At 33.2% G+C, this 71,211-nt stretch overlaps 7 protein-coding genes, 2 non-coding genes and 1 pseudogene across 10 annotated transcripts; 5 read left to right on the top strand and 5 right to left on the bottom strand.

Annotated features, from left to right (window-relative positions):
* Positions 1-4,416: 4,416 nt before the first annotated feature.
* LOC133783534 (uncharacterized) lies at positions 4,417-8,029 on the bottom strand. The gene is made up of 7 exons (XM_062223218.1): positions 6,924-8,029; positions 6,194-6,770; positions 6,077-6,101; positions 5,606-5,792; positions 5,436-5,526; positions 5,089-5,353; positions 4,417-4,835 (listed from the first exon to the last, which is right to left on the bottom strand). The coding sequence occupies exons 1-7, from the start codon at positions 8,027-8,029 to the stop codon at positions 4,417-4,419; spliced, it is 2,670 nt and encodes an 889-aa protein (XP_062079202.1).
* Positions 8,030-20,763: 12,734 nt separating this feature from the next.
* On the top strand, positions 20,764-22,516 carry LOC133785880 (uncharacterized). Its single transcript, XM_062225098.1, has 4 exons — positions 20,764-20,940; positions 21,060-21,260; positions 21,811-21,978; positions 22,085-22,516. The coding sequence occupies exons 1-4, from the start codon at positions 20,935-20,937 to the stop codon at positions 22,136-22,138; spliced, it is 429 nt and encodes a 142-aa protein (XP_062081082.1). The 5' UTR covers positions 20,764-20,934; the 3' UTR covers positions 22,139-22,516.
* A 2,096-nt stretch (positions 22,517-24,612) lies between these two features.
* On the top strand, positions 24,613-28,120 carry LOC133783446 (uncharacterized). Its single transcript, XM_062223109.1, has 4 exons — positions 24,613-24,988; positions 25,480-25,818; positions 27,842-27,872; positions 27,989-28,120. The coding sequence occupies exons 1-4, from the start codon at positions 24,915-24,917 to the stop codon at positions 28,118-28,120; spliced, it is 576 nt and encodes a 191-aa protein (XP_062079093.1). The 5' UTR covers positions 24,613-24,914.
* LOC133785872 (AUGMIN subunit 3) lies at positions 27,980-33,963 on the bottom strand. Of its 2 annotated transcripts, none has more exons than XM_062225094.1 (18): positions 33,584-33,963; positions 33,282-33,318; positions 33,055-33,158; positions 32,514-32,709; positions 32,070-32,136; positions 31,789-31,892; positions 31,616-31,700; positions 31,223-31,277; positions 30,645-30,776; positions 30,430-30,499; positions 30,197-30,254; positions 30,044-30,099; positions 29,693-29,842; positions 29,458-29,569; positions 29,224-29,365; positions 29,056-29,131; positions 28,693-28,788; positions 27,980-28,265 (listed from the first exon to the last, which is right to left on the bottom strand). In XM_062225094.1, exons 1-18 carry the CDS (start codon positions 33,757-33,759, stop codon positions 28,134-28,136), a joined length of 1,848 nt encoding a protein of 615 aa, XP_062081078.1. In that variant the 5' UTR covers positions 33,760-33,963; the 3' UTR covers positions 27,980-28,133. The 2 variants fall into 2 exon arrangements, with proteins under 2 accessions (XP_062081078.1, XP_062081073.1); XM_062225089.1 differs by having other exon boundaries at positions 29,690-29,842; positions 33,584-33,962.
* Positions 33,964-34,328: 365 nt separating this feature from the next.
* Positions 34,329-37,128, bottom strand: LOC133785867 (uncharacterized). Its single transcript, XM_062225085.1, has 5 exons — positions 36,731-37,128; positions 36,433-36,593; positions 36,260-36,290; positions 35,429-35,531; positions 34,329-34,983 (listed from the first exon to the last, which is right to left on the bottom strand). Exons 1-5 carry the CDS (start codon positions 37,034-37,036, stop codon positions 34,880-34,882), a joined length of 705 nt encoding a protein of 234 aa, XP_062081069.1. The 5' UTR covers positions 37,037-37,128; the 3' UTR covers positions 34,329-34,879.
* A 3,676-nt stretch (positions 37,129-40,804) lies between these two features.
* On the top strand, positions 40,805-40,999 carry LOC133813369 (U2 spliceosomal RNA). The gene has a single exon (XR_009884385.1). It is a non-coding gene; the product is annotated as a U2 spliceosomal RNA (small nuclear RNA).
* Positions 41,000-46,155: 5,156 nt separating this feature from the next.
* Positions 46,156-46,262, bottom strand: LOC133813620 (small nucleolar RNA R71). Its single transcript, XR_009884628.1, has one exon. It is a non-coding gene; the product is annotated as a small nucleolar RNA R71 (small nucleolar RNA).
* Positions 46,263-49,855: 3,593 nt separating this feature from the next.
* LOC133783358 (uncharacterized) lies at positions 49,856-54,037 on the top strand (annotated as a pseudogene).
* Positions 54,038-61,648: 7,611 nt separating this feature from the next.
* On the top strand, positions 61,649-65,081 carry LOC133785855 (uncharacterized). The gene is made up of 8 exons (XM_062225076.1): positions 61,649-61,870; positions 61,979-62,132; positions 62,217-62,302; positions 63,084-63,196; positions 63,290-63,355; positions 63,746-63,852; positions 63,959-64,024; positions 64,348-65,081. Exons 1-8 carry the CDS (start codon positions 61,776-61,778, stop codon positions 64,741-64,743), a joined length of 1,083 nt encoding a protein of 360 aa, XP_062081060.1. The 5' UTR covers positions 61,649-61,775; the 3' UTR covers positions 64,744-65,081.
* On the bottom strand, positions 64,769-65,891 carry LOC133785862 (uncharacterized). Its single transcript, XM_062225080.1, has one exon. It carries the CDS (start codon positions 65,570-65,572, stop codon positions 65,279-65,281), a length of 294 nt encoding a protein of 97 aa, XP_062081064.1. The 5' UTR covers positions 65,573-65,891; the 3' UTR covers positions 64,769-65,278.
* Between the last annotated feature and the right edge of the window lie 5,320 nt (positions 65,892-71,211).

Raw genomic sequence — 71,211 nt, 5'->3', positions numbered from 1 at the left:
GCAAAATTCAAGCAGAAAACCCTAATCCAAAACGGTATCGTTTATATAAGTAAGACTTTTACCGACACAGTGTAGACTTTTGCCGACGCAACGAAATGTGCCGGCAAAAGTCTACCCACCAACCTTCTTTAAAACGTGCATGGACATCAATATAAAACGTTGATTTTTGCCGACGTGTTAGGTGAAATGCGCCGGCAAAAGTACCTAACTAATTCCCCGTCCAATTTTCATAAATCTTTGCAAGCGCAATTTGGAATTGCACCGGTAAAAGTAACATTTGCCGGCGCAATTCAGAATTGTGGCAGTAAAGGTAACCTTTACCGGCGCTTTTCGTGAAATGCGTCGGTGAAGGTTTCTTTTATCGACGCAATTCCGAATTGCGCCGGCAAAGACCTTCTTTCTTGTAGTGTATTGAAGGTTAGTAATTTTTTGATTTTATTTATATTACTACAAGATATATGTATAAAGATAAGGCTAATTAAATCATGCATATTGAATTTAGTGAAAGTCATGTTTGAAAATTAATGAAGTAGGCTCTGGGAAATTTGCGTGCTGTGGTGATATAAGGATGGACACATTTATGCTTGATTATTGTGTTTGTTTGTGTTGCTTTTATAGGTAATGTGCGCCCTGATTTTCTAACGAGCTATTAGCGAACTGAGATATGGCCTAATTATATCTCAGCCACGTGGATCCCCCGTAACCGGAGCTGCTGTCGTCAGGTCCTACCTCGTTAGCTCGGGTATCCAAAAGGTTCACCAAGACTACTCAAGGACTGAGTCTGGACTCTGAAGGCCACAGGTCGAGGGAAGCATCCAGCTCGTGGTACGAGCTAGAGTTGGAGGCTGTGACCTTTTATAAAGTCAACCACGCAAGGTAAATGTGCATATATCAGAACGTGTCTGATATATCCCTGACTTCTCGGACATGCAGCATGAACGTGCGTATTCAGGCGCCCACGACTGGGTTGGGTCGTGCGACCCATTATCCCCCTTACCTATTGATTAGACCACACTTCATATGTCAGGTTTTATGAATTAATCTTGAATGTCACAGAAGTGACATGACAGGTAAGAAGGTCACGGGATGACCTTCTTACCAACTCCCAGGTGCCCTCTCCTATAAATATGGAGAACCTGGGAGTTGCAAAGGGTTGGATTCTATTGTGTAAGGAAATACCCTATAAAAGAATACCAAGCATATAGCAATAATATTGGCTGGTGGAGTAGAAGGATTTTAACCTTTGAACCACCTAAAAAACGTAATTGTGTCACCAGTCCAATTACAAAGATTATTCATCTATTTTGGTTCATCGTTAAGCACTAATCCATTCCTCTTATTTTCTTAATTACCTGATGTCGAAGAACCGCGTCAACAGGTAATTATGAAATTATGGTATGTTATAGAAACAAAGAATACTCTGTCGAATTTTTTAAAAATTTTATAAGACTAGAACCTAATAATGATGGATTCATCTATGCTTGATTATTGTGTCTGTTTGTATTGATTTTATAGTTAATTATGAAATTATGGTATGGTATAGAAACAGAGGAAACTCTAACGAATTTTTTTAAAATGTTATAAGACTAGAACCTAATAATGATGGATTCATCTATGCTTGACTATTATGTTTGTTTGCATTGATTTTATAGGTAATTATGAAATTATGGTATGCTATGAAAACAGAGGAAACTCTACCGATTTTTATTTTTATTTTAATTTTAAAAGACTAGAACCTAATAACAAGCCTAAAGTTATGAGGTAAGTTTTAAAATTTTTTAAATATTTCTTAATACACAACAACTATTACATGTTACTACATTTTAATAACTTTTGTAATTTTTCTTTTTATATAGTGCATATTATAAGGCTTCTTCCAATGAATTCACTACAGGAAAAACAGTTATTACCGGCGGAGAAACCCACCGGCAATAGTGGGGAAAGCCGCCGGTAATACTTTTACCGGCGGTCTCCGCCGGCAAAAATCCGCCGGTAAAAACCGGTCGGTAAAGGTCATTATTGCCGGCAGAACTAGCCTGCAATAATTTGGTTAGAATTCACGTCTGACACATTATTACCGGCGGTTTCTGCCGGTAATTGTAAAACATATTTAAAAAAATAATTAATTTTTATAATTAATATTAAATAACTAAACTTATAATTAAAAAAACATTAATAAAATTTAGAAATAAAATTAATATTATTTAAATTAATATCCAAATTAAAAATACAACTTTAAAATACTAAAATTGTCTTTTCAAAATAAAAAAACATACACTTAAATTTAATAATAAATAATAAAACCTAAACTAATTATTATTGTCTTCATCAAAAGATTCATTTAAAAAATCTTCAATATTCGTGCTTCGACTCAAACCTTCATGAGACTGTGGTACTGGCGGCGAAGGATAATATGGCCGAGGCTGTGGGCGAATCAAAGGAGACTGCTGCTGTTGTTGATTCGGAGAAGTGTAGTACTGCTGATTATAAACGGGCTGCTGTGTCGATCCTCCATAATGAGGATATACCAGCTGTTGTTGCATAAACGGCCCAAATTGACCATACATAGGTTGTTGTTGCTGCTGCTGCGGTAATCCTCCAACCTGACTTCCCATAGGTTGTGTCTGAGGAAACTGGGAAGAAAGTCTGAACATATAATTAAAAAGTGGCGACTGAGAGGAACCACCAGATATGTTTGGAGAATTTTGTTGTGGTTGTCGTGGCATCGACGACGTCCCCGGGCTTTGATTAGATTTACTACCTTGTTGTTGAGAAGGTAAGAACTGCTGCAATAAACTTTCATAGCGTGGGTCATGGAGGGAAGAATCAGTCTGAAAATTTCCTGACTCGACCTTATCACGCATCTTAACCCACATCTCAGCCAAAACTCCCATCATCTCTGGAGTCACATTAGTAGGAACTTGTGACTGAGTTTGGCTTGAACTTCGACTTGTGGAGCTAGATGCTGATTTCTTCCCTTTGCCTCTAGGCCTGTATCCCACTCCTATTTGATAATCAGACCTCGAGCCAAGAACTTTATCCATAACCTGATACTGTATTGATTTAGCAGTAGAACCTTCACTAGAAGCAGATTCCGAACCTGACTGAATACTTTGAATATTTTGCCTCTCCATCTCTTGGGTCATTTGTTCCTGCCAAAAGAAAATGTTAAAAAACCAATATTACTATAATTTAAGATCAATAAAGAAAGAAAAAACTTTAACTTACATGTAGTTCTTTGCAAGTTTCACTAACCCAAGTCTTCGTAGATTTTTTTATGAGTATCTCTCCAAGCATCAATAGCATGCTCATCAGGTTCATCCTACAAAATAATAGTGTTAGTTTAATTAATAATATAATAATATCAAATAAAGTTAAGTATTTTACTTACATATTCGTTACGGATCGCTGCCATTGATTTAGAGCATTGCGTCGACAAATACTTCATTTCCTTTCTATTTTTCTTGTTCTGCGTGGATCGCGCTATAAACTTTGGGCTCAGAAACAAATCGATGATTTCTTTCCAGCTCTCCTTCAAGCACAAGTCAGGAATAGCATTGAGAGCACTATCCAAATCATTCGGATTTCCAGAATAATATTTTTGGAAATGAGTATGCCTAATATTCTTTCTCTCTGTATATCTTTTGCGCATCTCCGTATACAGAGTTCCCATAACTCTTTCAGGTTCTGTATGCCCATCGATATTATAGTAATACTAAAAAAAAATTGTTAGTTTAAATTTTTATAGACTAAAATGTATAATATAAAAAAATTAGATTTTTTTTTTTTACCTTCATCTTTTGAACGACCTGGTCCTTATATTGCTGAGGAACATCTTTAAAATCTAAATAATGTCCCGACAATAGTAATGTAACTTCAGTACTCAATTGACGAACAAAAGCTTGGTGCTCAGTACCAACCACTTTGTCTGTCGCCGGATCAAGTTGCAATTCAAGTGGTTTGCCAGCATCCCGCCTTCGTTTTTCAATATTAATATTACTGGCAGGGCCACGTCCCCTCCTTCTTGCAGGACGATCTATTAATTTGTTTAATACATAAAAATAAAAATATTAGTAAATCTTAAACATTTAAACAGATTACGATTAAAATATATCACATAACTAAAATTTAGATATTAACCTGACTCGCAAGTTGAGGGTATCCTCCTAGGATCTGTGGGGTCTTGACCACCACCATCTCCACCGTGATATGATACTATATCAGTTGACATTTCTCTTGTATTCATAAATATTTAAGATTTAATAATAAGAATAGAAATCAAATTTAAGATTTAATACCATCAAATTTAATTAAGTAATGAAATAACATTAAACAAAATCAATATCAACATAAATTGGAAAATACAAATCAAATTCAAATTTTTGTGTTTGTTACAAAGGTAATCATTACATAAAACTAATAATCACTATCACTTTCATCATTAACTAAATTAGCATTAACATCATCTTCAGAAAAATCAATTAATAAATCATCTTCTTCATCTAATTCTTCATCTGCTTCTTCATCGCCTAACTCGTGATCCTCTTGGCTAACATTTAAATTTTGTACTGTACTAATGTCAATCGAATTTTGAGTAGGTGGCATAACCAACTCGCCGAGATTCACAGTCAACACAAAATTTGATGAGCTAATATCATGTACCACATCAACGTCTGAATTAGCTTCACAGTTCTCGACGTCCCAAATTTGTCGATGGTTTACACCCTCAACAACTTTCCACTGATTTCCTCTAAGTAAATCATCGAGATAAAATACTTGCTTCGCTTGATTTGCAAGTATATATGGGTCATCCTTGTACCATTCCCCTTGATGAGCTAATATCATGTACCACATCAACGTCTGAATTAGCTTCACAGTTCTCGACGTCCCAAATTTGTCGATGGTTTATACCCTCAACAACTTTCCACTGATTTCCTCTAAGTAAATCATCGAGATAAAATACTTGCTTCGCTTGATTTGCAAGTATATATGGGTCATCCTTGTACCATTCCCCGCTAGTGTTTATACTAGTAATATTATTCTCTATAATTATTTTTTTCCTTCTTGGATCTGTATTAAACCACTTACACTTGAACAATGTCACCGAATATGAGCCAGTAAATGTTAACTTTAATACTTCTTCAAGTATTCCATAATAGTTAAAATCTTCTGTTCCAGCAACAAATACTCCACTGTTTTGAGTGCTCCTCTTTAAATCTCGTTTGGTTGACATAAATCGAACACCATTCACTATACAACCTTCGTAATAAGCTCCTAAATGATCTGATCCAGATGCTAAAGCTAGCAACTCGTCACCATTATCTAACGATCCGAGCTTTTGTAAGTCGTATATCTAAAAGAATAAATAAAATTATTATAGAATTGAAAACAATACTTAAAAGGATGAAAGAATATAGGGTAGGTTTTTTTTTCACCTTCTTGTGAAACCATCGCTGAAAATATTTCTTATGTAAAATGTTATGATCTCCATCCTGATATTTGTGTTTGATTTCTTCTAAGTGTTCACTATAAATAAGAACAAAAATTTTGAATCAGTTGAAAGCATTTTCAATGAAATAAAAGCAACTTTTGGGAAGAAACTTACTCCAAATATTTCTGAATTTCAGGTGAATTGCTGTATATGTACCACTCTGCTTGTTCACAAGTCGCACGATCAAGAGGCTTTAGAGTTTCTTTTGTTATAGGTCGACATTGCGATTGAAATACAAAAAGATTTCTTGGTGTCACCTCATCTTCATTGCGATCAAGACGATTAAATCTTGTTTCAACACCTTTGAAATACATCGAACAAAATGTCAAAGCCTCATCTGCAACATAACCCTCGGCTATCGACCCTTTAGGACGAGCTTTATTTCCAACATAATTCTTTAATTTTTTCATGTATCTTTCAAAAGGATACATCCAACGCATAAATACCGGTCCACCCAGAATTGCTTCTTCAGGCAAATGTAAAATCAAATGCACCATTATATCAAAAAAGGCTGGAGGAAATATGAGTTCCATTTTACATAATATTAGAATAAGATCTTTTTTGTGCTTCCTCCATATCGCTAACCTTTATAGTTCTTGCACAAATTTACCTGAAAAAGTTACATAGCTCAGAAATGGTAGTCGATATACTCTTTGAAAGAAACTTGCGAACACCCACTGATAGTAATCGTTGCATTATTACATGACTGTCGTGGGACTTTAAACCGCTGATATTTGTTAAATCAGCATTTACTTTCTTCTTTAAATTGGAACAAAAATTATCTGGAAATTTCACATCTCGAATAAATTTACAAAACTGCATTCTTTGATCAGATGTGAGAACATAAGGGGCATGAGGCTTCATTAACTTTCCGCTGTCATCTTCATATATCCACAACGATTCCCTTACTCCAAACTTTTTCAAATCATGTCTTGCATTAGTGGTGTCCTTGGATTTATCATTATCCAAAATTGTGCCTAACAAACTATCACACACATTCTTCTCCACATGCATGACATCAATGTTGTGTTTTAAAGTGTTCGAAGACCAATAATCAAGCTCATAAAATATGCTTTTCTTCCTCCAATTTTGATCTTCTGCAATACGCCTACGTTTGACACCTCCAAACATCTCGTGTTTTCCAGGAACTTGTGGTACAAGTTTGTTTACTTGTTCTAATATTTCCTCACAAGTAAAACGTCTTGGTGGACGTCTTCTCTCGATTTGTCCGTCAAACTGAGTGTCTCTTTTCATTCGATGGTTACTTGGAAGAAATCTTCTGTGACCAATGTAGGATGTCTTACCGATCACTCGAACAGAAGTTGTGTCTTCATTACACATCGGACAAGCTTTGTATCCCTGACCACTCCATCCAGATAAATAGCTATGAGCAGGAAAATCGTTAACTGTCCACAATAAGGCTGCACACAACTTGAACATAGTGTTGGTTATACTATCTCTTGTATCGACACCATTAACCCACAACTCCTTTAACTCATCCACCAATGGTCTCAAGAATATATCCATGTCCTTTCCCGGTGATTTTGGTCCAGGAATAAGAATGGATAATATGAAATTATTATCTTTCATACACATCCAAGGTGGAAGATTGTAGTTAGCCAACACCACAGGCCACATACTATATGCTTGACTCATGTTGCCAAACGGATTGAAACCATCTGCAGCTAAACCTAAACGAACATTCCGAGGTTCACTAGAAAAATCAGGATGTTTGGCATCGAAATCCTTCCACGCTAACCCATCCACTGGGTGTCTCATTATCCCATCATCTTTTGATTTCCCAGTATAGTGCCATAACATTTGCTTCGCTGTAAGTCTTGAACTGTACAGTCTTTTTAATCGAGGAGTTAATGGAAAGTAACGCATCACCTTATGTGGTACCTTTTTTCCATCAGTTTTTTCAGGAGAAATCCATCTACTACTTCCGCAAATTGGACAAGTCTCTTTAGTTGAATGCTCTTTGTAAAACAAACAACAATCATGTTCACATACATGAATTGACTCGTACCCTAACCCTAATTTCTGTAATCTTTTTTTAGCCTCGTAGTAGGTTGATGGAATTTTATTTCCCTTCGGAAATGCAAGCTTTAGTAATTTCAATAATTCATCGAAGATTTTATTGGGAATCTTGCCTCTAACTTTCAAATGCAATAATTTTGCTAAAAAGTTAAGAGAAGATATCCAATTACAACCAGGATATAACTCAGCCTCTATCTCGTCAAACAGATCGTCATAAAATTGTCCCGCTGCAGGATTATTTTCAACTTCTTCGGTTGTAGGTAGAAGGAAGTCTTCGACCATTGGAATCATCTCATCAACATCATCATCGTTGGCGTCCACCACATTGGCAACATCTGCTTCCGCTTCACCGTGATATATCCACTTCTCGTAACCTCGATGAAAACCCCAATCGAATACGTGTGCTTTCACCATAGGTAAAGTTTCAAGCCTATTATTTATGCATCTAACACATGGACACCTAATTCTACCAAAGGAATCCTTATATTCCGACGCCATCGTCAAAAAAGATTGTAGACCGTTCCAATATTCTCGACAAGCACAATTTCTCAATGTCGTCCAAGTCTTGTCAATCGCCATCTAAAGTGTTATAAAAGTATATAAGTGTAATGCCCCGGATTCCCTATTAGGGTTAATGGCTGGGTTAGTAGGCCGGGAGGGCCATAATTGCTTAATTATGCCGTTGAATGAGTTTATGCATGATTATGAGAATTATATGATAATATAATGTTAATTATATGCATGTCGATGATATGTGTTGAGACCACATTATGATGTGGGTTTGTTCGAGCTATTCAACATGAGACGATCGTAGAATATCGATTAGCGGTTTAGTCACAACAGGTTTAAGTGTCGGGACTTGGGTTGAGTCTCGGGGTGATTTTGATGATTAGAGCGTTACCGGGGGATAAAGGGTAACGGGATGTGAATTATTGGCATTTGAGATTATTGAGAATAGCGGGAATTGGAGAGCGTTAATTATGATTAACGAGTTAGGAGGAAAGTACCAAATATGCCCTTGGGAGCCTTTAGGAAGTATTAATTGACCTAGGGGTAAAATGGTCATTTCACCCCTAGGATAGATATAACTCTTGATGGCTGAGGAAAGTGGTGGAAAAACAGAGTATGCAAGAGGAGTTCTCCTGTACCATCTTCTCTTCACCTTTCTTTGTGGTTTTTGAACCAATTTTGAGGATTCAAGCTTGAGGAGCAAGCCTTGGGAGTTTGGGAGTGTGTTCCACCATTGAAGACCATCATAAGCCAAGCTTTGGGTAAGTTTCTAACCATGGTATTCTCTGGTTTGCTCTGTTTTGGTTTTGTTTTGCAGCTGAGGTTACTAGGGTGAATTCATGGTTTTGTTGGGAGTTTTGGCTAGGGTTCCCATGCTTGTGATGTTTGGGGTGTGTTGGGATGGTTTTTGGGTTTATTTGGCATCAAGAATAGGCTTTGGAAGCTTGGAAATCGAGTTAGAATCGAAGAAGATGAAGAAGGTCGGTTTAGGGGTGTTTGGGCCTGGAGGTAGCGCTACAGCGCCCACCCTAGGGCGCTATAGCGCTCCTCAGGAGGTTTTCTGGCTCTTGGGAGGTTCTGTGTAGAGCGCTGTGGCGCTAGGGGTTGAGCGGTGTAGCGCTACCCTGTTCCTTCCAAACCCCGTTTCGAGTGTTTTTAAGGGTTTTTGACTTGGGGTTTCAATCCTTAAGGCCCGGGATCGAATCTACTCACCGTGTGGGCATGTTTCGAGGTCCCAAGAGTGGTGCTTAGGTTAAGACCCTATTATTGTGGATTCTCATTAATGGAGGTTATAATTGGTTGTGATTAGGTAACCGCTAAGGAACTAAGAGATCGATCGTTCTCAGGGGTCGTCTTTATCGTGCTTCTTGCTCGAACTTGAGGTAAGAAAACAGTGTATGGATACAGTTGCACCCTGTACAGGTATATGACAAGCATGGTTTGATATTGAGGCATGTTGGTTGATATATGTGAACGTGGATTGCATATTAAATGCTAATGAATGCTGATTACCTGTTTAAGACACTGACTAGTCAGGGACCGCCTCTAAAGTCGATGATCACGCGTTGAATGGCTCTATGGCATTAATGCGGGACCGACCCTAAGGTCGAAGAACTTATAAGCGCTTGCCTGGTCTACGACCAGAAGACTATAGCCAAGGTATATGACCCCGGTGACCGTTTGTCACGTGGCTAAGGGACGTTGTCCATAGTTTCGACCCTAGAGTCGTGAGGAAGGTTATGTTGGTGACCAATCACCATGCACCTGTCCTAAACAAGCTTATGAAAGAATCACTTATCAGCTAAGCCCTGGTGACCCTATCGTCACATGGCTAGAGGGAGCGATGCTCATTATTGTGACTTTTGGCTATTGTCACCTATTTGTTGGACTGATAGACCTGAATGGTTATTATGGTCGATGTTGATATTATATCATGTTTTATTGTGTTTTCTTGCTGGGCCTTGGCTCATGGGTGCTTTGTGGTGCAGGTAAAGGAAAGGAAAAGCTTGGCCAGCCCTGAGTGGGGAGCTTGGGCGATGTTGTCGCGTACATACAGGGCCGCTTGACCGCCACGGTCAAGGAGTTCTCAGAGGGACTAGGGGTTTACCCTATTTTTGCCGCTTAGGCCGGCGGAGTTTGTAAATTTGGAACTGTAGCGACTCTTTTGTATTACAAACTACTTGTAAACATTTTGAAAGGCTCATGAGCAGTTTATTTACTTAATGAAATATACCCTTTCCTTTTTACTGGTTTTCACCTTAACCTGATATTAACACTTAGATCACGTTTTTAACCAAAGGACTCGGGTAGCGGGTCAAATTTCCGGTTCACCGATCACCGTAACTGTTCTGGGGTAACCAGAGCGTTACAATAAGTTTACGATATGTGAATAGTCTTATATTTTAAAGTGTTATAAAATGTTTATAATAGTCTATTATAAACATTTAATAGTTTTAAACTAATTTAAAATGTTTTATAATATAAACAATTATAATTGTTATATTATATTATAAAACATTTAATAGTTTTATGCTACTTTATAATGCTTTTATAATATAATTGTTATATTATATTATAAAACATTTAATAATTTTATATTATATTATAACACATTTAATTATTTTCTGCTATTTTTTGTTTTATCATCATATTTTATGCTATTTTATCTAATTTATCCTAAAATTATTTATTTATTTATTTAATTAGTAAATAATTAATTAGTTATTTATTATCTAATTTTTCCTTTACTAAAAAATTAATTATTTAATTAATACTTAATTAATTAATTATTTAATTAATTAGTTATCTATCATCTAATTTTTCCTTTACTAAAAAATTAATTATTTAATTAATACTTAATTGTTTATTTATTTATTTAATTATTTATCATATTATTAATTTAAATGTTTACTTATTATTTAATTAATTAGTTAATTATTATCTAATTTTTCCTTTATTTAAATAAATTATTATTATCTAATGTTTACTAATTATTTAATTTATACTTAATTATTTATTTATTTATTTATTTATTTATTTATTTATTTAATTAGTTATCTATTATCTAATTTTTTCCTTTACTAAAAAATTAATTATTTAATTAATACTTAATTATTTATTTATTTATCAATTTATTAATCATATTATTAATTTAAAAGTTTACTTATTATTTAATTAATTACTTAATTATTATCTAACTTTTCATTTATTTAAATAAATTATTATTATCTAATGTTTACTAATTATTTAATTAATTATTTAATTTATACTTAATTAATTATTTATTTATTTATTTATCTATTATCTAATTTTTCCTTTACTAAAATATTAATGATTTAATTAATACTTAATTAATTAATTATTTCATTAATTAGTTATCTATCATCTAATTTTTCCTTTACTAAAAAAATAATTATTTAATTAATACTTAATTGTTTATTTATTTATTTAATTATTTATCATATTATTAATTTAAATGTTTACTTATTATTATTTAATTAGTTAATTATTATCTAATTTTTCCTTTACTAAAAAATTAATTATTTAATTAATACTTAATTATTTATTTATTTATTTATCAATTTATTAATCATATTATTAATTTAAATGTTTACTTATTATTATTTAATTAGTTAATTATTATCTAATTTTTCCTTTATTTAAATAACTTATTATTATCTAATGTTTACTAATTATTTAATTTATACTTAATTAATTATTTATTTATTTATTTATTTAATTATCTATTATCTAAGTTTTCCTTTACTAAAAAATTAATTATTTAATTAATACTTAATTATTTATTTATTTAATATTCATTTAATTATTTATTTATCATATTATTAATTTAAATCTTTCCTAATTATTTAATTAATTATTAATTAATAATAAATTATTTATTTATTTATTTATTTAACATATTTAATTATAACTATTTTAAAAGCTTAATAATTAATATGTAATTAATTGAAATTATTTTTATTTAATTAATTCTATAACTACTCTTTTATATAATTACTTAATAATTGTTTATATATATTATTTAATACTTACTTTTTAATAAATAAATTTTTAATTATTTAATTTTTATTATTCTCATATCAATTACTATCTAAGTTATTTAAATAATTTTTTTCTATAATTTAATATTTATTATATTATTTATTAATATTTTATTTCTCTACCATTAAACTATTTTTTTAATAATTAATAACAAATTTATTAAAATCTAAACTTCACAATATTAAAATAATTTTAATTAAACTATAACAAAAAAACATTATAACATTCTAACAATATAATAACAATTTAACAATAATAAAAAATTATCCATTAATAATATCTAACAATATTTTAATATTCTTTAAAACTAAATTAACAAAATAAAAATGTATGAAATAGAAAATTAATTACCTGCAGTACAACAATAGCAAGATTCAGTACTCCCAATGAAGCCCTGAAATATATACATATATATATTAGTTATAAATTAATGGAATATTTAAATTCAATATATATAATTAAGAATATTGTTCATAACCAAATATTAACCTAACCTTCTTATTATATATGTATTTGATGAAAAATATTGTCAGCAAAAAAATTATGAAAAGAAATACATGAATTTATTCATGAAACAGAGCATGATAGTAGAAACATGATGCATAGAAGAACAAAAATTATAATCAGAACCCAACTCTAAAATATAACTCAAACAACAATCCCATCATAAAAATCTAATTGATTACAACAAAAATATATTATATATTTATATTAGCATATAACTACATACCCAGAAACTGATTTTGATGAAACAAAGCTGACTACGATCCCAGAAAGCTTTTGAAAACTGGTTATTGCGTCTGGTTTGCGTTTGGAGATTTGGACGAATGGTCGCGGAGAAGACGAATGGGTTTGCATATATAGATTATTATTGCCGGCGGAGGTCCGCCGACAATAATAATTCCTCCGGTAATAGTATTTAACGGATATATTTTTTTTATTATTACCGGCGGAGCCCGCCGGTAATAATCCGCCGGCAATAAGAGAAATATTAATTTGCGGCAGTTTTGCCGCGTGAATAAAGTCTGATTATTACCGGCGGATTGTCCGCCGGTAATAATTAAATAATTTAAAAAAATAAAAACAAAAATAAAAACATGATTAATACCGGCGAATTTCGTTTTCCGCCGGTAAAGATGGTATTATTACTGGCGGACTGTCTCCGCCGGTAAACAACATTTTTGTTGTAGTGATTACTCTGCAATCCTACAAAGATATTCAATGTTGCATGTCCAAATCAACCACAAAATCATGAATGTGGTTTTTATGTGTTGAAGTACATTAGAGGTCTTGTACGGGCATCAAATGCAATAGAAACCCTAAAAGAAAAAAGTAAGTTTATTTTTTATAACTTATTTTGGTATCGATAACCTATAAAATAATCAATGTTGTTATTAATTAATTGATATTTATTAATTTTACAGTTTAATGGGAAGAAGAAATATTGTGATAATGCAGACCTCTTGCTAATCCAACACGAATGGTTAGGTCGATTGATGACATACATTTATTAATAAGCCTATTTTGTTTATGAGTTCGTTTAGTTCTAAGTTTAGTTTTATGTAAATGTATTAATGTTAAGGCTAGCTATCTTACTTAAGTACTTGTGTTTATGCTTATGTATAACATTTCTAATTAATGAAAGTTAGCATATTTTCATTCAAAAAAATTCGTAATAACTAATTCCAATTGCAAAAATATATACAACTATAAATTCATATATTTAGACCATTTAAAAAAAAAAATCAGTGCAAAAAAGATATATATATATAAATTAAGAATTTGGCCATTTTAAAATAATCATAAATAATTATTCAAAAAAATAGGGAGGGGAAAAAAACCGAAGTAGAAAGTGGGGATTCTACTTCGATTTTCACATAATAACCGTGTAACGCCCTGGCTACCCCAGAACCGTTACGGTGAACGGTGGACCGGAAATTTGACTCACTACCTGAGTCCTTTGGTCAAAAACGTGCTCTAAGTGTAATTAACAGGTTAAGGTATAAAACCAGTAAAAAGGAAATGGAGATTTTATTACAACTGCTCTGCAGAGCTAAACAAAACGTTACAAGCTGTTCTCAGTACAAAAAGGTCACTACTGTTGTAAAGTTACAATCCCGCCGACCTAAGCAGCAAAAATAGGGTAAACCCCCTAGTTCCTCTGAGAACACCTTGACCGTGGTGGTCAAGCGGCTGCATATGTACACACCACCACATCAGCTCTCCACTCAAGGCTAGGTGAGTTTTTCTTTCCCCTTACCTGCACCACATAGCACCCATGAGCCAAGGCCCAGCAAGAAAACATAACATTTTATATAAACATTATCAAATGATTATCATTATAATCACACTGAGCAATAAGCTTTCAAACGAATGAGTGAACACCACATGAGGTCCTGAAAAACCACACTGAGTGACTGACAAGCGAGTCACTAATTCAGATGGAAGAGTGGCTGATGGGTAAGCCACTAGCCTTCAACGGGTTCTGGTAAACCGCACTGAGTGACTGCCATGCATGTCACTAATTCAAGTGGGAGAGTGGCTGTTGAGTAAGCCACTAGCCTCCAAGTGCTTATTTCATTCATCGACCCTCGGGGTCGGTCTGGCATTAATGCTCTTTGAGTCATTCAATGCTAATAATCGATTAGATCCAATCTTACTGGCCTGCGTGACACACGCCAAGGCCGTCCTGACTAATAAGTCAGTTCATCGTGATCAATGCCCAATACCACTGCCGAACCTGACTAATAAGTCACAGCTTCACAGTGATACTAGCACCCTTGCCAAACCTGACTAATAAGTCAGTGCCATGCACAAATGAGCAGCATATGCTAAGCATTCCATATACAATCCATGTCCATATTCTCACATTCAACATGCCTCAGGAATATCCATGCATGTTACACTTGGGGTGCAGTTTTCTTACCTCTGGTTCGAGCAAGAACGAACAAAAGAACAACCCTGAGAACGATCGACTTTTTGGTCCTTTAGCGGTTACCTCCAACTGGTTTTGAACCCTCTTAAGATGATGAACTAAGACCACAACCTCCAAGCTTTGATTCCCTAACTTGCCACCTCAACTTGGGACCAAAAACCTCAAAGAATGATAGAGAGGAAATGATGTACGGGAAGGAAGAAGAAGACTCCCTGTTTTTGCTCTGTTTTTAAACGGTTTCCACAGCCTTCTAAAACCACATATATCCTAGCCAAATGACCTAAATGCCCCTAGGTCATTTAAGGCTCTAAAACCAACTTAAGGGCAATTTTGACATTTTCCACCTACACCGTTAATCATAATTAACGCTTCCCTTTTCCCGCTAATCTCAATATTCTCAAACTCCAATATTTCACATCCCGTTACCCTTTAACGCCCGGTAACACTCTAATCATTAAAACACCCCGAGACTCACCCCGAGCCCCGAGCTTAAGCCTGTTATGACCAAACCGACGTTTAACATTTCTTTGATCGTCTCATACCAAATGGCTCGAACAAACCCACATCATAATGTGGTCTCAAATTATATCACCGACATGCGAACAAATAATCAATTTACCCTCAACGGGCCAAATTACCATCACACCCCTGTATAAAGAAGTATGGACTCACATGCATGCATTTCACATCATATCATAATATAATCAACATATACATGCATTTAATCAATTAATAATACAATTAAGCAAGTATGGCCCTCCCGGCCTACTGTTCACACCGTTAAATGCATCGGAGAATTTGGGGCTTTACAAACCGCAATAGAAAGTGTCCAACCACGCGTCCCCACTACTCTTAAATCCCTACTACTACGGTTTTTAGATAAGAACCGAAGTAGAAAGTCTACTTTCTACTTCAATTTTTACATAATAACTAAAGTAGAAAGCTTATATTTCACTTTGGTTTTTATTTACTTTTTACTTTGCTCCGAACTACTGCGGTTGCAATTTAAGCGAAAACCCATGTAAATCCAACATAAAAACCGAAGTAAAAGTATTTTTTTCTTGTAGTAATAATCAATAAATTTCTATTTATATTTTATAATATTTGAATTTGTATTAATATAATTAATAAATATTTATTTTTAATTAGTTTTAAAAGTATATTCAGATAAATATTTGAAATATATATTCTGTTAAAATTAAAGAAAAGAAACCGTTAAAACTAAAAATTTCTATATTTACACACTTTTTATACAGAAGAGATATTAACAGGTCGAAGCAGTAGTGGGAATGTTGCACCTAGCAGGAAGTAGCATGGTCAGATTGCGATCGACGCCGAGAATACTCATGGGTTGTTCAAGTAATGGCAAAAGCATAGCAAATTGGCGCCCTTTAGAGCATCGCAGCATGGTTGGGTGAGCGGGGCAGGTTGTTGACTCCTCACCGCTGGTCGGCATTGGCGCTGAGACCATCCTCGCTCATGTGGCATATCACCAAAGCCCCTAATTCCAACATACACGACACAAAATATTATTGCCGTCATTACTACTATCGCACCTACCAACTTCCTTTCTTTCATCATCATTTATTCTTGATTATAATATAATATGTTTATATTAATACAATATCCAAAAACCAATTAGTGATCATGATGACTAGTACTGCTGAATGTTGGGATATGGAAATTGTTGCGTACGCGCGCTCTTATGTTTATATACTAGTCACAGCCACAACTAAAATACTCTAAAACGATAATGCAGCCTAGACATATAACCTATTTAAATGCGGTTTTTTTGTTTCAACTTATAGTCTGCTAGCTCATTAGTTACCATCTTTTAAAATATTGAAAAATTGGCCAGTTTACATATAGTGTCTAGATTTTCTAATTATTTGAGTTCATGAAATCCCATTATGATGTCTTGTATATGACACGACAGTCCTATATATAAAAAGAAGAAAAGAAACCAGGATTATTTTTTTCTCTAAAGTAAGAAGACATACTTATTCCACTAGATGATACCTAAACAAGAAGAAAAGAACAACATCAGAATCACCAAGATCAGAATATAAACTAGACACTATTGTTTGAGCGCTCAATTATCAAAGTTGCACCTTCCAACAGAAGCAACCAAAAAAACTAATAATAATACAAATGAATAATATTTTTGGGAATACATATTTTGATTCACTTTTACATTATGAGGGAATAAAGAGGAATAAGATTCAAAAACGACAGCTCGTTCGTAAGAAGATAGTAAACGACAAATCGTCATTATACATATAATTAAAGAACGCGTCAAAAAAAGAATGACAGTCCGCAGCATATATTGAACTGTCACTTTTATTTTTGTTCATTTTTCGTAAAAAAAATACAGGTTCACATAATGACCAGTCGTTTTCGTTGAACAAAAAGACTGTAACCTTACTGAAATAAAACTCAAAATTTAAAGAACTCTATATACAAACTTCGATACGTAATAATAAGTGTCCTATACTGAAACCAAACGTTCAAAAACCATATATCATAAAGACATGTACATGTACTGTGTACATATGTACATATGTAATGAGTAGGTTTTTTTTATTTTATATTTTGCTAATAATAATAATAATAATAATGTGCAATGCATGTCTACGTACTTTGATTTGTAATAATACAAGGCTTTCTTTTCATAAATTGTACCATTAATAGGAAGTAATCAACCTAGCTAGGGAATTTATTAAGTTAGTAGATCACGAAATACATTGCTTAAAATGGTGTTTGACTAAGATTTTCCCATTCATGTGTTGCTACATATATGTATATATATTCCTTATTGGAGAACAAAGCAATGAAATGACTGTTAATTTTCATATTTTTTTAGAAAAAAGTACCAGAAAGAAGATGATATAAGAATATTGCAGAGCAAAAAGCAAGAGATGAAAAGTAGATATATACGGGCAGGAGGAAGATGTACTTAAATCAGTTTTCTTGCATATGCCAGCGAAATGGTGTGAAAACTCATCAAGAATCATTTCTCATAAGAAGTGGAGCCCTCCTATATATCTTCAATATAAAAACTCTGTAGAAAAGGGAAATTTTTTTGTTTTATCAGTGTCTTTCGTTAACTATAACAATATTCTAAATATTTAACTAAATATACATTTAAAACTAATTAAAATTAGATATTTATGAATTATATGAATATAATATCAAATTCAAATGTTATAATAATATTTTAATAATTATATTAATATGAATTCAAATATTATACAAAACAATATATTTAATACTTATATTAATATAAATTTAAATATAATTTACAATACATAATACATAATTTTAATTGTTTTAAAAAATATCATGTTTAATTTTTTATTTAATGTATTTATGTCATTCTTTTATATATAATATTATTTATTTATTTTAAATTTATATGACAATAATACAAATTTTAAAAAAATTAATAAATTAAAAAAAAACTAAACTTGCACGAATCTAGTAGGGATGCACACAGGTCGGATTTGACAGTTTTCGAATTTTTTGAGTTGGGATTTTGAAAATTGACTACTGAATCCAATCTGAATATATAAGGTTTTATTGCGGGTTTGGGTTTCGGGCGGGTTTCAACTAGATTTGGATTTCATCCGAATTTGGCCTTAGGCCTAGTTTAAATTGAAATTTATCATTTTAAAGATTAAAATTATCATTTTTGTCATTTTTTTAAATTAAGTTTTTAGATGAGGTGTTGGGTCTCTTATCATTTCTATTATATTTGTAAAATAAAAGGTTTTGGACCTTTTTCATTCGGATTTTTTAAAGTGAATTTAGGCTTTAATATCTAATTAAATTCTATTATTTTATATACTTTTAAAATCTTAATTAAATTTAAATTAAATACAAATTTATAAATATGATAATATCATATAATAAAAAAGTCCAATGTAAAACAAAAAAAATGAACATAAACTCATCATCAATATCATAACAAACAATCATATATATAAATACTATATACACATACATACTTAATCAACTCTTTTATAAAAAGAAACAAATACAAGCATTTCATCAAAACTTTTATCATTTATGCAAAAAATTTAAACAACACTTCAAATTGGATAAAGAGATAAAGAAAGGGGGCGAGCGACTCCTGAAAGAAACTAAAGTTATCTAAATTAGTATATATATAAATATATTTTTTTTATTTTTTTTTTAAATAGTTTTAGGTTTCGGGTTTAACTCGAATCTGATTTTTTATATATTAAAATCCAAACTCAAATCTGAAAATGCGGGTTTCGGATCGGGTTAGACCCGATACGTGCAAGTTTTTTATTTTTTGGACTTCATGGATTCAGATCGGATCGATTTTGCCGGATTTTAAGTCTTTATGTACACCCCTAGAATCTAGTAGATAAATATATGTATGTATTAATTTTCTTTGTTTCTTTGACTTGGGTTATTCAATGTATTCTATTAATTATTTACAGCTTGAAATTAACAGTAATTGGTAAACTATATATATATATTTCTATATCATTTGGAAAACAAAATCACGGCAAAACGTTCAGATTGAGATAATGCAAAAATAGTGTTATAAAATCTTGTTGTGTCACTGTCAGTAGTTTGTTTGCGTTTGCAAGTTCCAAACACTCTCCTAATTAAGTTTAAGATTTAAATATCTAATTTTCATAACACAATGATAGCGAAGAAAAAAAAAACATTGTAATAGCACAATTATCCAAAAAATGAGCTCAAAACCCAAAGTGAGCAGACTTTGTCTGAAAATGTCTACAACATGGGGAGAATAGAAAAACGGGTAAAGATAAGAGACGTATTAAATATAATAATTTCTTGTTAATGCAAACAAAACTTTGATTTTAGGGTTAGTCGATCATGGTCATGGACATGGAATACAATATTAATTCTTGAAAAGACACCGAATTTAACATGGCACTGTTGTTGCACACTGTTTAAGTTGACCAAGATGACTGACACCTGAGAGAGAATCTGACCATGGTAGTCTTTTAACCCTAAAATTGAATGAGTCACTCTAATAACTTCTCAATCTCAACTTGAGATCTCCAAGTCTCTCTTTCTCTCTCTTACAATCTCTGCTCCCGGCTATTTTGCCTCGTTTGGTTTACTCGTGTGGCAAGTTAAAAGAAGAGAAAAGAAGAAGAGAAAGCAAAGAAAAAGAAAAAGCAAAGCAAAGCAAACAGCTAGGCTTAATTGGTTAAAATAATGATTTCCCATTACTATTTTAACCATGGGGAGCGCTGTGGCTTCGAGATTGAAGAAAGAAAGAAACCCCACAAAAGCCAATTAAGCTGAGCTGAGAGAGAGAGACAGAGAGAGAGAAAGCCAAGAATGAAAGAAAGAAAGCAATGAGATGAGACCCTTTATCTTGCTTTGGAATATACACATCTGATCAGAGACAAACTAGGCAAAGCTATAAGCCCTGATAAAAGTTAAAGATACAACTTTGAAAAGTAAACAAAAGGAAAAAGTAACTCTATATACCCTCTCCCATATACTATTCCTCTCTCTTACCTTACTTATTTGTCGCTCTGTCTGTTACTGGTGAAACTTCGTTATCTGGGTTACTTTCTTTTTTACCTATACCACACTACCAGTTAAGTTGCTTTGAATCCCTACACTCCTTACAGTCCTCCTACTTTTACCTATTCCTTTCATTTCTCACTGCTCTTTCTCTCTCTCTCTCTCTCCTCACCACTACCCCTTTTAAATTGCTGAAAAACCCACGCTTACAACCACCACGAGAGAAAGAAACAAAGAAAGACAAGACATTTTTGTATTCTCTCTTTGAGCTAGCTTCTTACAAGTCAATCTCTTATCTGGGTCTCTAGCTAGATATATATCATCCTTCTTTGATCTCCTCGTTCAAAAAACTGATATGGAAGTAAGTCAGTTTTTTCATCTCTCTCATATACCACAATATTTCTGACGTTTTAGTCTTCTTCTTGTTGTTGTTTGCGGTTATATAATGTTAAAGCTTTTTGGTTTTGGTTTCGAGTACAGGACTACAGAAGAACTCATTTGCCTGCGTTTGGAAGCTGGGATTGGAACGACAACGTTCCATTCACTGAGTGCTTTGAGTCAGCTAGGCAAGCTGGCCTACTCCGCTATAGCTACTCTGAAGATCGTGATTTGTACGTAACAGGAGATTTGTATGAGAATGATGTCGTTACACCTGCCATGATCGTCGTTCCTCGCAGAAGGGTAAGCCAGAATAATCACTCAAAAAATGTCGTTTTCCCTTACATCAACAAGTTTATAAGAAGTAATTATTTGAGAGAGAGAGAAAAATAAATACAGTTTTCTGCACATTATTAATGTTATGTTATGTCATGTCACGTTATTATTTCTTGTTTTTCATGGTACTACTACATCATTACAATTTTAAGCCCTCCATAACCCTTTTCCTTTTTTCTTGAAATTTTCTCTAGAAATAAAGTTTTAGTATTCGGCCGGAAAAGAAAACTGAAACCAAACCAACCCCCCATACCAAACTAAAGTTCACCGATAAATGAAAAAGAGGTTTTATTAGTGCCTTCAATAATGGAAATATGACTCTTGAGATTTGCATGATTAGCTTTTCAAATTGCTTTACCAAAGAGTCAATAGTGTACAACAAAAAGAGGAAAAGAAAAGAAGTAAAGTAATCTTGATAGATGAAAAAGACCAGCATTTCTTTTTTTGTCACACGGCCTAGCCAATACCATGGATAAATGAACAGTGACTGACCTTGTGTTGATGATGATTATTGCAGACCAAAGCTCGAGACCAGCATGAAAAAGAGGCCAAACAACACCAAAGTTGGGTGACTGACTTGAAGGAGCCTCCTAGTCCACCTCCTATGCCAAGGCCAACCCCCAAACCAGTAGATGAAGACCTCTATAGAATCTCACCCGAACTCCTCTTCGCCAAACACAAAAAGGTAGTACAGCTTTACAGTTCATTTTCTTATCTTAAAGTTGCTCTTTTTTGGGCTTGCTTTACAGTAAAGTATATATTAATGTTAATTTTCCTATTGTTTTTTGCAGAAGAGAGGGCTGAGTTTCTTTTCAAGTTGCTTGTTGCCTACTTGCATTGCCTGAAGCTATGAGTATTAGCAGACAATATAGTTCTATAGCAGTACTACGTACATATTGATAAGAGAGAGAGAGAGAGAGAGAGAGAGGAATATGATGTATTATTTGTGTTTTATGTAAATGTGTTCCATTGGACCATTGGTGGGGGTGTGGGACATGGTGGTGGTAAGACCAAAAATATTCTTACTAGTCATTTTTAAGTGACATTGTAAGGAGAGGTTTTAACTAACCTTATTCGAGTAGTACTTGAAGTATATTTGGCCTTTCATTTAGTTGGGTTTGGTGGTGTTAATTTTGGGTATGTATCTTTTGGATCTTTCTATGTGACACAAGAGATCGAGAGGGGACAGTGTTTTTAATATAAAGTCTTTTTGTAAAAAAGAAGAGTGTTTTCCTTCATGTATGGTGTGTGTGTGTGGGGTTTACTAATTTGAATCTTTTTTTTTTCTCTAAAAAAAAAAATTGAAAAGCATTTTAAAAAGGAAAAAGAAAAAAGAAATAGTTAGTTGAGGGAGGTTGTATAAGAAAAGCAACCGTGTCACACATGACTCGTGGTTGGAAATGGAGTAGAAAAGCTTCGAACAATGGAAATGGCTAAAGAAAAAACGGAATCTCATCATGAGTGGTGTGGATATTTTCTTCCATTATGGAAAAGAAAAGAAAACTCTGTTCTTCCATTTCAATTATTTTTAAACTCAGTCTCTATTCATGTGTTGGTCCACAGTAGACTATCTAGAAAAGAGGAGAAAAAGGCTATTTGAAAAGCTAGATATATATATAAATTAGGAAAAAAAAAACAATATGTGAGAAAGAATGATGAAGAGTGTTCAGTTGATAGATATTATTTTGTTGGAAATTATTGGATAGAGATTCCATTTGAGGCCAAAAATATATATGTATATGTGTGTGATGTGGTCTCCACCATAATCTACTTAGGATTTTATTTATATAGTCTATAGATGAATTATGCGATAATAATAACGTAACTCGTGCCCCTTGTTTATAAAATTTTGATTCTTTTGAGATAATAGATCCCACCATTTTTGCTTTGGTATATAATTATAGATCCCACCATATGTTTCTTTTGTTAAAGTAGGGTTGCATGTTATGTGAATGTGGTTCACTTATGAAAGTGAAAGGCACATTACTAAATAAGTTGTTAAGATTAATTAAATTAGTCCTCGTTAAACTTTGGTGAAAACTTTTTTTCTTCTTCTTTGTTTGAGCAATTAATTATACATTTTGTCGTTTTATAACAACCATATATGCTCTCTGTTACAAATTTTACTGAACAATTTTACATAAATATTTTTCCAATAATAATTATTAGTGAGTTACTATATTGTTATTATGGTTAAAGTTTGATATTATGGGTGTTAAAAAAAAATTTGTACCAATAACTCTATTGAGTTTTAACCTCATAATTAAAATACAATTAGTTTTGTCCTAAAGTTATTCTTATATAAAAAATTTACTGTATAATAATGTTTATTTAATTTTTCTCATTAATATATTCAAATAAGACCCTATCATTTTGAATTGTATGAAATTATGTCATTATTATAGTTAAGAATAGGGTGTTAAAGATATAATCGATCTCATCTAATCTACATGATCAAATTCACAAAGCTTAGCTTGTAAAAAAAATTCACAAAGCGTAGATGTCAAATTGGATCAAATTGCAAAATTGAAAATACTTTTAAGATTGAATCTTCAATCTTATCCGCATTTTATATCTTTTTAATAAAAAAAATTATATAATAGAAAATAATTCGAAATTGTTTTAAAATAACAAAAGAAAATGCTTTTATACAAGTAATTTTCTCCAAAGGTTTTAGATGAAATTTTATTTTATTTATTTAAATAATATTTTTTATAAAATATACAAATAATAATAAATAAATGAATAAAGATATCGTTATTTCATTTTAATTCATTGTGACTAAAATCAAACTTAATAACGTATTTTGTATTATTCAGTAGAATATAAAGATGTATTTTAGTTGTAAAATAATAAAAGTGTAAATGAGTATTTTAAATACTTTTACTTTTATATATTTGGAGGAGATGAATGTTAAGTTGAGTGTTCACTTTTTCTTTGGAAATATAAATCACTCTATAATTATCAGAATGTGGAGACATTTGGTAAGAAATAATTTCGTTATCCGTTAGCCTAGATTATGGGACAAATGCATTGCCATTATAGTTTTAAACTTAAAAAATTCAATTAATTACTAGCTTAACGAATTACGACTATTTCTTTAGATAATTATAGATAAAATAATCAAGATTTTGTTATATAAACAAAGTATTAATTTGTCAAAAGAACACGAACAAAAGTAAATTTAAATAGCTATAGTCTTGGTCTTGGATAGACATTAGATAAGATATATGAGTTTTTTATTTTTTTTATTTTGGAAATAGAATTTGATTTGGGATTGGGCCACCCTTTTCGCACAAATGTGGGTTTATTCATTTACAAGTGTCACTTTCTTACGTGATTTATGCATGAATGTGTCACGTTGCCATTGGTTTATATCTTTCCAATATATAATATAAATTACCAAATGGAATTAATTGTAATATTAATATCCCATTTAAATTTCATCAATCAGCAATAATTAGGATTTAGGATTTAAGATCTTCTTTTCTAAAGATTCGAAAAGCTACGTTATGATTGAGATCTCAGATCGTTTTCTTGTCACAAATATCTCTCTGTTTTGGGTTTGCTTATTCAAATCTCCTTCCGCCAATTTTTCGTACCACAACAGCAACATTAAACATGCCTCTTACTGATGAGAGAAGCAACAATGTTCTCAAGAATAGTAACCATGACTCCATCCCATTCCCTCTGTGGTACTTACTTCTTCTTCTTCTTCTTCTTTACATAAATAAAAATTACATATTTTATGTTATGAATGTATGTATGTACTGTTCTTGATTTGATGTAGACTCAAAATTCACTGATTCTTGATGGGGTTCTTGATTGTTGTTTCTTGAGATTAGTCAGTGAGCACTGACTCATAACCTAATAGGGGAATATATGTCTGTGTACAAACACAACAAATAAAGTTTGGGCCTTTTGGGATATGAAATAGATTCTTGATGATGGGACTTCTCAAGTGTTTTGGATGAACAGATGATGAGTCTCTCTGATTTCCTATCATGTAGTCACTCACAAGGAACAAAACTTTCTATTTGAGATGATTATAAAGTGAAGTTCTTAAAACATACAATTAGATTTTTTTTTTTTTTTTTTTTTTTTTGTGTTTACTTTATATATTGTTCTTTTGAGATTAACTGTATAAGATCACGCTTGTCTCACTTTTCTCTGTATGATCATACAGCCCTAATAGAAGTAAGAAAACTGATGAAAAAGTAACAAAAGAAGTGATTAGTAAAGAAAACAAATCATCATCATCATCAGAGAAGAAGATTATGAATATGGAACAAAACGAAGTGAGTGGATCAACCTCATCCATGGCTACTGCTAAAGCTTGTATATGCTCTCCAACAAGCCATGCTGGCTCATTCAGATGCCATCTCCACCGAGCCAGTGTGTCTTCTTGCAAGATGAACATTACTGTTAATAATAATAATAATAAGAGCTTAAAGTCCAAGAATGTCCGTACCAAGGGTGATGGCCTGGCTAGGCTATCCAGGTTCGGCAGAGCTGCCTCTGATCGTGGAAAGTGAAAACTGCCCATTACCATTGGCCTCCTTAAAGCCTGACAAAGTCAAGTGATCTTTTCTTTTTTCCTTCTCTTGTAAATACCAATAAATTCTTTGCTTTTTTTTAGCATTAGTATATTTCTGTTCTTTTTTAAACTTGCATCAATGGAATTCCACAGTTTGAACCATTATTCTTTATTGTGAATATTTGACGATAACAACTAATTGTCTGTTAATAGAAACTGAAGTTAGAATCTAAAACAAGTTTTTTGATTGGAGAAAGGAATAGAGAAGTTCTATTTCCATTTTATTTTTAGGTGACTAGAATGACATTGCCAACATTTTAGAGGAATAGTTGTACCTTCCATCAAAGACCACACACAATAATTATTTTACTATTTTTTTAAGGGAAATTTAATGTTATATGCATGATAACTTGGTGAATTTTTTTAATATAACAACATAATTTACTATCCCAAATAAATAATAATTTCAATTTTTTAGACAAAAATATATCTAATATTCAAACACTCATTCTCTCCCCCAATCCGAACTTTTTCTCTCTAACATCTCTCATCCTCTCACTCTCTCTCATTCTAATCTTGTAGATCTCGAAAAAATACCAAAATTTTAAAAAAAAATTATCTGAAACAGTCATTTGAGTGAAAAAATATGAACTTCTAAAGTTTTCGTCAAATTTCAGTACAGAGCATCGATTTTGCATCGAAAAATTATCATTTTGGCCAAAAATCAAGTTTTCATGATTGCATCGAAACACCATCAATTTTGCGTCGAAACATCATCGATGCACCATCGATTTTGCATCGAAAAAATATCGTTTTGGCCAAAAAAAAATAAGTTTTTATGATTGCATCGCAAGAGCATCGAAATACCATTGACTTTGCATTGAAAAAGTATCGTTTTGGCCAAAATACAAGTTTTCATGATTGCATTGCAACACCATCGAAACATCATCGATTTTACATCGAAGCATCATCGATGCACCATCAATTTTGCATCGAAAAAGCATTGTTTTGGCGAAAAAACAAGTTTTTATGTTTGCATCGCAAGAAGATTGAAATACCATCGATTTTGCATCGAAACACCATCGATTTTGCATTGAAAAAACATTGTTTTTACCAAAAATCAAGTTTCATGATTGCATCGCAAGAGCATCGAAATTGCATCAATTTTGCATCGAAAAGACATCGTTTTGATGCAAATTCGATGGTGTTTCGATGCAAAATCGATGGTATTTCGATGCTCTTGTGATGCAATCATGAAAACTTGTTTTTTGGCCAAAACGATGACTTTTCGATGCCAAATCGATGGTGTTTCGATGCAAAACCGATGGTGCATCAATGATGTTTCGATGCAATCATAAAAACTTAATTTTTGTCCAAAACGATGGTTTTTCAATGAAATTTTGATGCTCTACACTGAAATTTGGCGAAAACTTTAGGGTGTGATTGGTTCGCGATTGGAAAAATGTATTTTTGAAAAGTGGATTCTGAAATGAAAATCTGAATTTAGTGACTAAAAACATGTTTTTGAAAATGTGATTGATTCAATGTCAGTAAACTGTTTTTGAGTTTTAAAAAATTAAATTTGTGATTGGTATTAAATTTGAAAATATAACAGAAACTAAAATATGTGAGATTTTGGAAAATAATTTTACAAAACTGAGAAAACAAGTTTTTCTCGTTTTCTAAATTATAACACAATATTAAAATTTTGATTAGGATACAGTTTTTAAAAACATCACACCAATCATATATTTTAGTGGGTCCACTCATTTTGAGTTTTTGAAAACATAAAATCAAATCTAAATCTATTACCAATCACACCCTTAGAGATTCATTTTTTTCACTCAAATGTTGATTTCAGATGATTTTTTTTAATTTTAATATTTTTTCGAGATCTACAAGATTAGAATGTTAGAAAAAGTGAGAGAATGAGAGATGTTAGAGAGAGAATGTTTGAATTGAGAGAAAATTAGTATTTTGAATACTATGAGTATTTTTGTCTAAAAAATTAAAATTGTCATATATTTGGGAAAGTAACTTATGTTGGCATATTAAAAAAATTTACTAAGTTATTATAAAATTTCCCTATATAAATCGTATTAAATTATAATTCACACCTATTTTTACTACTCTATTTTCATCACTCCCATTCAAAAAGGCCGGCAATTTTTCATTAAATTTAAATTGTCATCCACGAGTAGTGAGATTTACAAATGAAGTTATTCCAAAACTACATACAGAACTACCTTGCACATTCACACACACACAGAGAAACCGGGGGAAAGGTTAAACAGTGCTTTGAATTAGGAAACTTGCAAAGCTCTGACTCGCGCTGTGAGCTCCCTAACTTGGCTCCTCAAACGCTCAGGATTACAAAAGAAATCAACAAAGACCCGTCGCTGAAGGGCAACCTCTTGAGAATGATGTTTTACAATCTGCATACAGAAACGAACAATCTCGTGTGAAGAACAAGATTTGAAGAAAAATGAAATGAAATAAGAATGACTCTTCAACCCTCAATTTAAGCAACTATCTGAAGGATTTCTAGTGTGTTTTGAGTCTCAAATGAAAAAATTAGACACATGAAGGCTAATGAAATGATAATACTTTCCTGATTTCGATACCCTTGAATATCTATTACTGATTATTAAACACGGTCTAGTTGTTTAATTTTGAACAGGAATTTTTAATCATTAGAAATTAATTATAATCTGCTGATGCTTCTGCAGTCCTGCTAAGTAAGTACAGTAGAGGTAGAATACAGCACACATCCAACTCAACCTTGATACAAGGTACAACCTCCAAAGACTGGTCTATTATTAAAAGGAAGGAAAGTAAAAGAATCAGATGATAAAAGATTACCTCATTCTTCTTGCAGTGCTCAAGTGTCACCTCTTCCACTGCGGCAGAGAGCTTGGCATTAATCTTCTCCATTTCATCAAGCTCTTTCATTAATGGCTGAAAAAATTCAATGGATACAGGAAAATGACATCATATTGTAATAAAGTACAAACAACTACTCAAAATTTACAAGAATAATCAACCAAATCCAAATTGTAGACCAAATGGACAAGCTCTTGATATATGGAATAGTTTAAAGTCTAGTCAAATATTAATTAGGCAGTTCACCATGTTTAGAACTTTGTCACTGTAACAGTATGAAACCTTATAACTGAAGTAAGAAATGAATGGTAACTGCAAAAGGACTAATGAAGGTTTTTGTACCCGAGGTGTCAGTATCGGTTGTGCAGTGGTTGAAGAGGCAAAAAGTAATTGCTGCAAACTTTGAATTAAAGTGCACCTGGCAAAAATAAACGAGATAGAGCATTTGAAGCTTTCTTTAATAACAGCAATACTAGTACTACAGTGATAAGTATGAGGACATTAACTTACAGCTCATTGATAAATCTATTTCTATCCTCAGGAAGAGAGTTTTCAAGATCGGACTGAAGAGTCATTAAGTCGGATTGCAGACTAGATATCTGCTGAACAATGCCTGGAGCTGATACATATGTCGATAACCCAGTTTGTGCATCTAGAAAGTAATTTTAAATAAAAAACTTCATTATCAATTGGAAAACAGAAATGTGGTAGAAATGTCATCTAAAGTTTATGCACTGTCATTACTTGAATGTATGCTTAGAAGATCTCTAACACCGTGCAGAAAATGGTCCTGATCATCCACCCCTCCTTGTTCTTGCACATCAGATGCAGCTTGTATTAGTGCAAGGCAGCGACCCTACAAGAGAGAACTGTGGTTCAGAATTGAAAGGATAGACGGAAATATTATAATTAAAGCTAAAGCCTAAAAGTACACATGAACAGAACAGAAACAGATAAACATAGAGAGCTGAGATACCACACGGCCTTTGGTTGCCAAAAGGTAAGCTTGCAGCTCTGACTCAATGACTTTAAGCAAGGAATATGCTCCAAGCATATTCTTCTTTTCCAACTGGCAAGCAATTTTTAAGAACTGATGTCTTGCAAGCTGATTAACCAGATGATTTATGAACTACAAGTAAACATAAAGATTATGAAATGTTAGTGTATAAGATCAGAAAGTGCGGTATTGGGAATATATTTCTACCAATTTTCTACAAAAATCTTAAACAAAGTTAACTTGGATAGATCACTCTCCTTTCTACAAAAACAATTACAATAAAATAAATTTCTTTTAAAAAAAAAGAGTACAAATAGGTGTAGCTAACAATACCGTTTTCTGCCGGTTAATATAATATTCTTGACGCATGACCTTCAAATCATAATCTCCTATAAATTCATTCAGATTCCATCAGTCCTCGAGATTTAAGAACATCAGAAATGGGTTCATATGACACTTCTGTAAAGGGAAAGCTAGCATAAATACCTTGCAAAATGTATGTGTCTTGGAGTTGAGCCAGCTCCCAACAAAGATCCGGTATTGTCTTTAAATCAGAAATGCACAATTGGTTAGAAAATATAAACGCAAAGACAGAAACATATCCATCAGTTGGTAAAAAATGAAAGCACATGGAAGCACTCTGACAGAGAACAAGCATATAGAAAAAATCCCTCTCAAAGCCAGGAAAATAAAAGAGGTCCAAAAGTGAAGGTACACACCTCAGATAACAATTTCTCTTCTTTGTGATAAAGATTTGATAGTTCTCCAACTAGTTCAGAATGCTTTCTCCTGAATATCGTGTAACATTAGTAACTGAGAAGAACAAGCTGAAGGAATATAGTTTGCAAAATGTAGTTTCCAGTTTGGTTCAAATAGTAAAAGAGCTAAGAATTCAATGTAGCATTAATGAATCAACTAGTAGAGGAAGATGTACCTGAGAGAGTGAAGATCAAGATGAATGTGTGCTTCATCTGAGGTTACTTGGGATCTCAGTGATATTAGAATAGCTTGCTGCTTAGCATTCTCAACTTGGGCTTCCACCCATTGTCTTTCACTTGTCCCAAAACTGTTTCAAATGACAATTTGTTACAAAATCATCATAGAAAATTTTCTGTGGAACTCCAACATGCTTCAATCACAAGTAAAAATCTATGTAGCATATTATAATTGTTCTCTTCATATCAAACTAAAGGCACAAAGCCAGCTAAGGGGAAACGGGGGCCCCACTAAAATTATATAATTTTATTTTTAATATTGAATCTATACAACTATTAAGAACAACAGACTATATAGTCAACCCCATCCAAAATATTATTAGCCCCACAAATACATACTTCATCTTCATTTGTACATTAATTGATTTTTTTATTATGTTTTTTTTTAAAAAAAAAACTACATTTGATTGAATAATATTTAAGAAAAATAGATAAGTTATATCAATTATCTTTTAGAATATTATTTATTTCCTCTAATAAACAAAACAGACAAGTCAATAGAATATGAAAAACATACACTGAACGAAGTCGTTGCAACTCAGAGACACGTTGATGATGCGATGTTTCAATATCTGTAGCAAAAACAGATCAATTAAACAAGATTCATTTGTAAAAAAAATCTCAAAAACGGAAAAAGCTAAACTCACAAGTCACAACAGAAGATAATTTTTTCCCTTTTTCCAAAAAAGAAAAGATTTTTCATTCCGAAAATCTCTTTAAAAAGTGATAAATAAATCCTTTGAAAAAATATGTTCTAAGCCAAAGCATATGCAAAAGAAAGAAGTCTTAACCTAATATGGAATCTCCTCTCTCTCTCTCTCTCTATGCAAACCCAAAAAATGAAGGAGAAACAATAAAGAAATGAAAAGAAATTTGATGAGGACAACACCAAGGCAGCTAGAAAAATTACCTCGTATGATGATATTTGAGATATCATCGAGACTCACCCATGAACACTTAGACTTTCCATCCTCAGCAACTAATCGGAAGGGGCCCTGATACAATAAAAATAATGTAAAAAGAATATCAGAAGAAATCACAATATACATATTAAAAACAGCAATAAAGTTTTATACTTGGTACCGTGTCCAACTGCTTAGAAAACCACTGATTTAGCTCCTTTATACAAGCTGAATCTCCAACCAAGTACGGATCAAAGTAAGAGTAAGCTAAGTAGATTCCATCCTCTGAATGTAAAAATAGAGCTAATTAGATGAGCGCAGAAAAGGGATTGAACCATACTATTTATGCATGTTAGTCATTAATTATTCCCAATATGGAATGTACACGAAGGGAAGAAAATACAACATGTCAAATCTTTTTTGATAAATCAAAGAGCCAACAAAAGTACAAGAAAACAATACCCTCTCCAGAATGATAATGAGCCAACTCCTGTGAGGTAGAAGCAATCTTTTCTAGAACAGCATTCATCTAAATTACAATGAGAAAAATGCAGAAAAACACGTGTCAAAATTACAGAACAAATAAAAGAAGTAGTTACTTTCTTACAAGATTTAAATGCCAGAACACAACAATCTGGCATAGGAGGAAGACAGGATAGAAAAGAAAGGGGAAAAAAATCTCTCACTTGATACATGTTAAGAGACTTTTAATAACTCCCATATTTTCAGAATATACTTGCAGATTGCAATAACAATTTTCATTTATAAGAAAATAAAATAAAATAACTCGCAGATTGCATTAACAATTTTCTTTAAAATAAACAAATTAAACAAAAGCTACTTTATAGCTAGAATCACAATTTCTAAAATATAGATAAGTAAAGAAAACTCTTGTATCCTAACTACCTTTAAATTTCTACCAGAAAGGCTGTCATCTACTGTAGTAAGGTGTCCATTGACAGTAGATGTAGCAGCAACTCTTGCTCGTCTCCCTTGTATCAAGGCAGATGCCTGACCTGACAGCATATCAAATTGAGACTGCAAGCTTCTAAGTTGCCTCTGCAGCTCTAAAGCTTCAGTTCTATAGGCCACAGTTGCATCCCTAAAACAAATAAGAAGCCTATTAGAGCTCTAGAAGCAAAATCTCATAACCTATATTCGTATTCAATTTTTTTAATAATTTTAAAAACCTAATGAACATCTAAAATTAATCAAAATGTCTAAGACAAATAGCCATCAAACTGCATTTCTTATTAGTCGTTCTGTTTGTTTCATATAAAAAGTTGCATATATATACCCTTCATTCCACTCCATATTGACACGACTCACAATTGAAGTAGACGTTTATAGAGAATCAATCATATTGCACCAAAAATTTCCTTTACCAAAGTTTCTTCAAGATATTCACACTTGAAGACAGTGGGGTAGCATCAAAAGTGTATATTACCTAATGTCCTTCAGTCCCTCTTCAGCTCCAAAAACTGCCTCTTGGTTATCTCTCCTGGAAGCAAAAGCTGAAATGCTATCAAAAGCAAAGTCCAAGTCTTCACCCTGCCCAATCAAGGAAATTAAGTACCATTCACGGAATTAGTCACCCATATACTTATATCAATCAGTCCATCATAATTTTCAAATTTCGCACCTAATGAAACTAAGGGAAACCCAGATACATACCTCAAGTAGCTTCCCCTCTTGAAGAAATTGCTCATACCTAGAAACCAAATCATAGATAACTAAAAACAGTGACTTTGCAATTCATATCACAAAATTTGAACAAACGCATTTATATGGAAACAAAGGGGAAAAAAAAAGCTGTGTTTGCATAGTTATTTCAAATTCTGCCAAAAGAAACGAAATAGCATAAAACCCAGTCATTCATAACGGTTCCTCCACTAAATTCTGGATTTTCTCGGCAAGCAAAAACAATGTAAAATAGCGAGCGATAGAGAAGAGAGAAAAGAGAAATGGAACATTACTGGGAAAGTTCGGAGAGTGAAAGGACATTAGAGGGACGGAGGCTGGAGCAGATCCAGTCAAGAATAGGGCGTGCGTCGTCGTACTGGAATGGCCATTCGAAGCTATCAGGGTCCAATGCCTCTGCACCTTCGTACCCCAATTCACCCAACAACGAGCACAGTTTCGCTCCGCTCATTCTCGATCTCTATTTTCCTTTTACGGCCTCAAAAGGCCTCACTCTCTCTCTCTGATCTTGTTCTTCGTCTTCTTCTTTCAATTTCAAAATCTAACAGTGACGAGTGTTTGGGAAGTTTTTTGGCGCCGGCTAGCTACAGGCCTCGCCAAAATCACAATCACCCTGTTAGTTTCTGATGTAAAAATCTACACGCTGTTATGTCTTGTACCTTTTTTACGATCTTCTCCTTCTTTTTAAATTGCTTTATATTTACGTCATTGCCATATCCCTTAAAACAATTTTGTCCTTTAAATTAAAAAAATTCCATTGAAGTCTTCAATAAATTTTCAAGTGACCATAAATTAAATTTTACAAAAAGCAATAAATAAATGCTAAAAAATTACATTTTTTAAGGCAAACTGATACTAGACAGATAAATTAGTAATCACATTCATTTTGGTTAATTGTTACAAAACCTTTTGAGATTTTATGTTTAATTTCAACAATTAAAACACAACACAGGTGCTGTATCAATTAGTATTGGAAAGTTAATTGATAAGAATGAAGAATCTAACATATGAACCATGAAATAAAGGCAATCGAATCGAATTTTTGGGTAAAACGGATGACTAATTACAATATTAAACTTAACCAGAGGAAACAATTTAGAGAATTACATCCTGCAAAATTGTACAGCTTCTTTCTACATTGAAATCCATTTTGGGCAGTGGTTTTAACTATTGACCAAAAAACCGACTAGTTTGAAGGAATTCAGAGAAACACAGCATAGCAAAAACACCAGAAACGAGCTCTTGATAACTAGCGGAAATAATGATATTTGATGGTATACAGCTATAGTTTTTGGTTTCCAACTAATTCTCTTTTGATGGATGGGAGGGGAAGCAACACAGTTGATGTAGTTTAGAATACTATCACCCCAGAAGTAAGCTTAGCAAAACAACCAAACTAATCTGACATTAGGTGGAGTAACACAAGGGCAATGCTGCCAGAAATAGTAGACTTCAAAAACATTTGCTGGGTTAGTTAGCTGAAGAGGCAGCAAAGAAGAGGCACTCTGGCACCGACGAGATACCTTCTATCCTTAAATTTCACAAGTTGCACAGCTTTGGCAGGTCTAGATTTACTTCCTTTCATCCTGGGGAAAGTATCTTTGAGCATCAAAAGGCTGGTTATGATTCAAATTATGTGAGTCTGATGTAGCTCCTCCATGCATGGGTGCAAATGCTGCAACACAAATTTTCGAATCAGATTAGGATCATGTGCGGGAGAATCTGCAATCTCTATTGTTTTTACTTTTTAATGTAAGATTGCATAGTATTTTGTTCCCCAACTGCCTATGGTTCTTTATGTTCGCTTGAAACATGGCTTTTGAAAATTTCTAGAAATTTTCTTTTAATGAAACATGGAAAGTTCTGAAGTTCAGCATATGAAGCATGCTACGTTACTTCAAAACAATATATAGTATATACCAGTCTTTAGTCTGAACAGGCTAGTTAGTAAAGTAGTAAGCTACTAATAAAACCAAGACCAAACTGGCTAAGGAATACTGTTATATTAGACAATATATCGAAGAACTCCTCCCACTTTTAGTACAAGGGTCAGTAGGATACTCAGAGCTATACACATTATGAATCTGAACAAATAAACACCTACAACATATTCAACTAACCTTTATCTCTCATTCTTCTCTCCCTGTCATACTCAAATTTATCCCGTACTAGGCTGACCTTTTCCCAGGTATCATCTTGCTTGTTTACAACAAAACTCCGTTCCTTCAATCAAATAAAGATACTTGAGCATTAGAATAAAATCTTAATGAATTCTAGCACAAATAAAATACAAGCCATTCAAAACAAATGGGGCATGACTTTAACCCTTCATTTCAAGGTAATAAATCAGTAAAAAAATCACAGTGCAAGATACATGAGTAACATCATCCAAGTCAATGAACTAGAACAAACAAGCAACATTAGTCAACCCAGCAACATATCTCAATCAACATCAGAATCTTAATTTTGTATATACTAGTGTGTGCTTGCTGAATATCATAAATAGTAATTGGACTCTACGAAACCTGACAAGATAAGCGAATTCTCCCAGAAGATTTATCCTTTCCTAGAAATTACATTAGATAATCAACAAAACCTATTAACCAAATACTATACATTCAACTCGATAACCATTGACGAGTAACAAAACAAGGAAATCCACTAAGAGTGAACCAAATTTGAAAATAGCAATCAGAGTAGCCAAATTTTGATGACCACAGATTCACGATTTCTAGTCTCCTGACCATTAAACATTTTTTAGTTTGTATGCACATACATGTGTAACCTCAATTAGTACCAGAATTCAACTTCTTATCCTACAAGGACTTTACTTGAGTGAATTTTCAGTTTTCTTAAAATATAATTCTATCACTATACCCAAAACAAACAAGAGTCATTCTCAATTCTTGATCCAATGCATAACAACAAATCCAGTTCAACCAAATTTGTACCTTTAGTCGCTCAGGATTGGATGACCTATTCCTGAAATTATCAACAAAATACGGGAAAAAAATTAGAATCTTGCAAGAGAAGGAATTAGTACATAAGATAAATATCATTAACGAGTTATGAAGAAGCAAATCTAATGAGTGGTATTGGCACCACAAGAATGGGTTGTGCAAACCTGTATGGGGAAAAATCGTCATCATCATCTTCGGCAGACTCGTAATTTGCATGATCTTCACCATGTTTCTTGGTGTATCCCTCATCCCAGTATAGCCTCTCCCAATTTTCTCTAAGCTCCTGATACAGCTCCATATACCTTTTGCACCAAGGCTCATGCTCCTTTTAATTAAAAATAAGCAAAAAATTATATTAACTTAGAATACTGAGAGAGGAAATTCCTTTGTTTTCCATCATTTTCTTCTAAACCAAACAGATAAATCATTATTTAAAAATAAATAAATCAAAGGAAGACAAACCGATTCTTTGATAACGAGGCGAGTCCGGCGCATGAACTGTTCCCTGAGCTGCTTTCGACGCTTATTGGGAATGTTATCCCTAGGAAGGACGAAACGCTCACGTGGAGGTACATTGTCGCCGATCTCGTGAACTTCTCCGTCGACTATCCACCACTCAGAGTTGTCCTCCGCCCTCTTACGCGCAAGGGCCGGGGTCTTGCGACGCCGCCTGGGTGGACCGGCGTCGTTTCGGAACCACCGGAGCTGGTGTGTGGCGGCCCGGAGGCATTGAGGAAGGGTGTGGAGTCGTTTTGCGAGGGACAGCATAAGAAGTGAACGCGCGCAATCAGGGTTCTGTTATGTCGCGTCGCGGACTGGGTTTTGCAATTTTGGGCTGCGAAGGCCAGAGAGTGGGTTCAAGGTTTCAGTAATAGAAAACGACTACTTCGTTATAAAACGACAATATATATATATTTATATGGAAAAGAGACCGTAAAAAGAAAACGACAACGATATGAAAAAATAAGAGAAATTTGGAGCAAAAATTTAAGGGGCTGATTGGTAGATAATTCAAAAATATAATTTTAGAAAATTATTTTCAAATCAAATGATTTGAAAATATTGAATTTAAAAATAAACTATAAATTTTTGAGATCTTGAATGGTTTAGTGTTTTTTAAATTTGAAATTCATGAAATACAAAGAAAACAACAAATTATTATTTTCTCTTTTGTTGAAGGACTTTAACTCAGTTTTCAAAAATGGTTTTTTTTATTTTCTAAAACAAGTGTGTCAATCAAGTTTTCATGGGAGTTTTCATCTTTTAAGTTTTGAAAATGATAAAATCATTTTTGAATCCCTTACCAATCAAACCCTAAGATGGCGTTTGTTATGAGATTTGACTGGCCCGGGAATTTGTGGAGAGGGTTAGGATGGGGCAATATCAAACTCAATATTTCAAATAGCTTGAATTTACCCTCTGTAACCTAGTGAAACCTACGAAAAATGTTACACATTCTTACCTAAAAAATTAAACAAAATATAGGGTGCATTATACATTCTCACCCATTTATTCTCTACCACTTACACCAAATACCCCCTAAAGGATGGTTACCGTATTGAACCAAAACCGTACTTCATGCTCTAGTTTACACACGTGAATAAATTATGATCCTATCTCTTTTATAAGTTTTTACTGTAGTTAAAGCATATCTTTTATATGTTTTCTAAAAATTTTGAATTATATTAGATGGTGGAAATAGGGTCCAACTAAAATATAATGTGTGTAGTAGTACTTGAGCCTAGAATCATATTTTCGACACTTTAAATATTCAAAAAATTTCAAAAACATGCAAGAGGTTCAATGTAAATATAATTAATAACGTTTTGTAATAAAAATTAGGGTTAAATTTATCTATTTGTGTAAAAATGCATAATTTGGTATGGTACTACACAAAAATTGTGTGGTACCATAGACGTTCCCAAAGTTTTATTAGTCAAAAGTTGCACTTAAAAAGTTTTTTTTCCGCACAAAACCCTCTTTTATCCATAAATGGCTACAAAATATACTTTTGATTCACATGACTAGGATTATTTATCCTTGTGATATGTTTGTTGCAACTTGAGACTATAATTAATAATTCATCTCACCTAAAATTGGAATTATTCTTCTAAACTAAAGGTTTTTTTTCCTATTTATCCCACACTCAAAAAGTGACGGACCTCGCATTTTACTAGTTCCAATGCTAGTAGGGGTGTTCTTTAGTCAGGATCCAATTATTTAAGTCATAACTTATTAAATCCAATTGTCATATCTCAAAACCAAACAAATCCAATTCAAATGTCTATTGAATTGGATATATTTCCATCTATTAGTTTTGGGTATTAATTTGGAAAACTTTAAATGTCATCAAAATATTAATAATTAAAATGTTAAAGACAATTTCATATAAATAATTATGATTTATAATAGGCCCACTACTAAGGTGTAATTGATAAATCCAGCATATTTTATACATCGTAAGTAAAAAAAACTTAAATAGTTTAAAATTAGTGTCCATATTTTCACCAAATGCCATGTAGCATGCATTAAATAGTAATTAAGTCTTCGTGGAAGGAAAGCCTTGCCTCCAATCACTTTTAACCATCATTGGATGAGTATGCCCTCGTGGAAATGCTACTTCCCGAGGATCATGTTCCAGGATGGTGTTCCAAGTCATAATTACAATATCGTCTCTTCTACTCACATCCTCTAGGTTTGCAAGAATCATCCTCTGGACTTGGAGTAGAGCTGTCAGGTGTCAAGCACAGCGATCTTAGACCACAAACAACTATTTGACATTCACTATTGCACAAATCGTGGTGTCGATTCCGTATAAGTGACAAGCAGAATGTGTCACGACGCCGTTTGATATGGAAAACGTGCAACCACCTTCCTAACATTGTCAAGAGTGTGTTGTCCCATAAAGTAGTGGACTAACACCTCGAATTGGGCCCACTGAGATACACAGGGGCCCACCGACATTGTAAATGAAGGAATTTATCATTTATTGTACAGTTAAGTCTCCATTAAAGGAGGATAATTGTAATTAACTCTTATTAGGGAACTTATTGCCCTCAACTATCTATAAATAGAGTAAGGCACACTTTGTAAATGATCATCGATTCATTTATGGTTTTCAGAGCATTACCAAAAACGCTGCCTGGAAACTTCCATAGGAGATTGATATTTGTAAGCTCTCAACACCCTAAATACAAGTGACTCGTAAATTAGGGTTAATTTATAACATGAACCACGTAAAATCTTGTGTCTCAATCTCTATTTTCTTTAAGCTATTTTTAATTAATTGTTAGCGAAAAAGCTAGTCAACAAAAACTACACAAGTTCAACATAATTATTTGTCCTAATTAATCCTAAACTACTAAACTATACAAGTTCAACATTCATCAAATAACATAACTAGCAATTAATTCACCAACTATGAATAATTACAAAATCCTATATATTAACAAGTCCATCAACCCTCAATCCTATATATATAATACATCTAGATTGGCTGGCTTAACAATGTTGTTAGGATAGTAGAATTTGGTGATTTACAAAGCAATGCATAACAACTTTAATCATACTCTAACAATCCACCTAGAAAACCAGGAGCAGTCAAAATAAATACAACTGGCTTAACAGTGTTGATAGAAGCATTTTTTTACTTTGTAATTGTGATTTTCTTAAGCTTAGAGCTTGTTACTTTATTGAGAGTTTTTAAGTGAAAACTTGATTTTATCTACGGATAGTTTTTATTAAAAATAAAGAATAATATCAATGTCGAATGTTTAAAAGAGTGTCTACTGGTGGAGAATAAATCGTTAACTATATTTAATTATTAAATTCTTTTTTGTTTCGTGTCTTTTCTATATTTTTATTTAAATAACAGGAAATTAAGAGAAATGAAATAATCTCTTGTTATTTGAATAAATACCCAAATATCTTGGTAAAAATTTATAGAGGATTATACATTATTTTTAACTTTACATGATCATTTATAATATATGTGTGTAATTATTTTATCAATATACTCAAATATAAAATATATACGTTGGCACCTATTTTATATCTCATATATGTTCCAACATACTCTTATCTCTTTAAAATTATCAATTGATTTGAGCTAAAGAAATTGGTACTTAATATATTACAAGAACTAAAGAAAGGAATATTCTAATCAAATTTGTTTCTTTAGTTCTTCAATATGCTACAACAATCAAAGATTGTAATTCCTCAGACAATTTGCTTTTCTTTTTCTTTTTTTCCAAATAATAATGATTTACTATTTTGTTATGTTCACCGAGTAATTATTTACTATTTACTCAATACCACAAAAATCAGAAAGAGACAAAACAATTTTTATAAGTTAGAGTGGAGGTTACCACAACCACAATATTGGCTCGAAACTTTTGCGTAAGAAGTGTCTTCATTTGGGATTGTATCAGACATTTGGCTAATCCACTGGATGACATTTAGTCCCACATTGATTATATAGCACTGATATTCTAGTATGCCTGACTATTTAACTAGAAGTCTTTCGAGGTTCAAAGCATACCTTTCTCGGCCTTTTGGCTAAGATCAAGTGTAGTATCTGTTCTTATCAGTTTAATATCTGATATGTGGGCCAATGGCCCACACGATATTAAATTAATTTTTTAGGGGGAAAGGCCCATTCGGTAGCTTGCTACTCGGGTCTTTGAGCGTCGCCAATGCGTTGCACTACAGCATTGGCCTGGCGCACCCTTCCAAGTCCAGTCCAAAATTTCCAAGCCATATATGTTTAGCTGAAAGTTTGGTTATCATTTGGTATTATGTGATATATGTTGATTAAGAGTTGTATCTATTTTAAAATAAGATAAATTGATAAATACAACGTCATCCATAAGGTAATTGTAATGGAATCTTATTAAGTGAAAATAATTATAGTACACGCGGGATATCAAGAAAAAATAACATAAATAAGTGAAAATAATTATAGTACACGCGGGATATCAAGAAAAAATAACATAAATATTTCTGTATATATTTTGTATGATTAAAGTAAGGAGAAATCAAATTAAAAAAACTCAATGAACTTATATGAATTCTCATTACTTGTGTAATTGTAAAGTTTACTTATACAATAGTAGATAATTTGTGCTACTAACATATATATATAACTTCTTTCCATGTACTTAAGTGTAGTAATAAAAAATAAAGTTGAATTGTGATAAACCACTTCCCTTGATAATTAAACATTCTTACAATCATCTAAATTAGGTGATAGGAGCAATCTCAATGGATATTTTACTCCATCATTTAAAATATATTCCCAAAACACACATTTTTCTATTTTACCTCTAAGTTTTACATTATATCATACATCATCTTCTCTATATATTTTTCTACATCATTTAAATATTATATCTTTAAACATATTTTATTAATTAAAGTAAAATAAAATAATTGAAAAAGAAAAAAGAAATAATAAATATATACTAAATTAAGATAAATAAAGCTTATAAGGAAAAATAATAATATTAAAATTTTATATGAAGGATATGTAAATGTTATGTAAATGTAGATATAAATTAATTAAAGTTTGTGCATAGCTATTATAAATATATGTATAAAGGAGCTGATGGAATATATTTTTGTGAGTTTTAGCTAAATATTATAGAGAAAGTGTATTACAAAATACATCACAAAAACATATTTTTTTATAATTTACCTCAAACTTTTACATTATACCATACACCAACTTCTCTATTTTTTCTTTACATCATTTAAATATTATATATTTTTTAAAATATTTTATTCATTTTAAGAAATAAAATAATTAAATATAATAGTATCACACTCATATATAAACAAAAGTTTATAAAAAAATAATAAAATATTTATAGCTTGATGAATAGTATTTCACTACATATAGAGAAATACTATTCATTTAGGTAAAAAAATATAAATTTACATCACCCATTGGAAGACTATTTAATCATTTTTTTCTTTATATTATAAAGAATTAGACATTTTAGCTCCTCCATTGAGAGTGCTCTAAGGAGACTCTGTGATGATATTTGTCATCTTTTAAATCAGATATATTTGAGATATTTGCGATGAAAATGTCTAAGTTTTTCAATTTGTGACACTTAAATACCTAACTCTTTTTTTTTGCGGCTAAAATACATTCTGTCACACTTTCTTGGCATCCGTAAGTACTTGGCCGTTAAGTGCCAGGTAGACACACACATGGCAGTCTTTGATTGGTCCCGTCGTTTATTTTTTATTTAAAAAATCATTTAAATTTAATTTAAATCTTATAATATAAAAATATATTTAAAATTCAATTTTTTTTAAAAAAATATTATAAAAATAATACAAATTAATATAATTTTTTTTATAAAAACTAAATTACAAATTAAATAAAGCAACTTAAAACTTTTCATAGTGTTTTGTCAAAAAAAATTATCATCGTGTTCTTTGTGTTCAAAACCTGGATAACCCTGTTGAGCGAAAAAAAAGCAGCAACAAATTATTATTATTAATTGATTAGTGGTGAAAAATGCACATTTGTTGATTTTAATTGTCAAAATAAATTAAGTTTCAATTAATATTTTCATAGAATTAATATGATTTATTTTATAAATGAAAATATTTGATTAGAATTTAATTTATTGTTGTTTTGTAGGAATTAAAGTGCATTTTGGCATAGAGAAAAAGAAAGAAGAAATAAATAAATAAAACTGAAGAAATGATGAAAAGTTGGTATTTTTGTAACTTGAGGCCCAAACGAAAGCCCAGGCCCGCTGGCCTTTTTCTCCAACTTCAGCGCCATGTGGCGCCTTGTCCTCGCGCCACGTGTCCCAGCATCACTCCTGCCAGCCAGTCCACATGCGCCACGTAGCAATGCCCATCAATTCCCATCTTTAGCAATGCCCATCAATTCCCATCTTTACCAATGCCCATTAATTCAACTCCTTTCAGGAAGACCAATGCCAACGTGACCATCATATATGCATATATGCATTGACCCACAAAGTGACCATCCATCCCAGCGGCCCAAACAAAGCCTAGCACCATGCATCAATTCTCCAACAGCCTCTCACGCCCAAACCCCAAAATGAAGGCCCAATTCACCCCAGCCAGCCGCCTACGTGGCGCACTCTCATTGGCTGGGAGTGGGTCAAAACCCACTTCTGCCACATCCACCTTCAACCCATATTTTGTGGGTATTGGGTCTTGCAAAATTACCATTTTGAGCTTTAAAGCTTATCTTTTTGGGTGTTTTTGAAAAATGGCATTTTGACCATACCCCAAAATAACTAGGTTAATATTTATAATAAGATTTGATTTTTCAAAATCATATTTTATTATTAATATTTCAGATTTATTTTGTAAACCCCAAATTGTTGTTTAATTTATTTTTAGTCATTTTCTCCCTCTATAAATAGGGACTCTCATTTCATATTATGTATGTAATTTTTAGAGTAGAGAAACTATAGCAAAATTTCCACTCACTTTCTTCTCATATTTTCTTCTTAGAATTTTGTGAGAATCATGAGCATAATGGCCTAATCTTCCTAGGAAGGTTAGGGATGATTCCATATGCAAGTGATGTTATTTTGCTACTTTGATTTACTATGTTCTTAATGTAATATATTTGAGTTATTTATGTTCTTTCATCTCTATCTTTATTTTGCTATATTTATTTACTTATGCTAATAGTATATAAGATTAGTCATGCTCTTTCTATGTGCTTCTAATTAGTAAAAGTAATATTGATACATAATTTTATGTCTAATCTTCTATTGCATTATTGCCCTTGGGTATTTTGTCATTTTTAGATTTTTCATAAGATTAACATTGTGCTTTTAAAGTAAAGAACTTTATAACTCAAATGAACTTTTGTTAGAAAAACTATGGACTTTAATGTTAGATTTTCCAAGTAAATGTTGGGATGTGAACTATTTACTTGTGTATTTTTGTAAATCAAGTAACCAAGTAACTAAACAAGCATATGGATGATTCTTGAAACCTTTCATTTTCTCAAACTCTTGATTACATCTTACCTTTATTTCACTTATCTCATTTCATCACTTTATCAAAATACAATACCAAAATCTCAAACATCTTTCCATTTACAATTTTATTTACTTCTTGTTACTAACTTTTTGTGCTATTTTCTACTAACCTTTTGATTTTAGGTTACCTCCTTGTGGATCGACCGCCCGATCTTACTACAGCTACCGCTTAGTGTAGTTACATTTTGGGCGTTAAACAAATTTTGGCGCCGTTGCCGGGGAGGTAAATTTTCAAAGGTTTAGTGAAATTTTTACAAAAATATTAGTAACCTTATTTGTGTTTTTGTTAGAATAAATATTGTGTTAGTATAGTTTCTATTATTTACTAATTTTTAATTAATTATTATAATTATAACAAAAAAAAAAGAAAAAAAATCATAAAAACAAAATTTCCTTTATTTATATATATACATTTTCTTTTCTTTTCTTTCTTTTTTTTTTATTCTTTTTTTTTCGGTACAATATATATATATTTATATTATAAACATTCATATATATATATATACATAACTATAAAAAAAAAAAATCCAAAAAAAAAATATTTATATATTTATATAATCACTTTTTTTTTCCTTTTTAGTTCATTCTTAGTCCATTTTTCTTTCTTAATTTCTATTCTATTTTTTTTTTGTTTAATACATATTAAAAAATAAAGATTAAGCTTGTTATTCTATCTTCACTTTAATTCTCTTTTCTTTATTTTAGTTTTGTGTTTTTTTTATTTTGTTGCTTAGTTTAGGCTTTTACTTTCTTTGCCTTAATTTTCCTTAGGATTTAGGTTTTTCAAAAAAAAAAAAAAAAACATAAAATTGCATAAAATTGTTCATAAAATTTCAATCATAAAACACTTAGTATTGGGAACAATTGTGTAATATTACAAATGGTAGAAACCGATATTGTTCTGTCTAGAAAGATTGGTTGTTAAATAAGGTTTGTGATAGCATTACCCTCTACACTTACCTGGGAACCTCGGGGAGTTCTGTCTAGGCAAGTGTGGGTCTAAAGCGGTACCTTGGCAACCTTCCCAATCGGCCTGGGAACATTTCGAGCATCTACCTTTGCACTATTACATTGTTGAACTTATTAATATAAGAAAACCAAGCTTGTTTTGTCAAAATAAGCAATTTCACTTTGCTTAAAGGTTGTTTGGTCGAAAAGGTTGACTTGTGATCCACCATACTTACTCAGTAACCTCGGGGAGTTCTAGTAAGGCGTTGGAGATCACCTGAAAACCTCCAATTCTACCTGGGAACAAGTTTAACAAAAAAAAAAAGCAATCAAAAAAATCAAAAAAAAAAAAGAGAAACATAAAATACATCTAATTCTGATTTCCGAGAGTGGATGAATCATCACGAAACTTCCAGTGACACTTCTTCCAATTCATCTGCCACTCCTACCGGAACTCCTTCCACCAATCCTGCTTCTCCACAAACTTTCGCTGATAATAACCCATTCGCAATGGCTCGTAATGATGACATCCAACCAAGAACTCTCAATGACTACCTCCATCCCACTCGCACTTCCACACCTTCATGCATTATCTTCCCTCCTAATATGCCCGCATTAGACTTTAAACTTGGCATGATTCAACTCTTGCCTACATTTCATGGAATGGAAAACGAAAGCCCATACGTGCATATCAGAGAATTAGAGGAGGTGGTAGCCACGTTCTATAACCGAGCCGACAATGCCGATGATGTGCGACTGAAGTTCTTCCCTTTCTCCTTGAAGGACAAAGCCAAAAGCTGGTTGTACTCTTTGAGACCTAGGTCGATTGGAACATGGGAGGAGATGACTAAATCTTTCTTTCTGAAACACTTCCCTAGCCATAAGACCAACAGTCTGAAACGACAGATTTCCACATTTTCCCAAAAAGACAATGAAACGTTCTATCAAGTATGGGAAAGATTCAAAGATCTGTTAAATCAGTGCCCGCACCATGGCTATGAGAACTGGCGCTTGGTCAGTTACTTCTATGAAGGCCTCACGAGTCGTGAGCGCCAGTTTGTAGAGATGCTATGCAATGGTGAATTCCTCGAAAAAGAGCCAGACGATGCTCTTGAATATCTCGAAGAAACTGCAAAAAATCTCACACCTGGACTGGTCCAAGTGCTACTGACAGCACCAACCGACACAAACCATTAGGGATCTATCAACTTCGAGAAGAGGATAGTATTAAGGCCCAACTCGAAGCTTTGAAAAAGCAGTTTGAGGTCTTAATGACGAAAAATGGGCAAAAGTCGCACATGATCGCTCAAGTGGAACCGCAAGAACCTTGCTTTGTTTATGGAGGGACGGAGCACTTAGCTAAGGACTGCTTAGCTTTGAATGAAATGAGGGGGGTTGTAACGCCCCAACTCCAAGGACCGCTACAGTGCACATTGTAAACAGTGCTAAACTCGCTAATCGAGTTATTTGGCCATAAACGTGTAACTAAGTGTGATTAGCGGTTTAGGGATTAAAAACTTTGATTAAGATATAACGTCTCACTAGAACGTTTACTGTATACATTGGGATCCCAAAAATATAATTTTAGAGTCTACTACAAAAGAATATTTACAACAGGCCGTTCTAAGCGGCAAAACAGGGTTCAACCCTAGTTCCACTTTCAAACCTCGCCCAAGTATTGGTCGAGCAGCTGCATATGTACACGTCATCACCTAAGCTCTCCAACTCAAGGATGGCTCAGCTTCCTTTTTCTTTTACCTGCACCACAAAGCACCCGTGAGCCGAAGCCCAGCAAGAAAACTCATATGCTCATAAACAGTCATATCATGATATCAAATCATATCTGGCATGCCTAGCATTCATAGCTCTACTCAGCATGCAAATGAATTCAAACAGATGCTGGGGTATCCAGGACAAGAAATCATGGCCTTCTGATTGGAGGACTATCAAGTCAATCCTAATCAGATGAGTGTCGTAACACTAGGTTCTGGTAAACCATACTGAGTGACTGACAAGCACGTCACTAATTCAAATGGAAGGTTGGCTGTTGGGTAAGCCTCTAACCTTCAACATGGTCCTGGTAAACCATACTGAGTGACTGACAAGCACGTCACTAATTCAAATGGAAGGCTGGCTGTTGGGTAAGCCTCTAACCTTCAACATGGTCCTGGTAAAGCATACTGAGTGACCAACAAGCAAGTCACTGGGGCCCCAGTGCCCAAGCCATGCATATGATGACCAAAATGATCATGCAGAGCCCGTAGCTCTGATCAGATGAGTGAATATCACTTTGAGGTCCTGGTAAACCATACTGAGTGACTGACAACCAAGTCACTAGGGGCCCAGTGCCCATTTCCTGCAATGGCTCTACATGACTAGCCTTTGGCTAGATAAATGCTTGTTTATATTCATCGAACTTGAGGTCGGTCCTGCATTAATGCTTTTGGAGTCATTCAATGCAGAGGGTCGATTAGGTCCAATCGACATAGCTTGCACTACTCACTAGGGTTGTCATGTCTAGTGAGACAGCACAATGTGGCCAGTGCCCAGTACCACTGCCGAACCTGACTAATAAGTCACAGCTTCACAGTTGATACTAGCACCTTTGCCAAACCTGACTAATAAGTCAGTGCCATGCACAAGTAAGCAATGCTATCAATATGTATCATATGCCAATTATCCAAGAATAGGGCACTCAGCATGCTTACTAAACAGTTGCTAGCATAATTATAATCATGCACAAACACAGAGACTCAAGCTCTGACCAATCTCATATTCATCATTCATGGCATGCCCTAATCACATGTTTCTCATGCATCACATGCATCACATTTAACCAACCAGCATGCCTCAATAATAATCATATGCAAATGGGCAAGATTGCCAAGCATTCATTATGCTATCAATGTTTACATTTCAACATCCAACATGCATCAAACATAACCATGCATGTCACAAATGGGGTGCAGTTTTCTTACCTTGGGTCCAAGCACAGGTTACCAACAAATGAGCCACAAGAACGATCCCGACTCCAAGCCTCTAGTGATAACCTAGTCACAACCATAATATAAAACCTCATCAAAATGAGTAAATAAATACTTCCAAACCCAACCCAAGCCTCCGAGACATCGAATCCCACTCAACTAAGTAGTAGGATCGATCCCGGGCCCTTAGAGCTAAGTTCCCATCACAAAAACCACCATTTAGTATTTTTTTTTTCCTTAAGGGCCGCGACCCTACATGGCCATGCCGCGGCCCGCCCCCCCTGGCAGAGCCTCCTCCATCTTCTTCAAGCTAGGGCCGCGGCCCAACCTCGCACCAGCCACTTTTCTTCGTTTTTTTCATTTTAAAACCTTCCAAAAACCCATCCAAACATTCCCAAATCATTAAATTAAAGTTCCCAAACTTCTCAATGGTCTAAAACCACCAAAACCTGAAGCTCAAACAAACTAAAAACTCAACGATTCACAAAATCCAATTCAAGCTTAAAAACTTTTAAAAACTTAAAACTTAAACTTGAATTACCTCCGATTGAGTTGTTTCCAACTAAATCCTCCGGTTAATAAGCTTCTAATTCTCCTTAGGATTGCTATGCCTTGATCCTTGCTTGATTCCGAGTCCTAGAACTCAAGATACCTTCGAAAATGCGATCAGGAAACAAAAAGGGAACTTTTAGGGAGAGAGAACGTACAGAACGTTCTTTTTATTTTCTTAAAAGGTTACTTCAAGCTTAAGTAGCTTCCAATAAAACCTAACGCTTGGGGTCCCGAAAACACCCCCGGGGACATTATAGTCAAAACTTCCAGAATTTCCCCCCTGATCTTACTAACTCCCAATTTATCACCAAATATTAATTCCCATTACCCAATAACCCGGTAATGCTCTAAATACCCCTTGACTTACTCCGAGTCAAGCTTAAATCCCGTTGTGACTTTCCCACTAGCTTACCTCCTAGGACCGTCTTGTGCTGGGTAGCCCTGGCATAACCAAATAATAACAAAGCACCACGCCCATTTCACATATATGCCAAAATTGCCCGAAATGGCCAAAATATGAAAATCACCCAATTAATCACAAATGGGTTCACATGCATATTTAATACACCTAAACATGCATATTATCATTAAATAGCATAATAAATCAATTATGGCCCTCCCGGCCTCCTAATCAAGGTCCTAAACCTTATTAGGAAATTTGGGGCATTACAGGGGTTTATGAGGAGCAATGCAATGCCTTAGGGGCATATAACAAGCCATTCTCCCATACGTACAACCCTGGTTGGAGAAACCACCCAAATTTCAGTTGGAGAGATTCCAACCAAACTCAATCGTCTGGAGGCCAATGGAGAAATGAGCAACAAGTTCAACCATCAAAGGCGTATTCTGCACCTCATTACAATGCTCATCCACAACGCAATTCTCTCGAGAATACTCTTCATGCATTCATGGAGGAACAATCCAAACTGAATCGCCAAATGATGGAAGAAATCAAGGAAATGAAATGTCAATTCTCAAAATTGACTGAATCCTTGGCCATTCCTGAAAAAGGCAAACTTCCTTCCCAACTAAAATTCAATGTTCAAGGCCAACACATGGCCCAATCTTCAAATTCAAATGATCAAAATGTCAAGGAAGTGAATGCCATCACGACGAGAAACGGTAAAACTTTGTCAGACCCACCCCTTAAATCCAACTCTCCCAGTATTCCAAAAGTCATTTCCAAAAATCCACCACTCAATGCCACCCCAAAGGTACCATTCCCCCAGGCTTTGAAACCTGTTGGGAAACTTCCTGATAACCGAGCTGAACTCCTTGAGCACTTGACACAAGTGAAGATTAATCTTCCTTTGCTTCACATCATTAAACAAGTGCCCGCTTATGCCAAAATCATCAAGGATCTTTGTACTGCAAAAAGGAAGCACCATGTCAAGAAGACTGCTTTCTTGACCGAGCAAGTTAGTGCGGTGATTGAACAAAAGACACCGCCAAAATACAAAGATCCCGGTTGTCCCACCATTTCTTGCCAAATTGGGACCCATGAAGTCAGCCAAGCCTTACTTGATCTTGGCGCGAGTGTCAATCTCATGCCTTATTCTGTATACTCGCAACTCGGTCTTGGAGAAATGAAGCCAACATCTGTTGTACTACAGCTTGCTGATCGTTCCACCAAAAAGCCTAGGGGTATCGTTGATGATGTATTGGTTCAAATTGAAAAATTCTATTACCCCGTGGATTTTCTTATTCTTGATACCCAATCTGTGGTGAACATGGAGTCTAAAATTCTTATTATCCTCGGAAGACCATTCCTTGCTACTGCAAATGCTTTGATCAATTTTCGGAATGGTCTAATGAAGATATCATTTGGAAACATGACTCTAAAAGTCAATATCTTCCACATCGGGAAACAACCCCGAGAAGATGATGAATGCTACCAAACATTCATGATTGACTCTTTAATTCCCGAGGAGGTTCAATTGCGAAACAACTTCGATAATCTTGACGAACTCCTCCTTCTGTCAGAGAATGAAAGTCCCAGTTCTATTGAGTCTACTCTTGCAATATCAGATCGCATAGACTCACGCCATAGAAGGACTCAGTTTTGGCAACCTCGCTTTGAAGAGCTACCTCGCGAGAGGGCATAGCCGAAAACTTCAGCCGAAGAGGTTCCAACTGTTCAATTGACCCAACTTCCCGAGGGTTTGAAACATGCCTTCTTGGGAGACGGTGAAACCTTTCCAGTTATCATCTCATCCAACCTTCGAAATTCTCAAGAATTGCAGTTACTCGAGCTACTGCGAACGCATAAATCTGCGATAGGTTGGACGCTTGCTGACATCAAAGGTATTAGCCCTTTAATTTGCTCCCATCGAATCAATCTAGAGGACGAAGCCATCCCTCGAAGAGACCCTCAGTGGCGACTGAATCCCACGATGAAGGAAGTTTAAAAAAATGAAATTTTGAAATTGCTAGACGCTGGTATTATTTACCCGGTAGCAGATAGCAAATGGGTAAGTCCAACTCAAGTTGTGCCCAAGAAATCTGGTGTCACCGTTATCCAAAACGAAAAAGGGGTCCTTGTCCCCACAAGAACGGTGACGGGGTGGCGCATGTGCATTGATTATAGAAAATTGAATGCCGCCTCCCGCAAAGATCATTTTCCACTCCCATTCATTGATCAAATCCTTGAACGCGTAGCTGGTCATCCTTTCTATTGCTTTCTTGATGGTTATTCTGGCTATTATCAAATTGAGATTGCATTGGAGGATCAAGATAAGACCACTTTCACTTGTCCCTTTGGCACGTTTGCCTTCCGGCGTATGCCATTTGGCTTGTGTAATGCACCAGCTACTTTCCAAAGATGCATGATGAGCATCTTTAGTGACATGATTGAAAAATCAATGGAAGTATTCATGGATGACCTAACCGTTTTTGGCAACTCCTTCAAGACATGTCTTCTTCATCTTGAAGCTGTTTTAAAACGATGCATCGAGAAGGGACTTGTCCTCAATTGGGAGAAATGCCACTTCATGGTACCTTCTGGCATAGTCTTAGGTCACATTGTTTCTGAAAAAGGAATTGAGGTTGATCAATCCAAAGTCGACCTTATCTCCAACCTGCCGACTCCTAAGACTGTCAAAGATGTTAGGTCATTTCTTGGTCATGCTGGTTTCTATAGGAGGTTCATACAAAATTTTTCAATGATTGCTCGTCCGCTGACCAACCTCCTAGCCAAAGATGTTACCTTTGAGTGGACACCTAAGTGTGAGGAATCATTCCGAGCGCTTGTCAATTCGCTCACTTCCGCTCCCATCATTCAGTCACCCGATTGGAGTCTTCCTTTTGAGATCATGTGTGACGCCAACAACTTTGTTATGGGAGCTGTGCTAGGACAGCGAAGGGAGGGGAAACCCTTTGTTTTCTATTATGCAAGCCGAACTCTCAATAGTGCCCAAATGAACTATTCAACTACTGAAAAAGAGTTGCTTGCCGTTGTCTTTGCCCTTGACAAATTCCGCTCTTATTTGATTGGATCACCTATTACGATCTTCACAGATCACTCCGCCCTTAAGTATCTCCTTTCCAAAAAGGATGCTAAGGCGCGATTAATACGGTGGATCCTTCTCCTGCAAAAATTTGATATAACAATCAAAGACAAGAAAGGTGTTGAAAATGTCGTCGCGGACCACTTGTCCCGACTTGAATTCAGCGATCCCGCTGACGGTCCACCTATTCATGATGATTTCCCCGATGAACAATTGCTTTCTGTTGCTAAGTTGCCGTGGTACGCTCACATTGTAAATTACTTAGTAACAGGTGAACTCCCATCTGAATGGAGTTCACAAGACAAACACAAATTTCTGGTGGTGGTGCGCAATTTCTTTTGGGATGACCCATACTTATTCAAGTATTGCCCCGACCAAATCATGCGAAGATGCATCCATGACGATGAGGTGTCTAGTGTGCTGAATTTTTGCCACAATGATGCTTGTGGTGATCACTTCTCTGTGAAGAAAACCGCTGCAAAAATCTTACAATGCGGCTTTTACTGGCCCACTCTGTTCAAAGACACCAATGATTTCTGTCGTTCTTGTGTAAGGTGCCAAAAGTTAGGATCCTTATCTCGTCGACACATGATGCCCTTGAACCCAATTCTTGTTATCGAAATATTTGATTGTTGGGGGATAGACTTCATGGGACCGTTTCCACCTTCTTTTGGCTACCTTTACATTCTTCTCGCTGTGGATTATGTTTCCAAATGGGTCGAGGCTGTCCCATGTCGAACCAATGATAACGCTACAGTTGTCAAATTCTTGAAAGAAAATGTGTTATCAAGGTTCGGTACCCCTCGCGCTATCATCAGTGATCAAGGCACTCATTTTTGCAACCGATCCTTTGAGGCTCTTATGCGCAAGTACGGTGTACTTCATAAAGTTGCAAATGCCTATCATCCACAAACCAATGGTCAGGCCGAGTTAGCCAATAGGGAGATAAAACACATTCTGGAAAAGACGGTAAATCCCGACCGCAAAGATTGGTCTACACGACTTCTAGATGCTCTTTGGGCATACCGCACTGCTTTCAAGTCCCCTCTTGGGATGTCTCCCTATCGGCTCGTCTTTGGAAAAGCCTGCCATTTACCTGCCGAGCTCGAGCATAAAGCATATTGGGCTATAAAAGCCCTAAACTTTGATCTGAATGCCGCAGGTATCAATCGCAAACTCCAGTTGTCCGAAATTGAGGAGTTGAGAAACGATGCATATGACAATTCCAAGATTTATAAGGAAAAATTGAAAATCGCTCACGACAAACAAATCCTGCGAAAACACTTTGAGCCAAATCAAAAAGTGCATCTGTACGACTCTCGCTTGCACTTGCATCCCGGTAAACTGCGATCGCGATGGACTGGTCCATTTGTAGTGAAGCAAGTATTTCCCAATGGTTCGATGGAGGTCGAGGACCCAACCGATGGGAGAATTTTTCGCGTCAATGGCCAAAGACTGAAGCATTACATTGAGAGTGTGAGTCGTGTTGAAGAGGTCCTTCTTAAGGACCCAATCTATACACTCTGAAGTTCTGAACGGTTTGTTGTTGTTCTTTTTATTTTTCTGTCTTTCTTTTATTTTTGTATGCTTTTCGTGAAATGCACATTTGTTGATTTTAATTGTCAAAATAAATTAAGTTTCAATTAATTTTTTCATAGAATTAATATGATTTATTTTATAAATGAAAATATTTGATTAGAATTTAATTTATTGTTGTTTTGTAGGAATTAAAGTGCATTTTGGCATAGAGAAAAAGAAAGAAGAAATAAATAAATAAAACTGACGAAATGATGAAAAGTTGGTATTTTTGTAACTTGAGGCCCAAACGAAAGCCCAGGCCCGCTGGCCTTTTTCTCCAACTTCAGCGCCATGTGGCGCCTTGTCCTCGCGCCACGTGTCCCAGCATCACTCCTGCCAGCCAGTCCACATGCGCCACGTAGCAATGCCCATCAATTCCCATCTTTAGCAATGCCCATTAATTCAACTTCTTTCAGGAAGACAAGGCCAACGTGACCATCATATATGCATATATGCATTGACCCACAACGTGACCATCCATCCCAGCGGCCCAAACAAAGCCCAGCACCATGCATCAATTCTCCAACAGCCTCTCACGCCCAAACCCCAAAATGAAGGCCCAATTCACCCCAGCCAGCCGCCTACGTGACGCACTCTCATTGGCTGGGAGTGGGTCAAAACCCACTTCTGCCACATCCACCTTCAACCCATATTTTGTGGGTATTGGGTCTTGCAAAATTACCATTTTGAGCTTTAAAGCTCATCTTTTTGGGTGTTTTTGAAAAATGGCATTTTGACCATACCCCAAAATAACTAGGTTAATATTTATAATAAGATTTGATTTTTCAAAATCATATTTTATTATTAATATTTCAGATTTATTTTGTAAACCCCAAATTGTTGTTTAATTTATTTTTAGTCATTTTCTCCCTCTATAAATAGGGACTCTCATTTCACATTATGTATGTAATTTTTAGAGTAGAGAAACTATAGCAAAATTTCCACTCACTTTCTTCTCATATTTTCTTCTTAGAATTTTGTGAGAATCATGAGCATAATGGCCTAATCTTCCTAGGAAGGTTAGGGATGATTCCATATGCAAGTGATGTTATTTTGCTACTTTGATTTACTATGTTCTTAATGTAATATATTTGAGTTATTTATGTTCTTTCATCTCTATCTTTATTTTGCTATATTTATTTACTTATGCTAATAGTATATAAGATTAGTCATGCTCTTTCTATGTGCTTCTAATTAGTAAAAGTAATATTGATACATAATTTTATGTCTAATCTTCTATTGCATTATTGCCCTTGGGTATTTTGTCATTTTTAGATTTTTCATAAGATTAACATTGTGCTTTTAAAGTAAAGAACTTTATAACTCAAATGAACTTTTGTTAGAAAAACTATGGACTTTAATATTAGATTTTCCAAGTAAATGTTGGGATGTGAACTATTTACTTGTGTATTTTTGTAAATCAAGTAACCAAGTAACTAAACAAGCATATGGATGATTCTTGAAACCTTTCATTTTCTCAAACTCTTGATTACATCTTACCTTTATTTCACTTATCTCATTTCATCACTTTATCAAAATACAATACCAAAATCTCAAACATCTTTCCATTTACAATTTTATTTACTTCTTGTTACTAACTTTTTGTGCTATTTTCTACTAACCTTTTGATTTTAGGTTACCTCCTTGTGGATCGACCGCCCGATCTTACTACAGCTACAGCTTAGTGTAGTCACATTTTGGGTGTTAAACATTAATATATAAATATTTCCTTTATAAATTAGTTAAAACCTGAAAGGAATATTTAGTTATTAAAATAATAATAATATATAAAAAAATGGATGAGTCACTCAAGATGAAAGAGCAAATAAATGAGATATTTTATCCACTTCCACCACTTTTACGTTAAGTGGGATTTTATTAAAAATAAAAATAATAAAATAAAATGCTCTATAAAAAGGAAGAGAGCAGAACAGTTACAAATTTTTTTTTGGATATTTTGGACAAAGAAAAATTGATACGCAAAAGTGAACCAGACAAATTGAGAAAAAAAAAACACTGCATATTCTAAAGTTTTCCTTCAAGCTTTACAAAGGTAAGTGCATATTCATAAAATGAATCTATATATTATTCTTTTGACTCTTTTATTTATTTTTTAATCTATGGTGATTAAGAGTCATTCTAATACCCTTTGATTTACTAGACTTCAGAAAATAAGTCGATGTGATATATAATCAAAGGGAAAATGAAAAAATTAATATTGTGATATTGTGAATTTCATCATGAATTCTTATATTTCTCTTTGATTCACTAGACTTCAAAAAGTAAGTCAACATGTGATACATAATCAAAGAGAAAAATATGAATTTTTTTATGGTGTTATACTGCTTGATTTATTGTAAATCTTCATGGCTTCCTTTTGGTTCACTAGACTTCAGAAAATAAGTCATTATGTGATACATAACCAAAGGAAAGAATATGAGATTTAAAGAAATTGTTATGCTGCCAAAATTATCACTAAGTGTGGGTTTTAATGAAAAATAATAAAAGCAAGATAGAAAACTTGATTGAATATCTCATACCTCACTGAAATTGCAAATAATCAAAGTATTTGTCTAAGCAGTGCTGGGATTGGCTAGTCAATTTCCTGGTCAAGTTCAAAAGAGATAAAATCACTCTGAAAATTTGAATGAATATTGACATATATTTGTATACCCCAAAAGAAATAATGGGCTCATGATTCTTAGAAGACAGAAGGAAATCGCCTGGTCTTGTATTCATATATATATCAAAATTTATATGTGTTGATGCCATTTTTAGTCAACAGTGAAAGAAGAGCACGTAAACAATAATCAGTAATGGCCAATAAAAATACGATAATACAAACGAGATTTATTACGTGGTTCAGCAGTTAAATCTGCCTAGTCCACGAGTTTTGTTATTAAACTTAAGTTGACCTCTGAAAATTCTTCAAGAACGAATTCTCCAGAGTTTTCTCTCAAGATCACAAAAAATCGGTCATTTACAATGGTGCATGACCTCTCTATTTATAGAGAAGATTTCAGAATACTATCCCACATATTTCGGGAAGTTATTCCGTATATGCAAATAAATTAAATGCCGTTAAATGCCTGCAATCCGATATACAAGGAAACGTCCCCCTGAAGATCGGGAGGCGTATAACTGAACAAATAATATCCCTTGATTGTAGGGGATTTACAGTAATAAATGCAGACCGCGTCTCTTATTGATGACTCATTAGGATATTCAAGTTATTATCCTATATCACCAAGGTCCCATTCACCTAGGTTTCCCATTGAGTTTCGAGCTATAGCATCTTCCCGAGGCTATATGACTTCGACCTCATACGCACGTCAGGCTCGGTGTCATGATCCGAGGCCATCCCGAGAATAGATGTACCTCGGGGTCTATCTTTCGAGCTTGTGAGGATTTCGAGGCTATCATCTTTGAAGTCGTCTCTGCTTCGCAGGCTCGATGCTTAGATCTCGGACATATTCCAGACTTTACGAATTCATTCCTTATGAATCCAGCTTTCGAGGTCACAATTTTCATGGCTCGAAATCTGGGTGTAACAATATGATATTCAGATATATAAATGACAGAAGGAAATCGTCTGGTCTCGTATGCATATATATATATATGTATACTATATATATAAAAAATGACCCACTGAAATTATTATATATGTATTTTGTTTTATACGGCAAAAGCAAAGTTGGTAAAAAAAAATGACTCAGTGAAACTATTATAGATGCATATGTGATGCATATGTACTATAGTAGGCAAAAGCAAAAGCCAGATGCATATGTGATACATTTTGTTTTATACGACAAAAGCAAATTTCAAAGTATTCGGTCATTATATATATGTGTAAAACAGTCTGAGAGATATTAAATAGACTTAAAATACATATATATACATACACGTATATATGTATGTTTTCAGGGATCAGTGCCAACGTAGACAAAATATATATATATGTATATATGTTTTCAGGATCAGTCGAATAAGCTAAATTCAAAACATACATATATATATATATAAATATATATTAGATTAAATGGAGAAAGAGACTGTATATATGATACTTTAAAAAATGTGTATCGTGCATATACCATATATATATATATATAAAGGGGCTTACCTTGAGAAAAAAATTGTGCGTATGCTCTGTCAAAGAATCGCAACTCATCATATGACTCTTATTTTATCTCTGTAAGTCTATTAAATAGACTCAGAGATATATCTAATAATCAAATAATGTATAAAAAAATATAAAAGAATAAAATATCTCAAATTCAAAACCAAATTTAAATTCGAATTTAAGATATTTACATTATTTGATAAAGTCAAAACATAAAACAGTCAGATTTTATTTCAAAATTTTAAATTCAAATTTAAAAGAAAAGTGAAAATTTGAATTTTAAAATAATGATATTACCTGATATAAAATTTTAGATTACTCCCCACAAATTTTGGAATAATCAATTAAAATATTGGTCAAATAATCTCTTTATATAAAATAAATTATTAAAAATATATATATATAAAGATATTTCAAGACATAAAATTGTCACCAAAATGACAAAATTCTAAAACCATGAGAAATGGTATAAAATTCCAAATGAGCTCATCAAAATCAATTCAAATGATGAAATATCATTCCGAAATTTCAAAGAGGTCATTTACCTCACAAAATCTCAAAAAATGGTAATTTTACCTCAAAATTAAAAGTGCACTAAAATTCAAAGCCATAATAAATGGTATCCCAAAAAGAGGTCATTCACCTCTAAATTATCAAAGCATCATAAAATCTTTGAAAATTCTAGAACTCGTAAGACTTGATTCCTAAAAAATGGTACGTAGGCAACTTAGTTGCTAAGACTAAGTGCAGTCGCCGATACCGCAAAATGGTATAAAAACACAAATCTCAAAATTCCATAAAAGGTCATCCACCTAGGAATTCTTTTTTTCAAATTTTCAAATGGCAAAGAATTCCTGAAAATGGTCAGATACCGGAATTCTTATATTCAAACTCTAAAATATCTCAATCTGAACTACAAGTGGCTTGATCCTTCACAAAGAAAGTATGTAGGCAACTCAGTTAGCCAAAAGTACTGAGTTTAGCTGCAATTCCAAATTCATCACAGTTCTCCCTAAATTATTTCAAATTATTTAATATCATCGTAATTGGAATCAAATGGTATTTCCTTTAAATAAAATGATTGTAATTAAAAGGTTATTCTTATAATATCGGATGGGTCGAACTTAAATAAATAAAATCTCATGCTATAAATTTGGCATAGGTGAAATCGTGTTTCACATTTATTTTTTTTATTTTCTAAATATGATTTTTTTTTTGCTTAACAAACCCCTAACAAAAAACTAAAACCAAGATTTGAAACAGTAACAAATTGAAAATCCACCACACCCAAACATCATCCAATCAAACACAACTCCAAGATTCCAGATTTCTTCATCCAAACTGAGCACTTTCATGGTCTGAGTCAAGTTCATTCAACCTAATGAAAAAAAAAAATAGTAAAACCCAAAAAAATGAACAATAACAATCTCCATCACCTCCAGCATATTGAAGAATTATTCACCACCACATATCAGTTCCAACCAATGTCCCTCTCCCTAGATCTTGTCCACCACCGCTGTCAAAGACTATAGATTCAAACAAATTTCACCAATACAATTTCAATTCAAAGATTCAAAACCCAATAATTTTCACAAACTCCAAACTCTATCGTTACCATATTCAGCAACAGAAAAAAATAAAAATAAAAATGACCCAAAATCAAACTAGATCTAACCCAAAATAAGCCCAATCCGTCGTTGGAGCTAAGCCCTCAAAGATGCAGCCACCTCGCCCCAGCCCAGAATCGCCATCTTCTTCGCCAGCACACAAGTTCACCTCGTCGTCGTCTGTCAACTACGCGATTGTGTAGCACACAGATTGTACCACCTACAACCCACCCCAACCCAAGCCACAAACTACACACAAAATCCTAGATCTCGCCGCCCGAGAAGAAGAAGAAGAAGATAGACGATATACGATTTGGATTTTTTTAAAATCATATTCATGTTTTATTTTAAATTAGATTTGTAGTTTTATGGATTTAAATTAATGATTTTAATTTTAATTTAATTAAAATACGAATTTTTAATAATTCTGAATTTTTATTAGATTTTAAACAATTTTTATTTAACTTTTTAATATCTAAATGATTTTTTAAATAAAATAATAAAAAATATCTACATGTACCAATCAAATGCAGTCATGTAGGCAGTTATCTGACACTTAACGGTCAGGTACCTACGGATGCCAAGAAAGTGTGACGGAAGATATTTTAGCCGCAAAAAAAAAAAAAAGTTAGGTATTTAAGTGTCACAAATTGAAAAACTTAAGTATTTTTGCCGCAAATATCCCTATATATTTTAACAAAATAATTATTCATAAAGTTTTAATTTATTACAGTTACACCCATCAAATACTTATTTTGTTTCAATATTAAAAAAGTGAATTTTCTAAAAAAATCATTTAAATAAAAACATTCAGCTACATATCAGTAATTTAGATTAAAGTACAATAATAAAAACGCTAATTTTATATTTAATATTAAAAAATAGTTTGGTCACCAATTCTTCACCTTTTATATCCACTGGTAATTTGTAACTAAGAGTATAGAATTATCTATATGGTGGTGTCATATAATATCATTATAATGTATTAGTATATGGGAAAATACTAGTTTGACCTCTATGTTTTTCCGAATACGCGATCGGTTCTTGCGTTTTGTTGAATAACAGTCTTGTATTTTATAAAATTGATCAAAATAGTACCTTATACCAAATTTTAGTAAAAAAGATTTCAAATATAATCTTTCATTCTTAACTCCTCAACCATTTTTTCTGCTTCTCTGAACTCATCGTATTACTAACGACCTGATAATTGATCTTATAATTAAAAATATTTTGACGAAAATTAGGTATAAGTAATTATTTTGATTAATTTTGTAAAACATAGACCTGAATTGTCATTTAAAAAAATACAGAAGCCAATCGCGTATTTGAAAAAAATACATGTGTCAAATGATATTTTCCCAAAGTATATAACCAAAAACAAAAGAGCAAGAACTTCTCAGAAAAAGAAAAAAAAAAGTAATGCAGCTGCACACTAACGAAAATTATATGATTTTCAAAAATAAAATTTATAGAAAAGTATCGGAAATTTTAATTTTGTTTGTATCGAAGGTAAAAGCTATTAAAAGACAATAACTTTTATATGTTTTATTATGTAAGATTAAATAAAAAGGAAAAAGTACATATCATTTTTTAAACTATAAATTTATCATTATACTTTAGTATAAGTTATTGATATGTACTTATGTAGCAAAATATTTTTATTTAAATGATCTTTTTAGAAATTTTTTTACCCTAAAGAAAGGATGTTTTGGACAATTCAATTTTTTCAATATAAAAATATAGTGGCATAATTATAATAAAGTTAAAATTTTATGATTAATTATTTTGTTAAAATAAGTATTATTTAAAGGATGATAAATCTAAACAAGTTATTAAATAGAGGGTGCAAAAGAGAGTGGGTGAAAGGGTTTCCTTAGCACTAAAGAGTCCATTAAAAAAACACACACACAAAATAGAATAAACGACAATCAAAATAAGGGAAGAGAATAGTAACAAGTAACAAGTAACAATAAAAAGGAGAAAAACGACAACAGACCAGAGGAAATGGGAAACTCGTATCTCAACAGAGAGAAGATTATTGAAATCCAACGGTTAGGGCAGTAGCGTCCCGCCCTTATTCGGTTGAGTCACATTGAAATAGAAAGAGTAAAAGCGAAGCCACCAAGAGCAAAGTGTGGAGTGCGCGCCAAAGACAGTGGAGATGTGTGGTAGAGCCCGTTGTTCTATGAGAGCCGACGACATCCCCAGGGCTTGTCGTCGTAACGATGGTCCTGTTCGTACTCTTCATATAGACCGGTGAGTAAAGTAATCTCCTTTGTAAGAAGGTAAACCAAAAGAAGGGATTTTTACTTTCTTGGTCTTGTGGGTTTCTGCATATAAATATATATACGTATGTGTGTGCAGCTATCGTCCTTCGTACAATGTTTCTCCGGGGTCAAACATACCCGTTATCCGCAGAGAAGACGGCTCTGATGGTGGAGTGGTCCTCCAATGCATGAAATGGGGACTTATTCCCAGTTTCACTAAGAAAACTGAGAAACCTGATCACTATAAGATGGTAAAATCTTAACTTTGACTTTGTTCAAGATGGTTTTTTTTAATAGATATTATAATTTTTTTTTTTTGGTTCCTAAAATTTCAGTTTAATGCTCGATCTGAGTCCATCAGTGAAAAGGCTTCTTTCCGTCGTCTTATTCCTAAAAATCGGTGCCTTGTTTCAGTAGAAGGGTATGAGTACTTCTTTTGTTAACTGTCAGCTTCTCCTAATTTATGCAACTGTTTTCACTTGATAATTCATTGAAGTGGTTTCAGTTGACAATAAACATGACCCTCTTACAAATTTTGACATTTTTCAGATGTTCTATGAATTTGGACTCTGTTCTGCACAAATGAAGTGTCAATATTTTATAAAAAATGATGCTTTATATGGGAGTGACCGTTCACTGAGTTTTTTCTAGTTATTATCAATTTTCACTCTACAAATGTAAAGGTGTCAACTTGTTTTGGTTTTATACTTGCTATACTATTCTTCAATCTAATATGAAACCTCAAATACTTTTTTAGTTCTTAAGATGGGATGTAAAGGTAGTTTTTTTTAAGGCTGCTATACTTTTAGGATTAGGATTGTATAAATAGGGTATTTGCCTTACTAATATTTCAAATCATTGTAGGGTTCTGTATTAGTACTCATTTCATCACTTGGATTGACTCATAGCTTCTCCTGATTCTTGTGAAACTTTTATTCAACGTAGATAATTACTTATCGGTTGTCTTAATCTTTGTGTACTTTTACATATTTTATGTAATACGTTTGGATACAAACATAGTTGTACCATATTTTGTCTTGTGGCTGATTATTTTGTTAGTTGAGTTCATATGTAGCTGAAATTTTAGAAAAGGTTTCCTGTATGTAAATTTGGGATGTTTTATTTTAGTTTTTAGCTTGTTCAAGTTTACATGATTGTCTCCATTCATTTCATTTGATAATTTTACCTCAAATTTTCTCCAGATTCTATGAGTGGAAAAAAGATGGGTCGAAAAAGCAGCCTTACTACATTCATTTCAAGGATGACCAGCCTCTTGTGTTTGCTGCTCTTTATGATTCTTGGGAAAACTCTGAAGGTTTTTATTGAAAGAAAAAATTGAGTCATTACAATTAAGAGAAATGTTCTTCAATTTTAGGTGCTGATATATTTATTGTATGCTTTCCTGCAGGGGAGATAATTTACACTTTCACTATTATCACTACTTCATCATCTCCAGCTTTACAGTGGCTGCATGGTGAGTTTAATACTTACTTATATCTGATTATATATTCATACTCTTGTTCTGTGGCTACCAAACTCCAGTGCTGGAATTTATAATTTTATATATGCATGCTCTACATCCCTGCTCTTTGAAAATGGATGCTTTTTGAAATTTTAATATTGCTTAGCTTATTGCCCATTCCTTTTATTTTTTGGTGTTCATGCAGTTTCACATTAGGAAGAGATACACTGCATTGGTATGCAACATTATCTTGTTGCATTCCTACAATTATGTATCCACGAAAACAATAATTGTGGAAGGAAATATCAGCACAGGGGATGCTATCATCTGTTGCATGCTACTGATGATGTATTTTCTTTTTAATCTTTTAAAGTCAGCAATTTATGTTATTTGTTATTGCAGACCGTATGCCTGTTATTTTTGGTGACAAGGAAGCAAGTGATGCATGGCTTAATGGTTCATCTTCCAAAGTCGACACATTGCTTAAGCCATATGAAAATCCAGATCTGGTAAGAGCACTTTGAGGATTATAAACTAGAAGCATGAGATTGCTTCCTCAATATGCATAAAGTTTATTCATACACATTTTGTGAATTGGGACATTTGTTTCTTCAGATGTGGTACCCAGTGACACCAGCAATGGGTAAGCCATCTTTTGATGGACCAGAGTGCATTAAGGAGGTATGACAAGTTGGCTTTTTCCATGACATATTGTTCGTTATCACTGAATATAGCATAAAAGTTTTGTTCTACTTCTTATTTGATAAGGGACACAGTGGGTGTGTGAATGTGAATGATGATCCAATGTTAACTCTTACTTCATGAGAGGTTTCTGCTTCAGTTGCTATTAGTGACTTGCTTGTCTTCTTATACTTGTTTGACAAAAAAAAAAAAAAAAAACATTGCAGTTAACAAAGAATAAACTTTCCTTATTAGTTTTCAACATATAACATTCCTTGGTATTTAATAAAGCTGCTATTTGCTGATTGCACCATTGTCTCTAGATAAAGTTGAAAACAGATGGGAATGTACCGATATCAAAATTTTTCTCGACTAAAGGAGCAAAGAAGGAAGTGCAAGTAAACTCAGATGAGAAGGTTGTAAAGCTTGATCCTGCAAAATGCCTGAAAGAAGAGCCTGACTCGAAAGCAAAAACAGAACCATTCTCTTCTACTGAAAACGAAGAACATGACATCAAATCTAGTGTCCTGGCATTTTCTGATGGAGTTGCAGAGAATTGCCAAATGAAGCGGGAACATGAGGAGCTTTCAGCTGATTCAAAGTTGACTGCAGATGACACTAATAAGCTTCCCGTTAGTCCAGAGAGGAAGAAACCAAAACTGAAGAGTGCCGGTGATCAGAAACAACCTTCAGTACTTTCATTTTTCACTAAAAAGTAATCTTGTGTGTTAGGATGTGTATCTATTGCTGCAATGGACTATATGGAGGTGGGAAATTTTGTGATGTGCAAAGAAAGTGGCTAAGGTTTCTGTACAAAGTAAACCTTTAATATGTTTTGCTAGAAGAACAACTTTCAAAAGATTCTCTCTTCTTGTTATCCTGCCCTGTTTTAGGATTGTTTGTTGGACTTTTCCTTTATTTCCATGGCTTTCTTCTAATTACCCTCTGCTTTAGTTAAGTGGAGCTCAAAGCACTTGCTATGGTTTTGTATTGTGTTTCTATGTATTTGTACATAAACAGATGTGGATTTTTGTTGAATCAACTCACTTATACTTAACAGTTTCTAAGGAAAAAAAGAAAACAAAAAAAAGGTCATAATCTTTATAAAAGATAACTTTCAATCTTTGATTGTCTTCAACTGTAGTAATTACAAAGGCACATACTGTCTGTTCAATCAAAAGGACTCTTGAAAGCCCTTATTACACATTTTAAGAAGAAAGAAGAAAAACCACCCAAAGAAATTGCAGTTTGCAATTAACAAAGGGGAAACAGCTGAGGACGTAGAAATGGCAAAGACCAATACACACCTTCAATAAACTGTGCATTTGGTACCATATCTGTTATGATTTTCCTCAGCATCCGAATAGGGCCAGCCATGAATCCCCACTGCACCACTGGGCGTGCTCCAAGAGAGAATCCCCGGCGCTTATTCCCGAGCCTAACAGTGGCGCCTCTCCGCCTCCTCAGCCGTCTTTTTGGGCGGCACCACCCTGCCAACCCGGTGGGATTTGATAACATAGATGTGGTTACAGCTCCTCTTCTCAACATCTCCAGCAAATGTTTTTTTTTTGGTCTTTGGCTATGCTTTGCTGTACTTGATGGATATGAGTCTCAATCCTAGTTCAGCTTCAATTATATATGGCTGTACTAAAGATGAATCAATGATGTCAATCATGAACTTCATAATGGGTAGCAATTATAACAATCATGAAGCTTTGAGGCCTAGACTGTAGAGTGAAGTAAAGTGACAACCCCACACAGAATATATTCTTATATTTTATGTTTGGTTTGTGGTAGTCATCATGAACTGGAGCTTATGCTCGAATCAACATCAGTTCGAAGAGCCTAGGTGAGATGTACTTGTCAATATATAGCTTATTCATTCAATCCAAAATAGTTACTAAATATTGTTTTGATTTCATGTGATGTTAAAATCAAAAGATGGGATGGTTCCATATAATCCAACAAGCAATGATAATGGTCAACTTCTAAGCATTTGACAACAAAATATGAGAGCTAACATAATAATAGAACTATGATTTTGACAGTTAGAATTGAGAAAAAATGCATTATTTTATAGTTCAAAGGTTAAATTTTATCAAACTTAACTTTATCACTTTCTATAGTTACATGTAGATTGAAGACTCTACTTAGTTTATTTAATTGGGAAAATAAATAGAAACGTTATCAAGCAAGATCTAGATCTTCAATATTATAAGCTTATCATATAATAGGGTATAATAGTAGTTAGATTGAGAGGTCCAATTATTGATTCTTGGCCTTTTAAAAAAAAAAGAAAAAGCAAAAGCTATTACAAGCTTTCACTTGATTTTTATTTATTTATTCTTCATTTGTCACTTTAAATAAATTTGTTTATGATATAATGTTCAAAATTTGAATTATTTCTTTTCATTTTGTTTCTCATTTCCTAATAATAATAATAATAATAATAAATGACTCAATTTTTATAATTTTCATGGTGTATTATTTAAATTGTCTCATGGGTATCTTGGATACGTCATACATGGTTTGTTTATTTATTCATTAATCTTGAAAATAATCACCAGCATAGTTCGACCTCTTTCTTGCCTTTTTCCATTGAAAGTTTTTGTTTTACAATTAAAAACATGATTATGTGCCCCCACTTTGATTATATTTTACTAAACAATAAATTTCTAACTTTACAATAATCATAAACTGGTTCATGTTGCTACTATTTATAAATGTAATAATGATATTCATAACCGTTTAACACTCGCCAATTAAATTAGAAATAAATCTTCTTTCGAAAAGCAGCTTTTTGTCGTGATAATTTATTATATGTATAAGTTGTCATTTTTAAAATCTAACAACAATTCAGAATAATGATAGATTACAATTTTTAAACTTATTTTAAAATCTTCTAAAGTAGTGTTCCTCTAACTACTATGATTATGGAGTATTTACAAAATATCAATTACTGAAGCTATGATTCGTTTTTTGATGTAGTATTTTTTTATTGATAAAACTGAAAATTCAACAATATATTTTTTTCCTCTTTCTGTTTATTTTCAAACAGTTAAGAGTGTTATTGTGCTTGGATCATAGAAGTTTGCAGAAAAAGAAAATAGTATGGGAAAATACAAAGAAAAATAGGAAGAAAGCATTGTCTTAAATTGTTACAAAGTTTTTATTTTCAACCTTTTGCCTTTTCTAATGTTTTTGTGATTATTTTCCCTCCAAACTTACTTTAAAATTGGTCTTTAAATTCTCTTAATTTATCTACGTATTTTAAAAAAATTAAAGGGAGCCCTTCATTTTTTCCCCCTCGTAAAGTTGGAGTTTTTCCTTGAAAACTTATTTATTTGGGTTTTGTATTCCTTGAGAAAATGGTTGTGGCATCATAGTGAGATAGTCAAGTAACTCTATAGAAGGTCAATAGGCCCATATTGGGTGTCCTGGATATAACTTTGGGCTTCCTTGACTGAGCTGAGAATCAGAGTTTGGTCATCTTTCATAGTAATTTTGGGGTGGAAAAGTTGAGAACTACCCATTTTTAGGAGTAGTTAACTAAAATTAGACACTAAATATATTTAGTTGAACTTTACCTATTATTATCATGAGATTTCCCAAATTACCTTTATTTGAGTACATGATTCTAAGTGTTATTGTAATGTGTATTATATGTGTCATATTATAGTTAAATTAGAAATACATTCTAATTATAGTGTGTTTAAGGAGAAAAAAAAAGCATGTAATTGAAGGGGTATAATGAGTACATTAATTGAAAATTTGGGTACTAAAATAAGAGTTAAAAATAGTAGGTAAAAATTAAAATGGATAATTTAAAATGGGTACAGGATCTAAAATTTTATCTAAAACAATTTAATTTTAGCTTAATGATTTATAGCACTTTATATTGTAAAGTTTCAAATTTGTCCATAACTAGTTTAGTTGTGTACTGACATAAACATAGGGAGTGAGTTATCTCAGAAGAAAAATTAGATTTTGGAATTCCAATTTTGGACACTTATTTTTTTTTCAATATATTTACTGTGTACTAATATATTAGATTTGGGTGTATCAACTCATTTACCTAAGATATAAACTAAAGAATAAAGACAATATTTTCTATAATGATTATATAAATAAATTGGCCTTTTTTTTATTATTAGTATATAGTTTTCAGCTTAAAAATATAAGTCTTTACCAAATTACACTCTTCTATATATGAGAAAATTAAGCTTAACAAGGTTTCTTGGGTTAAAATATTACCTTAGCAAATATCTTTTCATTTAAAGCTTTATATTAGCTTTTATTGTAAATATTAAATAAATTTATATATTGTTCCATAAATTTCATTGGTAAGTTGGAAATTTTGGTTCAAAATGATACACTTCTATTTATATATTGAACCAGTTACTATATGACAAATTTTAAATTATCGAAGTACAATATATAATCCCTCAATTATAGATTCAAAGGTCAAAGAGTTTTTCGATTTTCTTTTTTCGTTTTCTTATCTGAATAATTACATAAGAGAATACGATTCGATTTTATTTTTTCGTTTTCTTATCTGAATAATTACATAAGAGAATACGATTCACTTCACCTTTGTATTAATAATATTTAAACATTCTTTGATAAATGAAAAAGTAAAAAGAATTTAACTTCTTCCATTACAAACTAAATAATTCTGAGCTGAGTGACAGCATCATCCACAATATTCCAACAACATTATCATAAAGATACTTGGGCACAACTACATGGTACATTGTGCGTTTTTACATACATAGACTCTAATTTTTTTACATGATATTGTTTATTATTATAGTCACAATAAATCTCTTACAAATTTGAGTGTTGAAAATAGTGTTTAAAATAATATTTGCGTGCGCGGTGATACTCAAAGTTTGGAACCTTGCTTTGGCATCCTAAATTAAAAATAGTGTTTAAAAAAATAATTGCAGGAGGTTTGTTGTTATAAAATCCTGAAATTGACTAATCTTTTTATAATAAATATATTTTATTATTTGATATTTTCGAAATGCTATTTTGGGTAAGGGCCTCTTTTTGGTAAGAATAATTATCTCTATTAAAGTGCATTTTATTTTTAGTCAAGTTTCTTAATTTGTTTATGGTAACTTGTCTATTTTAAGAAGGACTTTTTATAGGATTATTCTCTTAATATTTTGATTGATTCTAGTCTATTTAAAAAGAGGAAATTGAGTGAGTCTTGATGCCCAAGAAAGAAAACTTCGAAATGAACATGGTTGAGTTTTAAGACCACGTTCGTCCATTTCTTGATGCTACAGAATGTTTGTCTGTCACATCTGAAAAATCTCGCAGTTAATAAAATAAGAAGTTATTTTGAGTAACTTCCCGAATTGGTTTGATTTGGGCCATAAACGAGATTGGTTGGCTTAGGGGTTTCTAAACTCTATAAACCTAAACAACAGTCATTCTCATCTCTTCACCATTCTAATGTTTTATATTTTGAAGGGTTGTCTTTGTTCAACTATCTCTTTGTTTGGGATGAAATGAGCCACTTCAAATAAGTTCATTACTCTGGCCTAGAATACGATTAATACGACATGGGCTACGTGAGCCCCCAGTAGTTTACCGGATAAATTGATAAGTCGGGCATTCTCGGCCCACCAAGCGAAACCAATGGTTTCTTGGTCACGACCAGCTAAAGCTAAAGTTCCATTAAAGAGCGTTTCCACGGGGTAGAACCTCCTCAGGGAATATAAGATTTTCACGAGGCTGATCTTTAGCCGCCATCCAAGCACGAATACCCTCGTTTAAGAGAATATTTTTGGTGTAGAAAGTGTCAAATTCAGGATCTTCCGCTGCACGAATTTCTTGAGAAACGAAGTCATACACACGTATTGTTTTGCTTTGTGTTGTTTATTCTTAAACATGTCATAAAGCTTGTAAACGTGACACACAATCTTCAGGAGAATATTTCCATAATACTCACTTCGGGAGGAAGCGAGCACTCCTCAAGTTCATAAGGGATTTCATATTCTTGGTGTTTATCAAAATCAGGTTATTAAAGTGGAGTACTTCAAGGTTGCGACAAAGATTTAGAAGGAGTCTAAACTTGTATAAGTTAATTGCTTATTGTAGTCTTGAGACTTTACTAATTGATTTTATCTCTAGGCATAACCCCGTGGACTAGGTTTTCCGAACCATGTAAAAAATTTCTTATGTCATGTTACTTTTAGTTTATTTACTTTCTGTTCGTATATTCTGGTTCATCAACAATCTGCCCCAATACATCATAATATTTATTTGTTCAAACAATTGTTTAACTGTTCTGCATTAATTAAATTGTTTGTTAAATTTAGTTGGTAATCTTAAAAAACAGAATTTCAAATGTGAGTACAATAAACACTATCATATAAAAAAACCGAGATTATAACTAATATATGCATGTAAAAATATACAATTCACTATGATAATGCATAAAAAAACTTACACCATTATTATCACGAACAAGATAATTACAAGAGCGTGTAATAGCAATATTTTTTGTGATCAATAATCCTCAAGGCAACATGATATGATACATGTGAAAGAGACTGAACTGGACAAATAATAGGTTCAAATAACCCCACTTACAATCAAGTTGTAGGAAAAGACAATGCTGCACTTATCTTGAAAAAAATGAAATAATTAATGATGTGTATTTATATTTTAAGTGGTACAATGTGACTTTGTTTGGACAGAAAAATGGGAGAAAATATAGAGAAGCACTAAAATTAGATTTAATTTGATGATTCAATTCAACAGTTAGGAATGTCATAATCTTTCATATGTACCAACAAAAACTTATAAATAGTGTGGTGTGATAGGCTTAGCCTAATAGTGTAATGATAGATAGTTCATCTATTCTCACAAAATAGATGGAAAAATTTGAATCCCTCTCCAAAAAAATAAAAAATACTATAAATATTTATCTTAAGTATCATATAATTAATATATGATATTTGGCAAATTAATGTCCATTAATTATTGATAACAACCTAGTATTAAGACATCATAATTCTCATTTAATAAAGGGACATTTACATAAATATTATAAAAATGTAAACTAATTCCAAAAATACCTTAAAACAACTTATTTACAAATATACCATGCCACATCAGCATGTTATACCACAATTTGAAAAAAAAATTGAAAAATCCCGCTTCCTGAATTT

The sequence above is a fragment of the Humulus lupulus genome, chromosome 1 (assembly GCF_963169125.1).
Source record: "Humulus lupulus chromosome 1, drHumLupu1.1, whole genome shotgun sequence".
NCBI lineage: Eukaryota > Viridiplantae > Streptophyta > Magnoliopsida > Rosales > Cannabaceae > Humulus > Humulus lupulus.
The sequence above is the reverse complement of the archived record's forward strand: the minus strand, read 5'-3'. Positions and strand labels throughout refer to the sequence as shown.

Bases quoted from the DNA above. Each gene is read 5' to 3' on its own strand.
- LOC133783534 (XM_062223218.1), bottom strand. From the start codon at position 8,029: ATGGCGTCGGAATATAAGGATTCCTTTGGTAGAATTAGGTGTCCATGT. The intron at 6,771-6,923 runs GTTGTGTGCAGC...CATTGGTCACAG, and splicing joins ATAACCAACACTATGTTCAA to AAGATTTCTTCCAAGTAACC. The intron at 6,102-6,193 runs GTAATAATGCAA...TAACTTTTTCAG, and splicing joins TAAAGTCCCACGACAGTCAT to GTAAATTTGTGCAAGAACTA.
- LOC133785880 (XM_062225098.1), top strand. The intron at 21,261-21,810 runs GTAAGCCAGAAT...TGATTATTGCAG, and splicing joins TCGTCGTTCCTCGCAGAAGG to ACCAAAGCTCGAGACCAGCA. The intron at 21,979-22,084 runs GTAGTACAGCTT...TGTTTTTTGCAG, and splicing joins TCTTCGCCAAACACAAAAAG to AAGAGAGGGCTGAGTTTCTT.
- LOC133783446 (XM_062223109.1), top strand. From the start codon at position 24,915: ATGCCTCTTACTGATGAGAGAAGCAACAATGTTCTCAAGAATAGTAAC. The intron at 25,819-27,841 runs TGGAAAGTGAAA...TCTAAAAAATTA, and splicing joins GGCAGAGCTGCCTCTGATCG to AAATTGTCATATATTTGGGA. The intron at 27,873-27,988 runs GTTGGCATATTA...CCATTCAAAAAG, and splicing joins TATTTGGGAAAGTAACTTAT to GCCGGCAATTTTTCATTAAA.
- LOC133785872 (XM_062225089.1), bottom strand. From the start codon at position 33,759: ATGAGCGGAGCGAAACTGTGCTCGTTGTTGGGTGAATTGGGGTACGAA. The intron at 30,255-30,429 runs GTGTGTACCTTC...TCTGATTTAAAG, and splicing joins AAGAGAAATTGTTATCTGAG to ACAATACCGGATCTTTGTTG. The intron at 29,132-29,223 runs GTAAGTTAATGT...TATTTTTGCCAG, and splicing joins AATAGATTTATCAATGAGCT to GTGCACTTTAATTCAAAGTT.
- LOC133785867 (XM_062225085.1), bottom strand. From the start codon at position 37,036: ATGCTGTCCCTCGCAAAACGACTCCACACCCTTCCTCAATGCCTCCGG. The intron at 36,291-36,432 runs GTTTGCACAACC...TGATAATTTCAG, and splicing joins GACGATTTTTCCCCATACAG to GAATAGGTCATCCAATCCTG. The intron at 35,532-36,259 runs GTACAAATTTGG...ATTTGATTGAAG, and splicing joins CCAATCCTGAGCGACTAAAG to GAACGGAGTTTTGTTGTAAA.
- LOC133785855 (XM_062225076.1), top strand. From the start codon at position 61,776: ATGTGTGGTAGAGCCCGTTGTTCTATGAGAGCCGACGACATCCCCAGG. The intron at 61,871-61,978 runs GTGAGTAAAGTA...ATGTGTGTGCAG, and splicing joins CGTACTCTTCATATAGACCG to CTATCGTCCTTCGTACAATG. The intron at 64,025-64,347 runs GTATGACAAGTT...CATTGTCTCTAG, and splicing joins GACCAGAGTGCATTAAGGAG to ATAAAGTTGAAAACAGATGG.
- LOC133785862 (XM_062225080.1), bottom strand. From the start codon at position 65,572: ATGTTGAGAAGAGGAGCTGTAACCACATCTATGTTATCAAATCCCACC.